Genomic DNA, 72089 nt, shown 5'->3' with positions numbered 1-72089 from the left:
GGGATTCAAGTAAGATTCCTAGATCTTGTAAATGTGGTTAAGAATCATGCACCAAGTCGAATTGGTTTAATAAAAAGAATTATATAAAAAAAAAAGAATCATGCACCAGGTATTCGTTTCTCTGTGAACCAGTTCAACAGAATAACCATGAGATATATTCAAACATCGACAATGGTCTCGTTTATAATGGGGATTATGCTTATTCTTCGATAATGAGAGTTAATTATGTGTGCTTGTAAGTGATATGATGATCAAATATTTAATGTGCATTTCGGTTTCAGCAAGATGATTTTGGTCCCCTGAAAAAAGGGCTCTTCGGCCCGGAATGCATTAGGCAGAGGCACGGAAAACATAACGTGATAACATAAAGAATGCTTTAAGAAGTGATTGCTATTGTAGAAAAGAAGAACGTTTTAAAATCACATATGAAGTTCGAATGGCAATCATTCTGATATATGATGGCTGAAAGTCACTAAGGAGCCAACAGGCAGCCAAAATGTAGAGCGAAGAGGGGGTGACCTGAAACAGTGAATTATGGGGCCGCGTCATGAATCTATAAGGGAACACTTATCAAATAAGTATTATGTGCAAAGACACAGGCCCTGCATTTGTAGGGTCAGATCAGGGGCGAAACGCAGCCCCCGTACCCCCGCAGCGAAGGGGTCTCCCCAACATTTCAGGGGCCCCCCACCACCTTAAGGGGCCCTCATTCGTCCCAGGGTCAATGAATATCTGTGAGCTACTATGGCAGATGGGGCCCATTGTCACCTTCTGCAGAAGGGGCATCATTTTGCGCTATGCCAGAGATGCATATCCGAGCCTCTCTAAAGACAAACAGAACCTGCTTCTCTCGTCCTCTTTAGAATAAGAAAGTGCCGCTGACTTAATCGTTTACATTATGGTAACGAGGACAAATATGGGAAGAACGAGATAGCATTTGCTTAATTTTCTGGCCAGGAGGCATAGCAAAGCTTCAGGTAGGCGAGGTTAAATGAGAAAAAATGGTGAGAGCCGTCTCTGCTGCGGACTCAGGTGTCACACATGTCTTGCAAATTGAAGAAAAATTCATTTGAGGTCAGTCTTCTGAGGCTCAAAAATGTAGATTGTTTCAGAAATGAGCTTCGAGCACTGTGGGCTGTTAGCATAAAATTAGGGTGAGCTGCATGGCTGACCTTGTGAGGGCCACGCAGAACATGAATGATGTATTACAAAGTGGGGGACTGCTAGAACGTTTGCCCATCTTGCCCTCCAAGAGCTGCTTGGCGAATTCCTGCTGAGCACAAAAAATCCTTTCCTTAATGACCCGTTAGAAAGAAACAGTGGTATCGAGAGATGGAAGAAAAACAAAATGGAACTGAGAATAAGGCAGGCCGAAAGATAGGGGCGGGCAGATGTATAATCAACTAGCTATAGGTAGCAAAAGAAGATGTTAGAAAGCATAACAGCACAGTGAAAAGTATGGATGTGCAAAGGGTCCTCCACCGAAATTGTAAGCATTTAATTTCGACCTTTACTCAGATAGAGTCCCGAGTATTTACAACCAGCCACGGCCCGTATAGGGCGTGCTACTGGAGAGGTGACGTAGGGGGGGGAGGGACAGGGTGGGGGGTTGTAAAATGCGGCATAAGCGGCATAAAACTAATTTTGTTGCGCGCGCTGCATCGCCAAATGCGATGCAGTGCGCACAACAACATTCGTTTTTTTCCCCGTTACTTACCTGAAATCGGCCGTATGCCGCATTTTACAACCCCCCACCCTGCCCCTCCCGCGCCCTACGTCACCGCCCCGGTAGCACGCCCTATACGGGCCGTGGCTGTTTACAACCAATAGTTCGTCAAAGAAGACAAATTTAATAATACTAAAGTTATACATCTCTGTTGGACTTGTCCCTTTTTGGCTAAAGTTCCTTAAACTTTTTGCATTTCCCCTAGACCTTTTTCTCACACGGGGTTGCCAACTTAGATGCTTTGGGCACTTTGCCACTGCTGATCAGTGTCAAAGTGCAAGTGCTCCTTGTGTAAAGTGTAATGGTAATTGGTTGTCCATGATTGGTATGTTTGCCCTACTAGTAAAGTCCCTAGTAAAGTGCACTATCTGTGCCAGGGCTGGTAATGCAAATGCTACTAGTAGGCCTTCAGCACTAATTGTGCCACCCACGCAAGTAGCCTTAAAGAGAGAACTCAGGCCTGCCATTGCAGTGTCTGCACGCAGTTTGTTAAACTGCCATGTTGTCCTGACAAGTGCACTCAATTGCCAGACCTTACCCTTCCCTTTCTATGCACATCAGACACCCCTATGGTTGGTCTAGGGTATCCCCCTGGGCAGGGTGCAGTGTATGTGAAAGGTAGGACATGTACTAAGGTGTGTACCATGTCCTAACAGTGAAATACTCTCCATTTAATTTTTACATTTGAAAGGCCACCTTGCCAGTAGGACAGAATGGGGAAGGTTGTGTAATATGTTTCCAGCCTATCTTCCCAAAGGCTTAAGATGGAGAGGTGAAGTTTAGTGTGCCTGGACTCACAATTTAATAACACATCTTTTTGTGAAGGTGGCTTTTGAATTGTTTGTTTAGAAACCACTCTTTTAGAAGTGGCTGGGTTTTTATGCCCTGACACTTCTGTGTGTCTCTGCCTGGTTGTGGATTGACTGTCTGGAACTGAAAGTGATAGAATTTGGGGAATGTCTTGACCCAGGGTAGGAGGTGAGACAGCAACAGGCTGACCTGCATCTGGAGTGTAGGGGGGAGGAGTAGCCCCTGGAGGTGAAGAGGCCTGGGCTGCCGCCATAAAACAATGGCTCCATCTCCTGCTGAGTGATTGAGGATCCAGACCCCCACTATCAAAGGAAGAGCGTGTCACTGGCAGGGAGACACCCAGAACTGGTTTAAACAGGGTCAGTGCCCCCCTGAACACAAACACTTGATTAGTTTCTTTAAGGCCTTTACCAGGTATGGAAGGAGGAAGATGGGCTGGATTTGGAAAGCGTGGCTGGGTCAGTGGATGATTTCTTGAGCAGAGGCATGAAGTGTGTTTCCAGGTGTTCTGGAAGAGTTGATGGAATCATTGAAGATATGTGTCAGTGCTTCACTGATTGGTAGGAGTCTTTCAGTTAAGGAGTGGTGGGGGAAAGGGTCAGATGAGGCCCCAGCGAGGTTGGTCTTCATAGTAGAGGCAAGTTTGATGGTGGTGACGGTGGGCCAAGATGTCAGGTTTTGTTCTTTGACCGTGATGGAAAGTTGAATTATGACAGTGACAGGGTCTGATTGAGTGTGAAAGATGCTGTCTATGAAGGTGATTGTGTTACAGAAGAATTCTGAGAACTTGTTACAAAGTTCTTATGAGGTGGGTGATGTTCAGGGAGGGAGCAGGAGGCACTGTGAATCTTTGGTGTTGGGAGATATTTTTTTGCTGCTGTTACTGCTAGCATCCATGTGATCTGCAAGAGCTGTGCGCTTGGTGTTCCTTATCTGCTGATAGTAGCGTCTCAGTCAGGGCTGATTGAATGTTTCTTCATCTGTGGTGACTTGACTTAGTCTCCATTTGCGCTCCAGTTGCTTGCAGTGGTGTTTTGTTTTATATAGCGTGAACTAGACTGGTCCGGGTATTAGAACGCAATATAAATAGCAAAAGAAGTTAATCATAGAAAAAAATAAACATAGAAAAAAAAATAGTATTAGAAAAGGCAAAAATAATAAGCCTGAAACAAAATAAATACATGAAAAAAAATACTTAGAAAGCCCAGGATACAGTAATGCATGCAGGGAGGGTAGTCCTACTTAGTGGAATCATGACTCATGGACCTAATCAGTTACTAATGCTGTAGTTATCTATTCAGCAACAGCTTCTCAAATTCTCTTTTGAGTGAGGTACTCAAAGGATTAGATCTAGTTTCAGGAGGACTTGCGTTCCATATTCTAGGGCCAAGGCCAGAAAAGGGGTTGTTATAAGATTTATTTTTGTTGAACTTCTGTGGCTTTAACAATAGAGAGTTAGAGCACCTTAGAGAGTGACTCCCTCCCAATAGTTCACATTTTTTAGCAAGGTAGACTGGAGTGTTATGATGAAGAGCATTATGGGTCATGCAGACTATCTCAAACTGAATTCTAGCTTCTACGTTTTGATAGTGTCATAGTGTTAGTAATAGGGCAGAAAGCGTTGAGGTAAGACAGGTCGACATTTGGCATTTTTGGGATGGGGTAACTTGCCCTATCTGTAGGCAATCAGAAATCATATCCTGGAAGTGAGATGCACTGACAATCTTGGACCAAATTCGGAGTATGGAGGATCTAAGCTCTTAGATAAGTTTGGCAGGTAGAATGTCATTGAAGTGGTTTGAGAGATTAATTGCTATTAGTGTTTTGAGTATCTCAGGTTCATCAGTAATTCTGCAGTCAACCCATGCAGCACTATTTTTTGTAGACATGTCGGTGAGGGAGGACCACATCTTGTGAGGCATAGAGTAAAGATTGAAGTGGTCCTGTCTTAGTGAATATTGAGAGGAAAGAAGTAGATCTGATTCAATCTTCCTCATTTTTTCACTTGGGAATGTCAAATTACCTTTAAGTTCTTGGTTAGATCTGCTGATTGATTTCTGTTTGATGATTTTGAAAAGCTTTTAGGGTCTGTTTTTGGCATTGTCCTGTTGTGTCCTAAAGTAGTTTGCTTTGAAACTGCATATGAGCTTGTTATAATAACTTCTCATTGACCTCAGGTGATGAATTTGTGTTGTGGAAGGAGAGGTTCTCCATGCTCTCTCGGTAAGCCTCAATTTCTGCCTGACCTCGTTAAGGTCGCTGCTGAACCAGGGATTTGAGTGTCTTCTGAACATTCTTTTAAGTTGCGTCAGAGCAATTGTATCAAGTATCTCTGCCATAGAATGGGTGGTAGTGATCAGTGAGGTCATTTTCATTTGTCATGTTTGGAGGTGGAGGGAGGAGATTGTTGCTCATGGCTATGTTGATTTTTCTTAAGTCTCTAGACCATTGTTTTGTTTTTCAAAGTTGGCCTTGCCTAATCAGTTCATTATCCACGATGGAGAAGGAGACTAAGTGATATGGATTTTAGTTGAATGACATTTTCCTTGATGATGATTAGATCAAGGGTCGATCCACTGTGATGGATTGTGTAATTGCAAGACTGGGTAAAGTTGAGGTCAGCAAGGAAGGACTTGAAGGTGTTGAGTAAGGGGTCATTTGGGTTGTTCCAGTAAATGTTGAAATCCCCAAGGAAGCTCTGGTTAGAGGTTTGTTCCATGTTAGAGAAGATGATCTTCATTAATTGTTCAATGAAAGGTAGGTTATTTATAGGGGGTGGTAAATTGTGTGGAGTTTGCACAACATCTTGTCAGTGTTTCAAATGCTGATGCCTAGATATTCACTGGAAGACAATGGAGCAGTTTGTGCCTGCTTTATAGTGCAATAGATGCATGCACTACCTCCACAAGCTATTTTGGATCGATCTAATCTGAAGATGTCATAGCTAGAAGGTACACCAATGTCTAGAACGGTTGAGGAGGTGTCATTGAGCCACATTTCCATTAAGATCAGGCGGTCAAGGTCTTGTACCAGCATGAGATCGGCAATGTCAGCAGAGTGTTTTATCATTCGTCTGCAGCTAAGAAGCATAGTTTTGATATGTGATTTGGTTACTACAGCCTCTTGGTGAGTTATTGGGACCTGTTGTAGATTACACGTGTTTATAGTTCTAAAGGTGAGACTGGGTTCTCATTTGGCGTTAGAGGGAGGGGAGTTGTTTGGATATTGGCCAACAAAGGTAAAGAGTCTATTTGTGTGGTGTTATATGATAACAGTTGGGAGTGAATATCAGCACCAGAAAGATGATCGGTAACCCTCTGTGGTTTGAAGTGGGACTTGGGAAGGGGTCTCAATCTCCAGTGCAAGATGGGCGGAATATTTGTGTTTGATGATTCAAGCAAGAAGTGTCTTTCAAGTGTGGGATTAGTTTGTTTAGTGCCTCAGATTCTGTAAGCATCAACAGACTTTCAAGGATTCCAAAGCTTCTCTAGCTTCAGGGTTATATGTATAAGTTTCTGTACGTCACATTTAACTAACTGAAGTGCGTGTTTGAGATCAGCGAGCTTGTCCTCAAGGGAAGGACTGACTACACAACATTTGGGAGTGTAGGATGGAATGCAGTCAAAAATTGCAGGACGAGGATTCATAGTGGGGAGTTTAGGCAGAGGGGTTGAAAGATGAATGTCATCTGTGGGTATTATACATTGTTGGTCGGTCACTGTGGGTGGGATGAGATCATGACAGCCAATGCGCTCGCATAGACCATAATTTGGACACCAGATGGTTTAGTAGTTGGAGTGAATTTTTTAGAAAGAGGGCAATTGTTAGACCTGTCATTTTTTTTGCTGCTGTTTGTAATGATTCTCAATCAATGGGCAAAATGCCCACTTCTATCTTGAACTGGGGGAGGAGGTGGGTCAGAAGAGCGGTGTTCTCTAAAGGGGCAGAAGACTTAAATTAGTAAACCAGGATGGGAGCCAGCAAAGGTGGCTCCACCTTTGGAAATAAAAATAAGAAAGTGGTATCGACTGGGCAAAGGATATGCTGTTACATTGGGACTGGTTGAAGCAGGTGTTACAATTGCTGTGTGGGAGGAGAAACTTTGATATAGAGGGGAAGTAGGGATATTGGTTGATACTGTATTTTTAATGCTCACAAAGATTTCATCGAACAGTCCAAGATTGCAATCAGATGATTGTTTGAGAACATTACCATTGTTGCACAGGGGGATGGTTACTTCAGCATTGAAAACCAGTAAGGGTATTATGGGAAACCAAATACCATGCAGATTTTTTTTAGTAGTGTTTACTCAGAGCATAGAGATTATGGTTCTCCTCCTTTGTGTTCTTCTGGAGGTGAAGAAAATGAAATCGTTAACTACAATTCCATCAGAGGCGCAAAAGTAGCTATCCGATATGAGCATTTCGGTGTTCTGTTTGAGTAGTTAATGTTTGAAATTTTCTGTTGAATTTTTAGATAGATTTGGGGGGTATTTAATCTTGAACGCATTATGGCCTGCAAGTGCATAGTCTTTCCAGATCATAGTTGTTGGGTTTTCAACTGTGATGTTGCTGATTGAGGACAATGTTGTGTCCAAAAGGTGTCTGGTGGCGTAAGAGGGTATAGTAATGCCCTGGGTGAGCCCAAAGTTTTCAAGGTTTTCGAGACAGCAGTAGAGTTTAGGTCGGTGTGGTCTTCTAGGTGAATGTTAAGGTCTCCGAGGAGGACAAAGGTATTGGCAATGATGATGAGGGATGCAACAAAGTCTGTGATGTCGGTGATGAAGTTTGAGCAGGTCAAGGTGATTTATGTACAAGGGTTATGTCAAGAGAGAAGTTGGATGTGATTTGTAGCTTAAACATGAGGTGTGGCTGGTCTCGGTGTCCATGTAGGTTGTGCAACTGATGGCATCTTTGAATATGATTGGGACTCCACCTCTGAGCTTGTGCTGATGGTCCTGCCTGGCAATCTTGTAGTCCGTGGGGATGACTTTAGCAATGACAAATGCAAAGGTTGGGTTTAATTGTGTATCTGAGTGTGGCCATGCTGTAGGTTCCATATCTCGGTGGCATGCTTGGTGAGCGAGCAGTGTTGAGGAGTATTTATGAGAGTGTGGCATGTTGTGTGGGTGGTGTTTGGTCTATGTGAGCATGTGCAGGTGACTGGTTTCTATGAGTGTGAGCGAATTGGGTGTTGTTGACTTAAGAGTGGTGATTTTGGGGTGTGGGAGAGTGCATGTGAGCTTGCAGGAGTCACATGTGAATTTTCTGCCTGTATTGTGTGGTGAGGTGTGGCAGCAGTGGGGAGAGTAGGAGCTGGGTTGATAGCATGGAGGAGTGTGGCAGTGTAGCTGTTAGTAGGGAGAGAACCAGGGATCCTGGTGCTATGTGTGGTCCAGGTGCAGACAGGTGCACACAGGCAGAAGGGTGCACATGGGCTTGCAAGAGGTGTGCATCTGAGTAACAGCTGCCACTAAGTAGGCCTTGGGAGGAAAAGGAGCACAGGAGAAACTAGTCATAGCACTGCCCCTACAGATGGATATTGGGAAATCTTGTGATGTCACTTCCTGTGAAATTGGGTGATGGAAATGAAGTCCTCTTGCTTAGCATCTTCTTTTAAAAATGATTTTGGTGGTAAAGCAATGATGTCACTTCCTATGCATATGGATGATGGAGATCTAGCAAGGTTACTTGTTGTGCTGCTGTGTGATAGGAATTGAAGTCTATTTACTTGGTTTCTTCTTTTAATTTATTTATCTGAATGGTTTTATATAGCGCTGGCTAGACCAGGGGGTATTAGAGTGCTTTACATGTGCAAAGACAGGATTACAGGAGTTGTTCAAGGCCACAGTATAACAGTGGTAAAAAACAACACTCCAATTACATGTGCAAAGACAAGAATTACAGGAATAGTTCCAGGGTACAATATAATGATATGGAAATACAAATACTCCAATTGAAGACTAATAAATAGATATACAGCTAATGCAGATACATTAATAGATATAGTGGCTGCGGTGGGAACAGGATTCTGGGCAGAGGTGTAGGTGAGGCAGGAGTTAGGGAAGGATATGCGGGGGAAACCAGGATTGGGGGAGAGGGGGGTTGGTCAGCTGTGTGGGGTGTTGAGAGGAAGGAGGAAACGGGAGGAGGGGGGAGGAAAGGGGTGGAGGGTACAAGGCGGAGAGAGAGGGGGGAGAAATGACAGGGGAGAGTGAAAGGGAGGTGGGTAGGGACAGAGAAGGTGCGTAGTCCGAATTAGGTGCCCCGGTACTTGCAGAGGAGGTACAGTTTAAGGTCTTTTTTGAAGGCAAGGTAGGAGGGGTTGCACGCAGTTCCTTTGGAGGGGAATTACAGACGATCGGTGCGTTTCCAGGGAAGGCACGAGATTGAGTGGTTTTCTTTTTGAATAAGGGGGGGACGAGGAGGAATGTGTTAGTGCTTCTCATCGTTCTGGATTCGCCTGATTTTTAAAGTTTATTTGTGAGGTACAGCGGGGCATTCTGGTGTAGGGCTTTATGTGTGATGCATACTGTCTCGTAGGAGGATCTACCTTCAACTGGAAGCCAGTTTAGAGCCTTCAGGGCTGGGGAGATGTGGTCAAAGCATTTATAGTCAGTGATGAGCCTGGCTGCAAGGTGGAGCATAGATCTGAGAGGTGCTAGGTGGACTTTGGGGGTTCTTGTGAGGATGGTGTTACCATAGTCAATTTTATAGAGTACTAGCGATTGGACGACCTCATTTAAGTCTTCGGGTTGGATGAAGGGTTTGATTTTCTTCAGGTGACGGAGAGTGAAGAGTGCTCCTTTAGCTGAGTTTCTTATGTGGTCGTTAAGGGTTAGATTTTTGTCAATGGTAATACCGAGTGATTTCGCTGAATTGGACAAAGAGAGTGAGCAGTTGAGTGCATTAAGGTCAAAGATCCAGGCTTGGGTGGGGAGTCGGATGTTTATAGGGAAGAAGAGGATGATTTCAGTTTTCTTAGGATTAAGTTTGAGATGGTTGGAGTGGAACCAGTGTTGGATTTTGTTTAAGGTATGGTTACGATGAAGCACATCAGAGTGGGACCTAATCTTATAGTAAAGTTGGGTGTCGTCAGCATAGAGGTGGTAGTTGATTCCAGCTTGTTTCAGAATGCGGGTAAGGGGTTCCATAAAGAGGTTAAAGAGAGAGGGGGAGAGAATAGAGCCTTGGGGATGCCAAGGGACACCGGAGAGGGGTCCGATAGACAGTCGTTCATTTTTATTTGTTGTGTTCTGTGACGGAGAAATGAGGAGAACCGTTTAAGGACCTGACCATTAATGCCAAATATGGATTTGACAGGAAACCAGTGATGTCACTTTCTGTGTAGATGGATGATGCGAAATCCAGTATTGTGACTCACAGGAAATAGAAGGATGATGCAAGATCCAGTAATGTCACTACCTGTTTTGATGGGTGATGAGATATTGAGCTATTTGTCATTTTAGTCAAAGACACCCAAGCAACTTTACCTTTTGTAAAGCTTTTCTTGTGTGGTTCCTATGGATATCAGAATGTAACTCCCTTTTCCAAGTGTCATGTTTTTGCAGGTGGCAACGTTGAATGAATAAAAATCTAGTATTATTAGAGGAAAAGTGCCTGATGGTATACAATTACAGATTGAATAGCACTCAGAGGACACATTACCCATCCAACTAAAAAGTGCAGCTCTTACTAGTACTTTAATACGGTTTCCTCGAAAACCTAAATATGAAGCTAATTCTACCCTGTGTACATGATCTATCATTACATAAATACATTGAAAGGCTTTCTTACCTAAAGTGTCCTTTTACAGTTTATGTTGTACACATAAAGTTTGAGGAAAAATAAGTTATTTCTATTTATGGATCAACTATGTCTCAAATACATTTGAGGGACTTCTTAGAGGCAAAGTTCAGTACCCATGCTCTGCTTCTCTTACAGTGAGGGCCACATCACATAAAGTGAGCACTGGGAGCTCTATGGGGCATATCAACAAGGGCTTTATCTCTGCTTTTTTGGCTTTAAAAGCCAAAAAAGCAGAGATAAAACTAGCGCCCTATCAACAACAGGGTGCTAACACGCAAATTTGCATGTTAGCACCCTTTTACTCTACGCTTCCCCTTGCATCTCTAATGAGATGCAAAAGGGGCGTTCCAGAGTAAAATAATAGGAGAAATGTCGCTAAGCGACATTTCTCCTATTATCAAGAATGTCGCTAACCCTGTTAGAGACAAAAAAAGAAGCGCTAACCGCGGTTAACGCTGCTTTTTTACGTCTGCTAATTTTCAGACTTAGCCATGATATCCTATGGAAGGAGGATATCATGGCTAAGTTTGCCTGTCCCTATCAACAAGGTAACGTGTGATTATCGCTGGGTTTCCAGCGATAATCTCACGTTAGCCTGTTAGCGTGTAGATTTTTATCGCTATTGAGATAAGCGTTGCTAATAGCACGCTATCTCAGCGATAAAAATTCACGCTAGCCGGCGATAATTATCCTCACGCTAAGAGCGCTGAGCGATAATTATCGCCGGTTGTTGTTGATATGCCCCCAAGTTAGGAAAATGTTGCAATCACAATTTTTGGCTGACTGGTGTATTAAGTACTTGAAGAGCTGGAGGAGTGCTAATTTACCCTCTTAGACAGTTGTAAATAGCTGCTCATGGAAGGACATTTTGGGCTACATGTACAGAGATTAGAATAGTGATATCCTAATTGTGATTTTTTGTGAATTGTAATTAGGAAATTGCTCTTCCTAATGTATGGAAGTGGCTGAGTTTCATTTAGCGATACATAATAGGTCGCAAATGTTCCCACCTCATGAATATTAATGAGGTAGGTTGAAATTTTTGACCCTCTACGATTCGCTGCCCACACAGCGATTGTGGCCTGCTGGGGTTAGCAGACCACCAAGTACCTGATTGCTTTTAAATAAAAGCAATCTTTTTTTTAATGTAACCCATTTGCCTTCAAGTAAAACAGGATGTGTTTAAAATGAAAAAAAAAAAAAATTTAAGTTGGGCACAAACATAATTGTTACACATACCACCTTCAAAATCCTGTTTTCATAACACTTAGGTAAAAACGTGTTTTGGAGAAAATAGTGCATTTACTTACTCCCATGGCCACTAATTAGCTCCATTAAAAATGTTTTGTGATCTTGCCTGTTTTTTGTTCCATTCATGATCCGTCCTCTACTTTGTCACTAGTGTGTTCAAATTGTATATCTCTCAAATTCTTTTTTCAAAAAACACATTTGTGAAAGAGTAAGACATCATGCAAATCTGTCACTTTTTACATATATTAACTGTTATTTTTTTATTAAAATATATTTGTAATATGTTTTTAATCAAAGATATTGCCATTGAATCTTATGTTTCTCATCATTTTGGCTCACATGCTCATTATTGTTTGTCAATAAGTGCATTTTATGCTATTTCACCTGTAATAGGGCTAACGTACCATCATTCACAATTGTGATGGAGCATCACACCTAACACAATTAAAAATGTTGGCCTGTTTGGTACAACTTTCTCTCTTAACATCGAACAAACTCATGTATATATTTTTTAGGCAGGCATGTGTCTGCTCAAAACAGTCCTTTGGTAATGATCAGAAATATATTAGTATAACTTTCCACAAAATAATATACAAAATACATCATCATACACCCTGTGCAAAACATAGACGTTCAAGAACTCTTCTTGGGTTTGGGACATGTGTTGACCTTTATGTTGATGCCATAATTTGTTGCTGTGACCAAAAATTGTAATTTACAATTCAAAACTCAGAAAGGAACTTACCCCCTTGATTCTGCTGACGGGCTCTCAACTACCCATCAAGCCGGGATAGGCCACTGCAAGTATGTGGACATTGAGGAGGGTCAGGGTGCGGTTCACATGCATGTTGGAAGGACTGGCTGAGCTGGACATCTGCTGTCTTCTTGGTCCAGTGTCGTTGTTCCTCCCATGAAGTACAGTGAATACTATGTAGCTTGTAGACCCCAGGGTCCACACCTTCTTGGTGATGGCCTTCCTGATGTCCTTTTTCTGATAGAAGTTGCGAAGCAGCTTACCTGGCTGAAGGACGCTCCGCTGCGCACTCTGCATCACCCGGGGGCCCGAGGACGCTGAGATCTTCATCTGGGCCGCCATTGACCGCGCTGGACGCCGCGTAGGGGACTACAGCCCCCAGAGTCCCTAGCGGCATTTCCAGCTTCCGCTTCCCTGCGCGCCCTGAGGCGCTTAAAACTGTCAGGCTCCCTCGGTGGAGCGGGGGACATTGCGAAGCAGCTGACCTGGCTGAAGGACGCTCCGCTGCGCACTCTGCATCACCCGGGGGCCCGAGGACGCTGAGATCTTCATCTGGGCCGCCATTGACCGCACTGGACGCCGCGTAGGGGACTACAGCCCCCAGAGTCCCTAGCGGCATTTCCCGCTTCCGCTCCCCTGCGCGCCCTGAGGCGCTTAAAACTGTCAGGCTCCCTCCGCGTCGCGGGACGCGCACGGGCGGCGCCGGGCTAAGCCCGGGCAAAGGGCGGGCCCTCTGTGGCCCTCAGAGGCCTGAGGAGACTGGACTGGGCCAGGGACGCTGGTTCTGTATATAGGAGTCACACGATGCAGTGGGGGTGATATTGAGTTATCTGCTAGCCGTAGCCAATGTTTTTAAATTTTTTTAAATTTATGTGAAATATTAACGGACTGAACGTTATATCAATTCAGTAAGCTTTTGACGGGGGGTGACGATTTATAATATGTCTAGATCTAAACCCTCTATGGGGCCACGTACAATGGATAATTACTTGGTCCAGAAGGTCAGTAAGATTAATTCGGAAAGACGACAGTCGCTGGGGAAAAGTAGTACTCCGCATCTAGAGAGCCCTGTAAGAGGTCTATCAACCCCTTGTACGGAGGGTGCGAACAATCACTCCGACACTAGTATCTCGGGAGTGGTAGAGTTAACAGAGAGGGGACATCTCGAGACCGCACAAACTACCCCCAATGAGTTAATAATAGATGACTGTCCTGATACGGTGGAGGAATGTTTACCTTCCCCAAAAGTACGGGCAGTTAGAACATGTAGGAAACTTCCGATTAAAAAGAGGACACTGCGTAATGGGCAGAAACCAGCTGTCTCATCAGATAAAGACACAGAAAATATTGTCCTGAGGAAAATTATTAAGGGGGGGACAGGATAGTATTGTTACTAACATTGAGGAGATTATTAGTATCAAGATTAGGGATATTATAGACCCACTGGTTTTAAAAATAGAGGAGTTAACAAAAGAAGTTGTCAGATTGGGTGGTTTGCTAAGTAAGGCCTTAGACAAACAAGGAGAGGTGTCTGTTGCTACTACTGTTACAACTGCTGTAACTGACACCACTAACAACCAAGATAAGAGCCAAGCACAGGGAGACACTGCTAAGAAAGCCACAGGGAATAAAGGGAATGATAGTGCTATCTTGGTAACACCCCAAATGAGCACGCGTTCAATTAGCAATACTCTGCCTGCTATAGATAACATAAATGGGTGGAAGGAAAATAACGTTAAGGGCGCTGTTAATCTCCCACCTGAGTGTGCTCCTTATGTGGTGGTACTTACTAATGTGCCACCGCTAGATAACAGGGGTTTTCAAGAAACCCATGATTCCCTAAAAAACAAATGCCTGTCATGGCTAAATAGACAATGTGGTTTCCCATTGAATTTTTCTGATAATATTTTGACAACCAGGAGAGCCAACTGGATTGGGAGCGATAGGAAAAGATTAAAGGGGGACTGTGTAATTATTAACTTTAAATACCCACAGCATGTTACTACAGTCCTCCTAAGAGCGGCATCCCTCCCATTCTCAGATGGCAATGTATGTGCCCGAGCACTAGGATACTTTTATAATCACCTTAATGATAATCGGAGGGACAATACTAGAAGTTCTACTTATCCGCTCACTTGCAAACCTTATATTGATATTCCTACACAGAATAGATTTCTTGCACTTAGTACTCTGGACTCTAACGATTGGCGCACAAAAGAGACGGGGATATGTACAGGAAGGAAAGAGGGTCCCAATTTGGAGGACTGTAGAGAGGATTGTATATCTGTAATATCTGTAATAACAACCTTGGTCCCTGGATTTGTGTCTAATCAGAATGAGGCTGAGATCACACAAGAGGGTAGTATGAATACAGGTGAACTGGGTCAAACTTATGAGGCTGGCACAACGGAGGGAAACGCCCGAGGTCCCACTAGTGGGATTACCACCAGAACAGGTATATGCTCCAGGTTGGTGTGCTGGAACGTAGCTGGTCTGAAATCCAAAAGCAGAGACCCGGGTTGGAATTCCTTCATTAATAGGTATGATATCCTATGTTTTCAGGAAACCTGGTGCAAAGATAACATTGATTTTGAGGGGTTTGTTTCATATAACCTACCAGCATATGGAGAGGGACCGGGAAGAGCTAAGGGGGGTTTACTCACCCTTGTATCGGTCCACCGCCAGATGATGGTGATAAAGTATGTGCCGGTAGGTGATCTAATACAGATGATTTGGATCCGAGAAGGCAAAAGCCGTAACATCCTTCTGATCAATTATTATAACAACATTTTTGATAGCACCAGGGGCAGAATCGTAACCGAATTGGCCAATGCTATTGAGAACCTAAGTTTGAATTCCAACGAAGTATTTGATATTATCTGGTGTGGGGATTTCAATGTCTCATTATGTGAATTATTATCCACAAAGGCGTGTGGGGTTACAAATAATGCTGGATGGGAGGTCCCACACTTTGGGCATGATATATGGGGAAAATCTGAATACATTAATGGGGTGCCTTGACCTGGAAATTTTGGATTGTTGCAGGGATAGTAATGGTTCACCTATCCCCACATTTAGGAATTGGCGTGCCAATTCTGTAATCGATCATGTGTTGGTATCCTCCAGTATTGCTGACTGTTTTGCCCCACTGGAAATGGAGATAATGGGCACCAGTGACCACAATTGTATTATTGTGCCCATGACTTTGTGGGAAGGGAATGATAGAGAGACAGGGACTATGGTTGAAAATATTGAAGCACACTGGGTTAATGGGGTAAGGTTGAGTGGGATAGGTGCAAAAGCATCTGAACTAACTGAATCTATTATTATGAAGAATTTAGCAGACATTGTTTTTATTTTAGAAAATAGATTAGATCATGAGCGGGTCTTATCTAGTTTTAAAGGAATCAACAATGCCATTAACGCTAGGTTTACAAGCGGTAGTAGGGGTAGTAAAAAACCTGGCTTGGTCTGGTTTGACAAAACCTGTTCCACTGCCCTGACCGATCTTAAACAGGCCCTAGCAATAAGACCTAGGGATAAAAAACTAGTAACTACTCTGAGGCTAGAATATAAAAGTGCTATTAAAGCAAGGAAGAAGGTTCTACAGCTCCAGGCATGGGACTCTCTTAACCAGGCGGCAGAACTTTCTAATTCTGTATTATTTTGGGCAACAGTCAACTCCCCATTCCTTAAGGAGACAAATATGCCTGAGTTAACATCAAATGTCTCCTGTGAAGGCTGGATTACCCACTTCTCAAGTATTTTCGACTCAGATAAAAACAGTAACGTCGGGTCAGATAGCTGGCCGATTATACCACTCGATATTACTGTGGAAGAAGTGGAAATGGGGATTAGGGCAAGCAAGGGAGGGAAGGCCCAAGGTCCAGATGGGGTCCCTAGTGATGTATATAAGGATGCCCCAGAAGTATGGGGTCCATTGTTGGCTGTTGTTTTTAACGCCGCGGTTTGTACAGACCCTCCGTTAACATGTGAGGAGTCTATAATCGTACCAATATATAAGAAAGGATCCAGGTCAGATGCAAAAAATTACAGACCAGTTTCATTATTGGATGCTTCGGTAAAAGTTATGAGTAGGATTATGCTAGTTAGACTGGAAGAATGGGTAGAACAGGACTGTATTTTGTCAGATAGCCAATATGGTTTTAGGAAAGGTAGGGGTACACTCGATCAATGCATTAATTTAGAATTATTGATCGGGAAATATAGCGAAGCCAAATCTGGCCATATTTATATGTGCTTTGCAGATTTAAGCAGCGCTTTCGACATGGTCGACCACTCTATTTTGTGGTCAACCTTGTTGGAAATAGGGGCGCCAAAGGGCATAATTTATTTTCTTGCCAGGATGTATGAGAGATTAAAAACATGTGTACGTTTTGGTAGGAAGGGCGAATGTACCCGGAACTTTAGCGTTAAACGAGGTATAAGGCAGGGTTGTGTTTTAGCACCGCTTTTATTTATTTTATTTATAAATAACATTGATGCAATTTTAAAAGAAGTACCCGCAGATGCTCCCATGATTAACGGTGTCCCAGTACCGGTGTTACTATACGCCGACGATGCTGTATTGTTATCAAGAACCCCGATAGGGTTACAACGATTAATGGATAGTTTTGCTTCTTTTATTAATGATAAAAAATTAGTTATCAACAAAAGCAAAACTTATACAATGATCTGTGGCCCAAAGAAATGTAAACATTTAGCGAAAGGGTTTTTTATTGACAAGTTAAAAGTACAGCAGGTGGACAAATTCTGTTATTTAGGTATAACTTTCTCTGAAGATAAAAAGTGGACACATGAATTTAATAATATACGCAATAAAATGGCTAGAAATGCACATGGAATTTTTAGATTTGCCCAGAAAATTGGGGATCGTAGGACCAGAGATATGACAAAAATTTATCAGGCTAGATGTGTTTCGATTGCATTATATGGGGCAGGAATTTGGGGTTACAGTGGCGTACATGAATTGCAACTGGAACAGAATTCTTTCCTTAAAAAAGTTTTGTGTTTACCCACTTCGGCCTCTAATGCATTATGTCACCAAGAATTAAATGTGAACTATCTATCCGATCTTTTGTCACTCAGACCTCTGATGGTTTGGCGGTCTATTTGGCTGAATGAAGAAAAATCCTTCACTAGGGCTATTATCCAGGATTGTATGCGACTAGATAAAGCTATAGCATTACCCTGGATTAAATACATTATTATGTGTTTTTCGGATATTTTTAACCTGAATATTGTAACTGATCCGAACGCTGTTTTATTGATCCCTAAGATCGAGTTAAAAAGGGTTTTTCTAGCCTTTGTTGAGAGGAAAAGAACAGTTATTGCTGGTACTTTGTCCAGTGTTATGTTTTATAACAGATACTTGTCCATGGATGGATTTCCTGTCTATTTAACTCTTGTCACCAGGCCGACACATAAATTTGTGCTGACCAGATTGAGATTTGGAACAGTGCATCATCTGGTGGCACAACCTGTAATGAGGAAATACCCTGTAGGTCCTTGTAGTTGTGACGGGATTTCCAAGCAGAGCACAATGCACTTTATATTATTCTGCAAGCTCTACTCTAACTTTCGTATTATCCTGCTAAAACCCATGTTTGTTAAATATGGTACACGTACGGTTGAGCAAGCTATGAAACTGATTTTTAATTTACAATCTGCTGACATTTGTTTTTATACTGCTACTTTTTTAAACAAATGCATCAATTTGAGGAAAAGCATGTGTTTTTAGATGTAGATATGTAATTTTAAAGGTGTAAATTATTGTTTTTTAACTAATAATACTGTTTAATGATGTGTGATTATGTCTGCTATAAGTTGTTCATACTTTGTATTTGTGACTGTGATTGTGTATGCTTTTATGGACATTAATTTGTACCGAATAAAGCTGAATTGAATTGAATTGAATTGACCTGTATGGATACAAAAAGTTGCAAAAACATTTATTGTGACTTTTTGTTTGTTCGTATTGATGTAACACAATATTGAGAAATCTCATTTTTATTTTAATAAAATTTGGAAAATTAGATTTTTTATTAAACTGTTGAGTAACCTTATCCCTTGTTATGACCTCTATTTTGTCAATCCAGGGCAGTGACTTCATCAAGGCTGAGTTATTAGTGGGATAATACAAATAGGAAAGATCAATTTTATATGGTTTGTAAAAATACCTAAATCTATATTTGTGGATCTATAAATATATATGCATGAATTAGTCATAATGTTAATTTTGCAGATTGAACATGAATATATCTATTTCTATATCTATATCTATATCTATATTCACTGAAAAAACCATAGGTTTCACACACGTTATAGTTAGGAATTATCATTTACAAAACCTTGCAAATTCACTTAAAAAACCATAGGTTTCACACATGTTATAGTTAGCTGTACATTTCACTCGTAAAAAACCAATGAAATTCCACGTTATAGTTAGATCAGGTAACTATAACTTGCGCGCCCACAATAAACTGCTGATGACGTCACATAGTACATCACTCATGACATGGTCAGTGACATCACTCATGACATCAATGATGACATCTGAAATTACACATTGTGGATTGCGGTCGCGCAAGTTATAGTTACCTGATCTAACTATAACGTGGAATTTCATTGGTTTTTTACGAGTGAAATGTACAGCTAACTATAACATGTGTGAAACCTATGGTTTTTTAAGTGAATTTGCAAGGTTTTGTAAATGATAATTCCTAACTATAACGTGTGTGAAACCTATGGTTTTTTCAGTGAATTTGTACGGTTTTTTAAATGCTAAATTATGTATTTATTTTTTATTTTTTTTTCTGGTTTTTCACTATGCGCACACCCTGCGCGCACGGTGCGCTTCGCGCACCGTGCGCGTGCTGTTGGCGCTCGGTGCTCTTAGCGCACCGAGCACCCACGTTGCGCAGTCCATGCCGTGCGCACCTCGCCTTTTTTTACGCAGTAACATTTGTTTTTTTCTCCCTTGTGGGTCCTTTAATTTATTTAATAAATGTGATTGTTACTTCTTTATTTATTTTTTTTAATTTTTTTTTCTGTGCGCGTACGGTAAGCTTACCGTACACGTACCCCGTGATTTTTTTTTAAAATTATTAAATTTATTTTTCGTACTTTTGTTGCCCCCGTTTCACGTTCCCCACCTTTGTTTCTCAGTGCGAGAGACAGAAAATGGCAGCCGACACTTCCTGATTTCGACCGATTCGAATGTTTACAGTCATGTAACCACCAATCAGAATTGAGCTCGCGCACGGCACCGTACGCGTACGGTAAGCTTACGGTAAGCGCACGGAGCGCGCTTACAGATATATATATTGATTTAAATGCTATTTTCTCAGGACCTGCTGAACAGATTTACACCAGACCTACAAAAGGCACATCCTTGACCTGAGGACTACCTCTCTGCCAAATTTCAAGTAATTCTGTTCAGCCGTTCGGGCTGTAGCTGTGTCTAAAGGTCCTATGGAAAAATGCATGGGGAAAACGCGTTTTGGGACCCCCCTTTTTCTCAGCCCCCGCTTGACAAATCCCCCCGAGACTTTCAGGGTAGGAGCGGAGCGTAGCGCCCCATTAGTTTTGAAAATTTCGCGAGGATTCGTCGACCGGTGCCAAAGTTATTCCAAATAGAATGTTGCGGATTTCCTATGGAAACACGGTCCTAACTATAACTATCTACTGGCGACCGCCAGTAGATAATCTATATCTATATCTATATCTATATCTATATATATATATATATATCTATACATATATATATATCTGTATATATATATATATATATATATATATATATATATATATATATATTTATTTTTTTTACTGAAAAAAACATAGGTTTCAGGGATGTTATAGTTAGTTTGACATTTCACTCTTACAAAACCAGAGAAATTCCAACATTATAGTTAGTTAGGGGAGACGCAGCGCATCCAAGTTGGGGAGAGAACAGCCTTTCCCTACTGCCTACGAGTCCCAGGAGCCTGAGGGACAGTCCCGGTCTGGAGATCCCGCCCACTGGCTGCCGGGCGTTTGATAAAAAGACTTCGCGCCTCCCGCTTCGCGGGAGACGCAGCGCATCCAAGTTGGGGAGAGAACAGCCGTTCCCTACTGCCTACAAGTCCCAGGAGCCTGAGGGACAGTCCCGGTCTGGAGATCCCGCCCACTGGCTGCCGAGGGCGTTATACTCATCTACTTGCTCCCGCCCCGCGGGACGCGTGCGGGCGGCAGCCGGGCTAAGCCCGGGCACAGGGCGGGCCGTCTACGGCCGTCCAAGGCCGGCAGAGGCTGGGCTGGGCCATGTCCCTGAGGTACACTTCCCCACGGTAAGATCTACCTGATTATAGTACTTGCGTGTGATTATGACACTCACTTCCCATAATGAGGGGAAACGCCGCCTTACACCGGCCGCTGCCGGTGGAAGACTTACTGGCACTCTTGATGATTTTTTCCTAAGAGCAGCCGACGTCGTAGGCAGGGAGATTGCTCGGACTGAAAAGCGCCTGTCAATGGAACTCTTGAACGTCAGACGCTCTTCCCTAGGAGACTTAAGCAACGCGGTGTCACCGGCCAGGGCAGACCTGAATACCCTATGCCCTCGCAGCCCTATTATCTTGTATAATCAAGACTCTCAATTTGACTATCTGCTTGGGGAGGAAGTTGTGTCCAAGATGAACAACTCTTATAGTAGTCTTGATTCATCTGAGGGCTTTTATCCGATTGAACCCAGGAAAAGTTTACAGCCAGCAGATCTTGTTGACCTTGAAGCCATTACGGTAGCGGCCCCACTTTGTACCAACACGAAAGGAAAAAGGAAGAGGGGCGGGGGCTGCCAAGCAGGCAGGAAACCAAAAGTATTAAAGCTGTCTGGTACCCAGAGTGTAACGTGCCCTAAGAAATCCATCAAAAAATCCAAGAGGAATACTCAAGCCCCGATAGATCCGGGTTCACAGTCTTCTGATTTAAATAATAGAGCCATATTTAGTGGGAAGGACGAGGATGCAGTGGTATCATTTTCAAACTTAACTCACCTATTGCGATCCTTTACCCTACCAATAATCGAGAGACTGAGAATCATCAACGGGAAGCTAGACGCCTTGGGTGAACTTGCCAATGATAACACACGTAGGCTTGATAATATAACACTTTCCAAGTTGAACACTTGCACTGAGATAACGCCTAGTAACAACATAGACCCCCAATGTGCAGCCATCCCTGTAGTTGTAACCCTTTCAGGAGGAAATAGTACCACTACTTTACCTCTGATATCCCCTCCAACTAAAACTGCTGAAACCACATCACTTACTATTACATCCTCACAAACTAGCGAGAATTGTAAGGGGGAGACAGTGTTAGTCGGACAGGTTGAGCGGGTCTCCCTACCAGTTATTAATCTTCCTCCAGCGTGTTCACCCTTAGTAGTAGTGCTTGCAAACGTCCCTGTATTGAATAAGGGTGTAAGAGAGGACTTTGGGCAGTTAAAAAACAAGGTGCTCCACTGGATTACAAAGAATACATCGGCGGGAAACAATATTTGGAAAGATTTAATAATGGTACGTAGAGTGTCCTGGATTGGCAGAACTAGGAAGACTAAAGCTGGGGATTGTATTATACTTAATTTTAATAGTCCCATTCCGGTCAGACGAATCATTGATGAGTCTATATTAAATGCTAAGCCACAATCGAAGGGTATTGAGATCCTCACACTTGATTACTTTTACAGGGAGCTGAACAGACCTAACTCTAGCAAGGTCTTTGAGCTTGGGGGCAGGAAGAGTTATCGCATCCCACTAAACCCGGGTTGGGAATACCCCAGAAAGACGTTCCCTAATCAGACGTGGAGAGGGAACGATGGGCAATATCAAAGTTTAGAAGGGGTCAATCGCTTCTCTGTTTTGAGCGGACTAGAAGGAGTTGACTGACGCCCAACTACTGAGGCTGTTGTCAATTCTGTCACATCTGATTTGAAAGAACAAACAGTGGTAGCCTGTGCAGGCGATCAACTGAAGGCAACTCATCTGTCTGAACAATCTGGGGTTGTAACAAAGAAAGGAACCAGGATTGCCTTTTGGAACGTAGCAGGTCTTCGTTCCAAGATAAATAATCCCATATGGATTGATTATATCAAGGACATAGATATACTATGTCTGCAAGAGACTTGGTCTCTTGATGCCATCCATATCACCGGGTATAGAACTTTTCAGCAACCTGCTAGTTCCCCCATTTCTGGGAGGAATAAAGGCGGCCTGACTATTTATTTATCCAACCTGCTGGAGATCTTATCATTAAGAATGGTGGGCTCATGCAACTACTATCAAATTATCCTAATTCGGGTGACCCCCAAGGTGGAGATTTTTATCGTTAACATGTATAATAGTATTGAGAAGGGTTTAGTTAACGGTATGATAAATACTCTTACCAAGGATCTAGGGGCCCTAGTAGATACATCTCCAAGGGATTCAATTATCATCTGGGGAGGTGATTTCAACCACTACCTTTGTAAACAGTATTTGAGTGGTTGTGGTGACCAGGAAAAATATAAATCGGAATATCAACCCCATTTTGCTCATAACAGCGGGGGTGACTCATTTAATGACATGATGGCCTCATTCGATCTGGGCTTTGTCAATCTGCTCTGCAGGCCCCCGGTGGAGTTCAGCTCAACGTATGTGGGGAGAGGGTTTAGCACGTTGATTGACTTTATTACCATCACCAACTCCCACTCATGCTGGTTAACCGATTTTGCTACACACACACTTGGGGTGAGTGACCATCTCCCACTAAGCTTTTGTATACAGCTCCCCTGTAAAACAGATTGTATTCCGGCTGAGAAATTGGCCTGGACAACAAATTGCACCCTAAGTAGATTGAACGGGTACGCCCTTAGATGGTCAAAGTGCAACCAAGAGGTTACGAATAGAAACATAATTAAACAAGCGTTAACTTCCATCAATGTTTGCCTTCGGGATGAAGTATCAGCAATCAAACAGTCTTTATTTCGACTTCATGTCATGAAAGACAATTTAAAAACAAAACTCATCATTATTTACAAAAGCACATTTAAAAAACATTTCATCATCAAGCGTTTCCAATTTTTGGGCTATACATATAGAATTCATGGTACTAAAGCTAGGAGCAACATGATTTGTTTTACTGCATAAGTGGTATTCCTAATCGACCAATTAAAAAAAAAAAATATCTGATTTTCATAAAAACAAGCTAAAAGAATACAAAAGATTCCACCGTTATACTGGTTTACTTTTAGGGCAGCTGAAGGGCTTTCAGTTTCCCAGCTCTAATTAACCACATCCATTTCAGAAATTTAGCTATGGCAATCACTATTATTTCAGAACTATCTGATTGAAATATTCTTAGCGCAGGAATCCCCGTCTTAATACCCTTCTGAATGCAAACTGCTCTTATCCATCTTAGGCGGGGGGCCTTATATACTGGGCAAATAAACAAAATATGTGCTATAGTTTCACGATATATTTTACAGAAAGGACACATTTGATCGTTTTTGCTGGAAGCCCAATTACAGGTAACCGTGTTCAGTGGAAGAGTACCTACCCTGAACTGGTGATATAATTTCCTATCTAGAGGCAATGTGATCAAATCCCAGTACTTCTCATACCCAATAGAATGTTTCAGCTCCAAAAAAACCTTGGTATGTGAAGGATCTGTGTGTGACTGGAACTCCACCTGGGATATATATGACCAGTAGGCCTCTTTCAACTCCTGTTTAGTGGGAATTATTGCCCCCTGTGGATTATCCCATAGATCCCCCATTCCTAAGGACTTTAGAAGAATTTTTACCTTTCTGAACCAGGGAATTTTTTCCCCAGTATCCATATTACGCGTCTCCAGAAGTGCCAACGCATAGTGGTTTAATTCGGGGGTGACCCACAGTCTTCTCCAATCGCAATTGGTCTAAATCTACAGATATTTTCTAGACTCTGACACCCCAGATCCATGCGAAGAGGTATTAATGGTGTAGATTGTGGGAGGCCTGTGATACAGCGAAGAAACCTATTATGTGCTTTTTGTAAGCCTGCTATATCAGACGACCCCCACAATTCAGCTCCATACAGCATGGAAGATCTTACTCTCGAGTCATAGATTTTTAATACTGGGGCTATGGGTTTAGTGGCTGATAGCTTAAATTCTCTTAGCAGTGCGCCAGAAAGTTGCGCATGCTTGGAGATTAAATGGGCCACATGAGGCTTCCACTGTAACCTGGAGCCCAGTGTGATGCCCAAATAATTAAAGCTGTCAGTCTGCTCTAGTAATTCCCCATTCATAAAAACTCTGCCCCTGATGTTCCGGTGCCTGTGCATTGTCATATATTTAGTTTTGGAGACATTAACAGAAAGGCCAAAATCATTACAAAACTTTTCAAAGCAGACTATTGCCTTCTGTAACCCTTCCTGTGTTTTGGATAATAGGAGGGTATCATCAGCAAACATCAGAAGGGGGACGGGGATGCCATTCTGTTTAGGTGGATCGGTTATAGAGTCTTGGTAGTATTCAATAACTCTATTTATATACAATGTAAATAATGTGGGTGCCAGCACACAACCTTGCCGGACACCCCTATCAGTTGGGAAGCTGTCAGTCACTTGGCTCTGGTTACCCCACCTGACCTGCGCATAATTATTTTCATGTAATGTAATCAAAATTGCAAGTAATTCAGGTGGGATGCCCTGATCATGGAGCACTCTCCACAGCCTATCTCTCGGTACTAAGTCAAATGCAGCCTTTAAATCAACAAAGGCTGCATACAGTGTACCTCCCCCCAGAATCACCCATTTCCAGTATATTGTGGAAAATCTAAAAACTTGGTCCACCGTGCTGGTCAGGGGTCGAAAACCAGCCTGTAAAGTGGACATAATTCCCGATTCCTCAATCCAGGTCTGGACCCTGAGAAGGACCATTCTGGCCACAACTTTTTGAATACAGGCTATTAAGCTAATTGGCCTGTAATTTCCCGGGTCAGCTCGGTCACCCTTCTTATAAATTGGTACGATTTCGGCTCCCCGCCATATATCTGGCACCATGGTGCCTTTAGCCAGGGTGTTCGCCAATAGTTCGATGTAAGGGACCCAGACTGACCTACTATGCAAGAACAGGTCTGCAGGAATTTTGTCTAGGCCCGGGGCCCTGCCTTTAGGAATTAAATTGAGGGCACATTCGACATCTTTTTTGGTGAACACTAGTGTAGTAACTGGCAGAAGGGGGCTGAGAGAAGCTTGTGCGGGTGGCGGGACATTGTTCACATTTGCAAACTGGGATTTGAAGTGCTTTACCCATTTTTCTGGTGGGACATGATTAACCGGGGCTGGTTTTTGGTTTCCCATGCCCCACCTTACAAGATGCCAGAAGTCCGTTAAATCTCTGGACTGACTGGCTGCCAATAGTTCATCCCAGTATTTTGTGTCCCAGGTTTTTTTCGCCACATTTTGTGTCTTTTTGTAGTGAATCCTCGCCGCCCTTATAACTTCCCTATCGGTGGATCGCACAGCATCAGCTAAGGATTTATAAGCGATCCTACAATTTTTATCATACCATGATGCTTGTTTTCTATTCCCCTTACCGGGGTGCTTTTTCCTGGGAATATTAAAAAAAGTACTGAGTTTAAGAAAAAGGGTTGAATGGATATGAATTACCCTACTACAGCAATCCTCAAAATCCAGCTGCCCCAGCATTTCAATTGTTGCTTCATTTACCATGTCATTTATTTTGTTAATCGATTCAGGCTTACACAGACACTCTGCCCATCTAAGCCGCCGGGTATCATTTGTCAAGATGATATCACCTATTAAATCAACATGTGATGGCCCCTGCCCTTTGTATAACTGCAGCTCGAGGCTTAAAGGATTATGGTCACTTTCGATACGTTCTATAACTATCATATCAAGTATGGTAGACCAAAATTCGAGGTTGACCAGTATATAGTCTATTCTACTGGTACACAATCCATTATTAAAAGTTGGGTTGCCCTGCTTATCACCTCGAGTCCTGCCATTCACTGCTCTCAATCCATACTCAAGACTAAAAGTCTTGAGTTGTAGGGCAGCCTGGGTCCACCGTTTGATAGGGGCAAGGCTAAGGCTGGGAATTTGCCAGCAGATGTCCTCTGCCTCCGTAAGCTCCAAGTCTGTTTGATCCAGGGGCTCGTAGGAGCAGTTGAAATCGCCACAAATTAGCAAATTAGCCCGTCCCTTCCAAATATTAGCATAGTGTCCCAGTATCGTTACAACTTCTGAAGGTTTCCCTCCTGGCTTTCCTCTGGCATATACATTAAAAATAATGAGCTCACCAAACGATGGAGATTTTAGCTTAACCGCCAGGATATCCCTTGAATTAACTTCAAGTTGTGAGATAGTGAAACCATCGTCCTGCTTTACCCAGGTAGTCAATCCCCCCTTGGGTCTCCCTCTATTTGTTTTCGTTGCAGGTATTGCAAAGTGGAGATACCCAGTTCTATGTTGGGGCTCTAAAGCCCATGTTTCTTGCATGTTTACTATCATAAAATTGTCAATGAAAGTAGCCCAGTCACTGGAAATCAACTTGTTTTTTAAACCAGCCACATTCCATGAGACTAGAAACTGGCTCTCCGCATTACAAGTTGTATCATTTGGGACAGTTGCAGAAACTCCTGTACCATTAATATTCAACTTTTCGCAAGACTCATTTCCGCTACCTTCTCTCGAGCGATCAATATAACTTGATTTCTCTGGGAGGTTGCTTGGCATGGAAGAGCCTATAGCCCCAGCATAAATCTCATGATTATTTAGACCATAGTTAAGTATATCATTTGTACGGTCTCCTTGAGTAGTTAGTTTTATGCTGCGAGCAAAATTAATTGGGACATTGATAGTAACACCAGCCAGAATGAAACCTCTGTCGGGTATATTTAAATCAATGGGAGAAATCCTATCCAAGGTCTCAGCCGTACCCACTGGCTCCTCCCCGGGTGGCTGTAAGCTTCAATCACAAGTATCCAAACCACTAAAGATGTCGAACCGGTTAGAAACTTCCAGTGGGGTGAAAGGTGCCGGGTGATCCCAGCTCCTATGTACAGGGAAACCCGGCCTAGTAGGTACCGTATTCCACCCAAAGTCTTCTGACGTTTTGGCTGGGTTCCTGAGATTCGACGTGTCGGGAAGTTTAATACTAGATATTGTGTAACCCCTAGTCTGGTGGGAAAATACTACAGATCGTGGGTAGAAATAGGTCAGAGGACGTGGAATAATGCAACTACCTGAATTGACCCCTGGCCAGTTCAAGATATGGCGTACTGCATTTTGATCTCTAAAGTTTATCACAACCACATCCCCCCTAGTATCTTTGGGTCTACCCCCCAACCACTGAAGCCGGCGTACATGGATTATTTCGCCATCAATATTACTGGCGATCGGCCTATGTAGTGCCAGCCAATGTGTTATTTTATTCTTTAGTTGGGAGAAACCTTCTCTCTTATTCACTGAGAGCTCAGGAACCCCCGTTAGAATCACGACATAGGGGACAGTCTCAGGTGGAAGATCCGGTAAGGGTCCCCTAGACTGATTCCCTCGGGTCTGCCTCAAGCCTCCCTCCTCATGTCTCTGTGGCTCATCCGAGCAATTACCCATATCATTAGTAATATTGTTTACAGGGATTATAGGATGGGAGATAATATTAACTGGCGCATTGCACACAGGAGCATTTGACTGGTTGGTGGTACAATTACTCGCAGTAAAATTAGAGACCGAGACTGGCCCTCTTATTAAGTTACTACCAGGGGACAGGTCACCTAATGATAGATTGGTGGGAGCTGTATTTACGGCTAACCCATTATCAATCAATAGTGGTCGGGTTTTAACAACAGGATTTCCCCCAGATGAGTGGGCTTGGGCCTGATCGGGTTCCGATTGAGCTTTTAATTGTGTAGAACAAGACTTCCTATCGAGGTCTGCTTCGATTTTCCCTAGTCGATTCTCAATTTTTTCCAATCTTTCTACAATTGCAAGAGTATAAGAACGCAATATCAGTTCAAAAGTGTCCACAAGATTACTAGTAATTTTAATGTTAGACCCATTATCTTTGGGACAATGTTCAGTGCTGTGTTCCACCTCTATATGTGCAGAGGTCGGCGCTGGTATAGGAACAATGTCTGATCCGGTCACGTCCTTAGTAATTACAGTGGATATAACTTTAGAACTGGAGGGGGTCGCCTTCTTCCCAAAAACGGTATGGCTCATCCTTTGTTTTGTAAGTTCCATCCCTTTACGTCTCCTCTTAGCAGGTGGTGGAACTTGCCTTGCTGGTTGTACAGCTTTCTTAGGTTTTTTAGACTTGTGGGGGGTAGGTGACACTATTTTCGAAATTCCTGGAGAACTGGGTAGATCAAGTGACGAATTAATAATAACTATTCCAGTGGAAGGAGTACAGGGTGCTACACATTCTCTCAACAGGAAGGGTACACCTTCTGTACTTAGAGTATCGTCGACATGAGCTGGTACAGGAATACAATCATTTACAGGGGTAGCTGTGGAATTAAGCTCAAGCAATGCCCTGGTTTTGATGATTTCAATAGAGCGTCTACGCTCAAGTCTTCGCTCTGCTAAGGAAGACTCGGTTGTTCCTGCAAATGGAGTCTTGATAAGATAGTTATCCAAAGTACCATTCATTACAGATCCCAGTCTGTCAGCCATTGTAGAAAATGGACTCGGCACACTTGTAGTCATGGTAATAGCTGTATCAAGTACTCAAATAGCCACAAAGAATAGTAAATGCAACTTACGATGAGATGTATTCCTAGGTCTATGCGTCTAAGCAGGGTGCTGTGCCGGGGCCGGTCTCGTCGGTCCACGGAGGGCCACAGAGGGCCCGCCCTTTGCCCGGGCTTAGCCCGGCGCCGTCCCGCGCGCGTCCCGCGAAGCGGGTCTCTCTGCGATTTATGGCGCCTCCTGGCGCTTACACCGCGTCAGCTGGTCGCGCCGCCGCTGAGGCTGCCGGGAGTTGCAGTCCCGGGGCGGCGACGCGGAAGATGGAGCTTGCTGTGGTGCCCTCTAGACTCGTGGCGGTGGCGGCGATAGTGCCTCGGCAATGGCGTAACTCACAGGTGAGTAATAGATCTGGCAGCGTCCCCCCCGCTCCGCCGGTCTCTCTGCGGTTTATGGCGCCTCCTGGCGCTTACACCGCGTCAGCTGGTCGCGCCGCCGCTGAGGCTGCCGGGAGTTGCAGTCCCGGGGCGGCGACGCGGAAGATGGAGCTTGCTGTGGTGCCCTCTAGACTCGTGGCGGTGGCGGCGATAGTGCCTCGGCAATGGCGTAACTCACAGGTGAGTAATAGATCTGGCAGTATCACAAACAGACGTCCTGGACTCTTTTGCAAAAATTACAAAGATTATTAAAGAGGACTTACAACGTCCAATTAAAGAGGGGAAAGTAGGCAGAAAAGGGTGGTTCGACTCAGCTTGTACTAAGGCCCACACTGTCTTAAAGAATGCTCTAAGGAAAAATCCGAGGAACCAAATTGAAATTAGACATCTTAGACATGTGTACAATCAGGCTAGAATGTCACGTAAACGCGAAATTAAGAACGATGCATGGGTATGTTTATATAATGCGTCTTTGGAAAAGGATTGCTCTGCCTTTTGGTTAGCTGTCAAGGCTCCTTTCTTTACTTCAGGGGAAATTGCTAGAATGGAAGTGGCTATCACAGAAGATTCTTGGATAGATTTCTTCGCCGAGGTTTATAACCCAGGAGGGAAAGATAAATTGGTAGATATGAAGACTGTTACCCAGGGACAAAAGGTGGGCGATTTTGCTCCGATCAAACTAGATGTTACCGTAAACGAAATCTCAGACGCAATCACTCAGAGCAAAGGTAACAAAGCGCCAGGCGCAGATGGCGTCCCTATAGATCTATTCAAATATCAGCCTGAGCTCTGGTCGCCCCTACTCACGCGTGTATTGGAGGCTAGTTGCGTGCGGGGCTTTATTGACACCTGGGCAGACTCTATAATTATTCCAATATTTAAAAAAGGGGACCGGGATAAACCCTCTTGTTATCGTCCTATATCCCTTCTGGATTCTTTTATGAAAGTCACCGGGCGAGTTATTTTGAACCGCCTACAACAATGGGCCGCAGAGGCTAACATCTTATCCCCGGTACAATATGGCTTTCGCAAGGGCTGTGGTACCTTGGAACAGGTCCTTAATTTTACATTACTTTCAGGTAAATACACCCAGGCCAAAGAAGGTAAACTCTTTGTAGTGTTTGTAGACCTAAGCGCTGCTTTCAATTGCATCATTCACAATCGACTGTGGCAGATCCTGAGTGACATGAAGGTGGACGAAGTACTTATCTCCTTCTTAAGACAGTTGTACGCCGGTGCCAGAGCGAAAGTCAGGTACGGCATCAATGGTGAATGCACCAAGCCTTTTTTTTGTAAAGCGGGGAGTGAGACAAGGGTGCGTACTCGCCCCATTTTTGTTCAACCTGTATATTAATGACCTAGAAAAAGTTTTAGTTGCTGTAGCACGCGATTCCCCTCAGGTCAATCAGCATCAAATTGCGTCCCTTTTATACACTGACGACGCAGTGATCATGTCCCGGACTCAAAGAGGTCTCCAAACTGCTCTGGATACTTACTTAAATTTTATGGACAACAGGGGGTTAAAACTCAATGTATCCAAATCATTTGTAATGTCCTGTGGCACTTGTAAGAAAAAAGTGTGTCGCTTGTTTGCTGGGAAGGAGAAACTTGCTTCAACTAAAATTTTCTCATATCTGGGTATAGTGCTTGAGGAAACAGGGTCCTGGGGGCCAGCCATCAGAAACAGGACATTGTCATTCAAGAAAGCCACTGCTGCACTTATGTCTTTTTCGAAAAAGCTGGGGAAGAGACCACCTGCGATTCTGTTAAAAATTTATCAAGCGAAGTGTATCAGTACAGCCACATACGGGGCAGGTATCTGGGGGATTCACAACTCTTCCTCAATACAAAAGGTAGAGAATGCATTTCTGAGATTTATCCTGGCAACCCCTGTTAGCTCCCCTGTTTTTAATTGTCATGCCGAGTTGGGAGTGCGTTATGTGAGTGACCTGATTAGCATACAACCAGTTTTGCTCTGGTATAGAGTATGGACTTCGCCGGACCTAACGCTAAATAGAAATATCATCAAGGACTGCATGGGCTTGGATAGGGCCCTCAGGATACCCTGGTTGAAGTATATTTGTAATTTTACTAGGGATCTTGGAAGACCCGAGTTTTACCATCAACCTGAGTCATTGTGCAGGATAACTAGAAAGGACCTGAAGGAGCTATGTTGGTCTCACGTTGAATCACTTAGACTAGGCATTGAATTAAATAAGAATCTTGTTCTGCAACACCAACGTATACTGGTCTCCTATACTATCCAGCCTTATTTAATCTGGTGTCAGGTGGGTTTTGACCGTTTTTTACTAACTAGGCTTAGGTTCGACGTCTTTTTTCGTTTAGTCTCTTTTCCCGCAGTTAATGATTGGGCTAGAAATCTTTGTAACTGCCCGTGTGATAATCTGTCTACCCAATCAACTCTGCATGTAATTTGTTTTTGTAAATTTTATTCGTTGGAAAGATCAAGATGGATCAAGCCACTTTTAAAAAAACATGGTTCATGGAGACATTGTCGCCCTGCTTTATTGTTTTTAGTCTCTCTAAATGACGAATATTGTGTGTCAATAATGCTGGGCTTTTTAAAAAGTATTTTAAGGAAAAGGAAAAGTTTAATCAATTTTTAGGAAATCTTTGTATGTCTTATTTAACAATTTTTACTGTGGTTTACTTATGTCTTTGTAATGAACTTGTTGCTTTTATGACTTCATGAATTTTGAATTCGAATAAAGTATAACTAAAGGATAGTTCAGCTAATGCAATGCTCATGACGTCACATATTTCATCATTCATGACATGGTCAGTGACATCACTGATGCCATCTCAAATGACATCACTGATGACATCATCCAGTGACTGTGTGTTTCTGTAAAGTTTAAATAGGTTTTATATATATTCCAAGATGTATTGAAGAATGAGTTGGTGTATAAGTGTCTGGATGGAGGATTTAGTAGGTGCGTGAGTGACTGTATAAGTGAGTGATTAAATGTATCTTACTGAATGCATGGGTTAGTGACTAAACTGTGTGAATGTCTGTCTCCGTCTGTCTGTTGTTGTGCAAGCTGCTGCATGGGTTGGTCAGTAGCTACATGAGTGTCTATATAGGTTATTGATTGGTTGTCTGAGTATTTGTACGGGTGCCTGAGTGTGTGTGTGGGTGGGTGGGAGGTGTGTGACTCTGTGCATAGATGTGTGAGTGGTTGATTCACTGGGTGTATGGGTTCAAGAATGCATGTGGAAACAGCTGTATGGGTGTGTGAGTGTGTGTATGGGTGTGTTGGTGATTGAATGGATGTCTCAGTGGTACATGTCCAAGTAACTACATATTTAAAAGGCAGTGTATGTGAGAGTTGAAGTATATAAATGACTCTACATGATAGTCAGTGATTGTGAGACTGGCTGTATGGATGAGTATGTACTTGTATCACTGATTATATAAGAGAGTAACAATGCATCAGAATCTGCATGAATAAGTGTGGTGGTGTGTGTATAGTTGTATAGGTGAGTAAAAGGGAGTGTGATTGATTCTTTGCATGACTGACTAGGTGTGTGAGTAGCTGCATGGATGAGTGGTGGTGTGTGACTGTCTGTATAGGTGTATGAGTGCATATAATAGTGTTGTATTGAGTGACTGCATGTATGAGTGATTGTGTGTGTAAACCTAGGAATCAGTGAATGCGTATGTATTAACTGGTATTGGTGTGTCAATGACTTAGAAAATGGTAGTCTGTATTTTACAGTAAGTGTATCAAAGGTTATATTAGAGTATGAAAAGGTGCATCAGATTTTCACGTGGATGATGTCATCAGCAATGTCATTTGAGATGTCATCAGTGATGTCATCAGTGATGTCACTGACCATGTCATGAACGATGTAATATGTGACGTCATGAGCAGTGCATTGCGGGTGCGCGAGTTATAGTTAGCTGAACTAACTATAACGGCCGAATTTCTATGGTTTTGTAAGAGTGAAATGTCAAGTGGGTACTAATGGATTAGAAAAATGTGAAGAACAAATCTTTATTCAAATGTATGCAAATAATAGTTTTTAATTTGTGTTTTTTGTCCTTTTTTCTAAATTAATAAAACTAGTCAAATACTTTACCTACATGAAATGCATTTATGAATAAACAATATATCGGGCCCCATATTAAGAGAATTTAACAGCACCTAAGTTAAGCTGGTAGCACATACGTTCATACTTTCCAGACAGCTATTACACAAGAAGGGTTGGCTGTGACAGGGTTATATCTGCATTCTTTTGCATACTGATGGTCTTCATGAGCTGGGAGAGAGAGAGGCGTTCACACTTTACATTTGTATAGGCTGCATCCTGCCCTCACACAAAGGGTTGATTTACCCCCTACTGATGTCTGACATTGAAAGGGAGTGCTGTGCACTTCTAAGGTTTCCTTTAAATTACCCCCTTAAACAAAAACATTATGAACCTATGTTTTCAGAAGACTTCTGGACTGAGAACATTCTGTCAGGAAGAAAAGCTGCTGTGCTGCAAGGAGGGCTGCCAGCTGCTGTGCTGCAAGGAGGGCTGCCACTTTTCAGCTTGCTTTGCTGTGTTGACCTGTTGCCTGCTGCTTCTTGCCTGATAATGAGAGGACTGGGCTTTATTCTTTATATCCTGCATGTAAAGTTCTCTAAGGGCTTGTTTGGGCTTGCCTCCTGTTGCTGAAGTCTCAGGGACAACAAAGACTTCACCTGCCTCTTGCTACCAGCAGCTGGGAATGTTGCTCTGCCAAGTGGTGCCAATTCCAGTTCTGGGCTCTCGGAGGTGATTATTGGCACGGAAATCAATTAACCTAATACTTCAACTCCAAAGCGTAAGTTCTGAACTGGCGCATCCCTGCGAAAGCAACGCATTGCCACTGCCTACACCGAAGCCATGGTCCCTGCTTGCTGAGTGCACAACGCATTGACCTTGACTTACAATGCAAACTTAACCTTGTTGGCCCATCACCACTATCTGCACCGATGCCGTGGTCCCCGCTCGCTGAGTGCCTGATGCAATAATCTCGACTTCAGCGCAGTCTCAACTTTGCTGTAGGGGCTCCGAAGAACCACCGCTGCGTGAGTCTTGGACATTGCATCACTGATGTTTGTGGTGCACTGTCCCGAATCCAACACAGTCCCAGCCTTGCGTGGCTTCCAACCAATGCAACACCTTCATCCCAGTGGTTCGCCATCGACGCCATGGAACTGATACATCGCGCTCTTGAAATTGAAACAACATCAATGCTGCATTGCTTTTAGGAAACCAGGCCTCGCACCAGCAACCGACGCATCACCTCCTTTGACCATCGCATTGTCCCCGAGTGTTGAAGCTTCAAAGACCTTGAACTGCCTCTAGGAACTGATGCATCACCCGCATCCACGACACCTCACCTCCTCTGCGCACTGCACCATCCTCGATTTATGATGCATCCAATGTGGGTGTGTGTGACTCCTTTATCCGACCTACGCTCCATCACGGTCGGACTGAATATTTGGATTTGTCCCAGTCAAGCGCGACCACATATACCAAGTTGGAGCTATTGATTTCTAAGCACTGCATTTTGATTTAATCTTGAACAATTAATTTTTGTCGTTTTGGTCTTGTTTTGCTCAGATAAATTTTGGCTATTTTTCTAAACTGTTGTGTAGTACTTCTGTGGTCTTTTCATTGTGTTACTGTGTGTGTATCTGCACAGATACTTTACACATTGCCTCTTTATTTTAGCCTGCCTGCTCTGTGCCAAGCTACCAGAGGGTGAGCACAGGTTAGATTTTTAATGTGTACTACACTTACCCTGACTAGGATTGTGGTTCCTGCTTGGACAAGTTTCTGTTTTTCAAGGTAAGGACATTTTGAGGCCAGATCTGTCCTTCCTTTGGCAGTCCTTGACACAGGGCCGGCTTTAGGGCGGTGCGACCGGTGCCACTACACCGGGTGCTGATTCTTTGAGGGGACACCTTGTTTGGAAGTATTTTATGGTTTAAAAAACACCTGCTGTGGCATTGCTGGCCTCGGCAATTTTCACACAATAATAAAAATGTCAAGATAACTTCCGTGATTAATGTTCTTCCTGGAGAGAGAAGGAGTTTTGTCTAGTGGAAGTTTTATCTCATTTTATGGTAGGACAGTGGGCTAATATGCATGCTGCAAAGAATGTGTACCATGCAGATCACAAAGTACATATAGTTTAAATAGGTCAGTGCTTTTGTCAGAGAGATCCTTTTGTTACTAGCAGTGTAGATGGTAAAATCCTAACATGGAACAGTGAGCTATTAAATGTCATTGAAGAGCTGCATGCAAACTGCAAGGTATATATTAGAGCATTATGATTTTTTCCTTTGTCTTTTCTTATTCTAATGTTTCAAAAAGGGTTTATTTCGGTAAAAAAAAAATATTTATTATTAAATGTAACCCCCAATCTTGGGGTTATGTTTCAAATCCTGAGTTTGTGCTTCTTCATACCAAGCACTCTTAAACTATACTATCTACCAGGATGGATCTCATGTGACTCGCCTTGTAGTCTTCTGGCTTATGTAACATTTCCTATACACTGATTTACACACATATGGTTGATTGTCTCTGTGTAATGTGTGATTGATGAAAAGTGCTCTGACACCCTACACTGTTATAGGTGGCGCTATATAACTAATTAAATACATCTCAGAGAGAGTGATTATGGAGACTTGAGGGAGCACTGTTAAAGGGTGGTAGTGAGGGAACCCGTGGGGGGCACCAACAAACATTGTCGCACAGGGCGCCACCAGTGCTAAAGCCGGCCCTGCCTTGACAGCTGCTTTAAAAGAACTCACACTTCATTGTGCCCATGTTGTGGATGCTCCAGCTCGGAATGTTCCCCATTGCTTCCTGCTGGTAGAAAAATTACTTAACACAAAGTCTGTGTCTCCGGGTCAGCCAGAGAGAAGATAGTTGAAGAAAAACCACCCCACCCCAATGTGCATGTTACAAAATAAAAAATCAACATAATTGCGCAGAAAAGTGACAGTATTAATTATCTTCAGAAAAAATACATCTAGAAAAACACATATTACAATGTGTCTCTGTAGTGGACTTTATGTAGGCTCACGTATGAAGACTACATAGTTGGTCAGTCCCACGAGTGATACCATTGTTAGGTGTTGATGTTCAACTTAAGTTCCATTCTCGCTCACTGGAATGGTATCGGCGAGGCTCATGGCAATGTTAATCAGTTGCAGATGAGACTTTCAGCTGTCAGACGCTCCTGGTCGAGGGTGTGTCAGTTGGAAATAAAAGCACACTTGAAACCACCTTTCAAGACCCCACTTCTGTTTACTACATATTTGTGAGGAGTGAATCGTATGACACATCCCCCGACATTCGACGTGAGCCAGTCCGCTGATAAACTGGCAGTGAGATCTGTGGCGCATTGCTGTCCGGCTGCTTATTTCCACAGCATATTGAGCTTCAGTACGTTGTGCTCTCAGGGGGCCTGAGCCCGCGGTGAACCACAAGTACTTTATTACCCACAGCGTTTTTTAGGTCTCGCCTGAGACAGCGCTTTAGCGCTGTTCTGGCGAGACTTATAGTAAGCACTTTTGGAAGTGCAAACGAGTGCTTTCAGGCCGCCAACTACTGTGCATGTGTGCCGGGCGCGCGCACCATTTGGCAGCCTGAAAGCACTCGTCTTTCACTTTCGCCTGTCACACAGCCCGCTGTTGTTTCCAACCTCCCCTTGAACAGCGTGAGCAGAAAGGCCACAACAGTCCCGAGTCAGCCTCCCCCTCCCAGATGGCATCGGCTGAGAGGACTCTGTAGCTCAGCCTTCTGCTTCCCCCTGCCCCCCTCCCATGCTGCCTTCGGACAGTATCAGCAGAGAGGCCACGCAGCACAGCCCTCTTCTGCCCCCTCAACCACCACCTTCGGACAGCATCAGCAGAGAGGCCTCGCAGCCCAGCTGTGTTCTGCCCCCCACCCCGCCTTTAGACAGCATCAGCAGAGAGGCCGCAACAGCCAAGTCTTCAAGTGCATGTTGAACACGCTTCTTTCCCCTCCAAAAACAAATGTCACCAATGTTATTCAGTTTCAAAACAGCAAACATGCACAGAAACGATTCAAAATGCAATTTTTACTTACGAAAAATCTACCCCAGAAAGCAAAACAAAAAAAACACATGGGTTTTGCTAACCACGAAGAGCACAAACCGAAGAGTCGGAACACAAGCAAAATGGAGAGCTTGTCAACATCATAAGATCTTCACCTTCAGCAGTGGATGGCATCGTTTTAGCACACACACACACACACAGGTAAACATTACAAAATATGAAGGCACCTGCGTCAACAACTATTCCCTCCTTCCGCTTTTAACCTATGGGGAAAATGTTGAGTCATTTACTACAGCAATGCAGAGCAAGCATTTGCAATGCAATAGGTCTCGCAGTTACACGAGTTAAAGCTATTGGCATTGTAAATGACAATGCCAATAGGCATAGTTATTTGCAATGTCAATAGCTCAAACTCGCGTAAATGCGAGACCTAATGCATTGCAAATGCTTGTTTTGCTTGCACCCTTGCACTCCCTGCGTGCCTTCCTCCTCTGCGCATGCGCACCTGAGCATGCACGTCATGCCTTCAGTCACTGTCAAGCATCACCGTTTCCACTGCAATGCAGTGCGCTAGGATGTCCATTTTACAATATGACATAACGCATCTCAGGATTATGCTGCATGCATGTTTTGGGTAATATATTTATTTGATTAAGTGCAAGGTGGCTGAGTTTTGTGTCATTTTTCAGTGTTTGAGTGTCATCAAAGTGGAATACACTTTCACTTGCGTTTTGGAAGTGGATCCACCGGACATTGCTGGGGGTCTGTCCTTATTGCTCACTCTGTGGTGCAGGTAACGTCTGTGTGCCTCATTTCATGTAAGTCTTCATTGGATTCCTTTCTGCCTTGAGCACTTACTTACGCCTTCTTTGTGTTTACCTATTTATTTATTTTTTGCCACGAATTGTCTTCCTCACAACAATTTACACAATCTCCCACCTTTTTACAATCTCCAGGCAAGCCTTTAATAAAGTAGCAGCAATGGTTAAGGATCTTTGAGAATTGCCTTGTTGCAGTTGACACAGTGAAGTTTGCACCAGCACGCAAAGCAGCAATTTTCTACAGTTGTATTGGGATAGCAACACACTAGGTATTTGATACTTTACCAGAGTTTGTGCCACAAGGGGGGGAAGGGGGGGTAAGGAGATGATTGGAATCAGTACAAGGAAGCTTTCCCCTGTATGGGCAAGCAATATGCAGAAGAGCCAAGTATGATGCTTGAGGGGCATATTTATTTCAAAAGGAAGCTGTTATGATCTTCCTGTCAAGGTTGCGCGACTCTGTAGAATGTCCATAGTGCCAACGTTCTAATGAGTTGGCTGTGCGCTTGCGTCCTGTCAATTGAGCGGCTGCTGGCTGAAGAATGAGGCGCGCTGATGCTATGTGCTATGAGAAATAAACCTGTGGAATAAACTCTCTGTTTCCGTGTCATGTTGTGATTACAACAGAAGCAAAGTGCTGATGAAAGCGTTGAGGGGTATATTGCAGGAATGAGGACTTTAGTGGCAACTTGCGATTTCTAGGCAACCACTGATATATGCATTCGTGGCCAATTCGTTTTTTCTTGCTTTTCTAAGAAGATTCAGGAAAGACTGCTCAGCTGCAGAAATCCTACTTTACTAGAAACTTTTGATATGGAGAAAAGGATTGAATTTTCCATGATTTCCACTAGAGCCATTCATGAAGGTCAATCTGTTAACATGATGGGCACAATGGAAGATTATACTGTTTGTGCTGTAAACCCAGACAACATGTCATGGAAATAACCTACTAAATGGTCTCTAGTGTGCTTCAGATCTGGGTTGAGAAATCACATAAGTAATTATCCCAATTGTCCTACTGTTAGTAAAAGATGCATGTCCTGCAAGAAGATAGGCCATTTTCAAACAGTCTGCAAGGGTGGCAAGACATTCACTAAAGTCAACAGAATTGAAGTGACTGAGGACTTGACAGCTGTACAGAGAAACTCAGTAATGTCTTGTTGCCTATTGAATGCAATTCTGTGGATGTGTGTAAAGTAAAAAGGTCCATAGTGCGACATCGTTATTGGTGATGGTTATTTTAATTTCAGAATAGAGTGCTTAGGAAGACACACATTCAACAGGATATATGTAGCTCTTAGAAGCCTGAATATCATTGGTTGGCAGGATCTGGCCAAAATGAGTTTGTATTTGAAGCCCGTGTCGAGGAACCCGTGGTGGTTGGTGCACTTCCTGCCAACTATTTGGAAGATGAGGAATACATTGTAAATGCTGTTAACAATCCTTCTTTTTCAGAGACTCATTCTGGCAGAAGTTTAGGTCAATTTCACTCTGTTGAGTAACAAGGTAGCCAAGGGCCCAACCTGTGATGCATAAAGTGTGCCCTTTACCCATGAGTGCCAGAAATTAATTGAAGCTGGGTCTAAAATCTTTGTGCTCTGAAGGGATTATTGTACCTTGTGTTTCTCCTGAAAGGGTTTCTCTCAGTGTTCTAACCAGGAAGAGGTCATGAGGGGTCAGTCTATACGCTGACTAGCGCTCACTTAATCGTAACATACTTGTGGATTGCCATCTCCTTCCCAAGATACATGACCTCCTTGCCCATCTGTGTATCACCAGATCCCTCTCACCTTAGAGTCACAAGAGCTCACTTTTGTAAAGACGAGTCTCTCAGAGAAAATTTTTCCAAACGAAAATGTAAGGTCCTTACTGGGTAGTTGATCCCATCCTCGTCGCCAGTTTTGTAAAGACGAGTCTCTCAGAATCTTTACGAAGAGAAGTTTTATTGAAGTACAATGGCCCTTGATGGTCTGCTCTCTGCTACCGGTGTTACCGCTCTGCATACATTTCAGAACCACCTCACAATCAAGAGACAGTTGCCTCGGAGTGAGGAGCATTCCACCAGAATTGTATATACATAAGAATACATAAGAAATATCAAGGATATAACACTCACCACTTTTGTGACTTCATTTTTGTGCCTACAAGTACCTTAGATTACCCTTTGGATTTGCATCTGCTGCTAGTGTATTCCAGAAGCTTATGGACACCCTGTTTGAGGATGATACTGGAGTTCAAGCTTACCAGGGTGATGATGTTCTGGTGTTCGCTAGGAAATGGAAGGATTATGATGACATTCTGGCCAAAGTTCTTGCCATACTATCCAGTGCTGGAATGACTGTCAGACCGAGAAAATGCAAGTTTCGGATCCAGGAACTTGATTACTTGGGCTCGAGGGCAGGGATGGCATCTGCCAGGCTCATGGCAACTTTAATCAGTTGCCGAGAAGACTCGCAGCTGTCCGACGCTCCTGGTTGTGGGTGTGGGTGTGGCGGCTGGAAATAAAAGCACCCCTGAAACCACCCTTCAAAACACTGCTTCTGTTTACTGCTGTCTCCGGGAAACTCCGGGAAGAAAAAGGGATAAGATCTTTATGCAATCAGGACGCAGTTTAAAAATAATAGTCAAGACTTAGAAGAAAGCAAGTGGCCAGCTTGTCCATTCTGGACCAGTTAATCTTTCCTGCCATCTGCAAATCCTTGGCACATCAAGGCAAGATATATTCTGATCGATTTAGTTGTACCAAGGCGAGGGAATGTGTGTCTTGTTTGTGACGGAGAATCCGTCCCCAAACTTTAAAGCATGCGTTAATAGTAACACTGCTCCAATATATGTTTGTGTATACATTTCACGTTATTTAAATGGAAAAAGGGCCTAGTGGATCATCCCGTACTGTCATTGAGACTTAAATGTAAAACCTCTAAGACTGTAACAATAAGATGCTGTCTTTAGCATGTACTGCAAATAGGGACATTTTATGTACATCCAGAAAACGTTTCCCAGAACAAATCAGGCAAGACAACTTTTTGATAAACATTCTATATATCTGACACAATCAGTAAAAGGAGGGACGCTTCATTTGGATGATACTTACGCTTGGCTCCCCTTTTTAAAGAATATCGTTACACTAACTTAATCACTGCGGGCAGATTTCTCCAGAGGTCCAAACTGAAAACTGAAAGGAGATGAAATGTGCATGCCTCTATTACAGCTTGTCTTTTTATTTTTAACAAAGCAGCAGGCCTTGTCACTGACACGGGGTTCCAGGTGCAGAGAACTGCAGAGTTTGGGCAGCCAAACTAATTGGACAGATCGATATTGGAGGAGCGTGGCTTAGTTGGTGAGCTAGGCAGGCTGGCATGACCCCTAGACCATCTGACAATAGACTTTCTACTCCAGGGTGACAGTCTGTATCCAACCCGGCTCATCGCTGATTGAAAATCAATATAGTCTGGTAGATGTTTTTTTACCTCTGAAATGAGTATGTGAATCACTTCAAGGCCCCAGCTGGTGGTGATCATGGCACAAATACAAACTCACAACTGACAAAAATCTGGATTATTGTCTTTGCAGAAAAGCCCAGGTGTGGAGGTTGGTGTACAAAGGAGGCCTTCGAAGAGCTGAAATGAGGCCTAAATGGCAAGTCTGGAAGAGCAAAATAATGTTCCATCTCTAAAGCTCCACCTGTTCTCTTGGAAAAATTGAGGGGCAGATTTACAAGCCCCCTGCGCCACCAGTGCGTCACTATTTGTGACGTACTGGTGGCGTATTTCTCTGCTCCATATTTACTAGGACAGGAAAAGCCACCCTGCGTGGCTTTTCCTGTCCTTGTAAATACGGCCCCTTTACACGCAGCACTTTGCGTGAAAGTGGTGTTCCATGGGTGTTGCTGAGGTGTTCCCATGCATCACCCTTGGAACAAGAAACATTTCCAGATTTACGAGGAATCTTTATTCTGGAAATGAGTGTGAATGCTACGCCTCCGCGTAACGAGGTGAAATGTTTTCATTTCTCCTCGTTTTTTCCTCTTTCACTGCGTGCTGCATTCTACAGCACGCATTGAAAGAGGAAAATGCCTGCATTGATTGTTTTTGTGCAGGAAGGTGCCCCTTCCTGCACAAAAACAAACTCCCCATGAAGCAGGCATCCTTGAACCTTGATGCAAGGGTGCCTGCACCGGCGCAAGGCAGCTGTTTGTGCGCCAGCGCAGGGGAGAGGACAGGAATGCAACATATTAATGTAAATATGTCGCATTCCTGTGCTTTGAAAGTGACGCGGCGTGGCGCAGCCAAAGAACTTGCAGTGCCACGCTTCGGCACTTCCTCGTAAATCTGTCCCTGAGTGTTTCAATAATCCAGGAACTTCATGAGTGTTACATTTATTTTTGGGTATTCGCTTTAAGCATGGCTCCACCAACTCCTGCGCTCAATTCAAAGGAGAGCAGCGCATATTAAAGTAGCATTAAAAAGCTAAACAAAATGTGAACTCATATAAGGGAACGCTAGAAGGAAGAAATGACTTACATTGGCTTTTAGGGTTATCCAAAACTCATGAAATTTTCTTTTGAGTAATTATGCTTCATTTCGTGCAAATTACGTGAAATTACACGTAGTTTTGCAAAATGGAAATCCATCGTTTGGTGCTATATTTTAGCATGAACTGCATGAAGCCTGGCTGAAGATGGCTGAAATGCCAGAAACCGGTCCTAGGAAGCTTGTTTCCGGTCCAGGGAAGACATGGCTTGGCAGTTCGGGCTGGACTGTTCCCATGAGGCACAGGGTCAGACTGATTTGCATATGGCCATGTCTGAACTGGGGTGGCAGAGTGGGCTAAAGAACGGTGATGGATTAAACCCAGATCAGTTGACTGGGGGTGAGTGCTTGCAATGTTCAACACTCCGTCCATCATTTCCTTTGGTTTCTGCTTTGTTCGCCATAAGTTGGCGGGGTATGCTCAGACGTGAGTCCCTTGCTCACTTTGCCACTGGATTCAAGCAAGCCTGGCTGAAGACGGCTGAAATGCCAGAAACCGGTCCTAGGAAGCTTGTTTCCGGTCCAGGGAAGACATGGCTTGGCAGTTCGGGCTGGACTGTTCCCATGAGGCACAGGGTCAGACTGATTTGCATATGGCCATGTCTGAACTGGGGTGGCAGAGTGGGCTAAAGAACGGTGATGGATTAAACCCAGATCAGTTGACTGGGGGTGAGTGCTTGCAATGTTCAACACTCCGTCCATCATTTCCTTTGGTTTCTGCTTTGTTCGCCATAAGTTGGCAGGGTATGCTCAGACGTGAGTCCCTTGCTCACTTTGCCACTGGATTCAAGCAAGCCTGGCTGAAGTCGGCTGAAATGCCAGAAACCGGTCCTAGGAAGCTTGTTTCCGGTCCAGGGAAGACATGGCTTGGCAGTTCGGGCTGGACTGTTCCCATGAGGCACAGGGTCAGACTGATTTGCATATGGCCATGTCTGAACTGGGGTGGCAGAGTGGGCTAAAGAACGGTGATGGATTAAACCCAGATCAGTTGACTGGGGGTGAGTGCTTGCAATGTTCAACACTCCGTCCATCATTTCCTTTGGTTTCTGCTTTGTTCGCCATAAGTTGGCAGGGTATGCTCAGACGTGAGTCCCTTGCTCACTTTGCCACTGGATTCAAGCAAGCCTGGCTGAAGTCGGCTGAAATGCCAGAAACCGGTCCTAGGAAGCTTGTTTCCGGTCCAGGGAAGACATGGCTTGGCAGCTCAGGCTGGACTGTTCCCATGAGGCACAGGGTCAGACTGATTTGCATATGGCCATGTCTGAACTGGGGTGGCAGAGTGGGCTAAAGAACGGTGATGGATTAAACCCAGATCAGTTGACTGGGGGTGAGTGCTTGCAATGTTCAACACTCCGTCCATCATTTCCTTTGGATTCTGCTTTGTTCGCCATAAGTTGGCAGGGTATGCTCAGACGTGAGTCCCTTGCTCACTTTGCCACTGGATTCAAGCAAGCCTGGCTGAAGACGGCTGAAATGCCAGAAACCGGTCCTAGGAAGCTTGTTTCCGGTCCAGGGAAGACATGGCTTGGCAGTTCGGGCTGGACTGTTCCCATGAGGCACAGGGTCAGACTGATTTGCATATGGCCATGTCTGAACTGGGGTGGCAGAGTGGGCTAAAGAACGGTGATGGATTAAACCCAGATCAGTTGACTGGGGGTGAGTGCTTGCAATGTTCAACACTCCGTCCATCATTTCCTTTGGTTTCTGCTTTGTTCGCCATAAGTTGGCAGGGTATGCTCAGACGTGAGTCCCTTGCTCACTTTGCCACTGGATTCAAGCAAGCCTGGCTGAAGACGGCTGAAATGCCAGAAACCGGTCCTAGGAAGCTTGTTTCCGGTCCAGGGAAGACATGGCTTGGCAGTTCGGGCTGGACTGTTCCCATGAGGCACAGGGTCAGACTTATTTGCATATGGCCATGTCTGAACTGGGGTGGCAGAGTGGGCTAAAGAACGGTGATGGATTAAACCCAGATCAGTTGACTGGGGGTGAGTGCTTGCAATGTTCAACACTCCGTCCATCATTTCCTTTGGTTTCTGCTTTGTTCGCCATAAGTTGGCAGGGTATGCTCAGACGTGAGTCCCTTGCTCACTTTGCCACTGGATTCAAGCAAGCCTGGCTGAAGACGGCTTAAATGCCAGAAACCGATCCTAGGAAGCTTGTTTCCGGTCCAGGGAAGACATGGCTTGGCAGTTCGGGCTGGACTGTTCCCATGAGGCACAGGGTCAGACTGATTTGCATATGGCCATGTCTGAACTGGGGTGGCAGAGTGGGCTAAAGAACGGTGATGGATTAAACCCAGATCAGTTGACTGGGGTGAGTGCTTGCAATGTTCAACACTCCGTCCATCATTTCCTTTGGTTTCTGCATCATTTAAATGTCATCAGTGCTTACGTACAACACAACACTAAACTGGTAATTCACAGGGGAGGAGGAGAGACACTGTTAGACATACAAGAAGTTGCAGTTGAAAAGGACCACCCTTTTCAGCAGGTTGTATGACCATTGGGCAGACTAAGCATACAGACCCTGCGGGTCTTCTGTAAATTAACCAGATTTAAAAAAGCTGAGGTGTAAAGCACCCCGGACCTTAAGGGTCTGTTGGACTTGACCCTTCTGGCAAGTTCACCCCCAGAACTTTTTGCATTATCCTAGCCTTTTTCCTGTGTTGTACTAGTGGTTTTAGGCCTCTAGGCGCTTTAACACTGTGTCCCAGTGTAAAGTGCGTGCGCTCTGTGTATGATTTAGTGAGACTGACATGCCCTCCCATAGGAATGCATGGGGGATCTGAGTGACCATGTTAGTTCCTGATGCGTGGGGAGTACAGGGCCGAGTTTGGTATGTGCGGACTCGTGTGATGAAATGCTGCGCGATGATGTGTGCAGCGTCAATGTACCTAGTGTGGAAGTGCCACTTCTAGAAGTCGGCATTTCTGTGTGCAGTGTGAAATGAGTGCCATGTCTGGCGATTGGCTGCCTGAGGTCATGTGACGGGCTAGGGAATCCCCAAAGTCAGGAGGAGTCACCCAGTGGTGAATGGGGAGATCAGCAGCTAGATGGGTGGGAGGAGTACACCTAGGACCTGAATAGGGCTGGGCTTTCCCCACACAATGCTGGCTCCGCCCCCTGTGGTGCGACTGATGACCCTGGCCTATTCTGTGAATAGGGAGAGGGGCTGAGCAAAACAAAGTGCTCAGGAACCAGTTGTATCTGGTTCGCCCCTTCCTTGCACCTTTGAGAACAAAGGATTATGTGTATAAAAAGGGGCTGTGTCCCCTTACAAAATGTTCTGCTTTGGATCCTGACAGAGGGGGGCTTGCTGCTGGTGGGGCCCAGGAGGGACCGCCATGGGGGCTACCTCCCTGCTGGAGGGCCCTGTGTGCTTGCCCCTGGGCCCTACCTTGCCCCCTGGATGCCTTCAGGACCTTTTGGACCCTTGTGATTTTCCTTTTACCCTGCCAAGGCTTGATGCTGGCCTAGCGCCCTGGGAGCGCTTTATTTTCCTTTCAGCAAGGTGCTTTTCTGGTCCTAAGGGAGAGCGCTTTATTTATTCCAGGAGCGTGGGCTGCACAGCGCTGTGCCGCTGCCCCTTGTCCGAGGGAATCCCAGCGCGACGGATTCCCCCAGTGATGCTGCTGGAGCAGGTGCCCACCCCGCGTTCTTGTTAATGTGGCCACGTTATGGCCGCTCGCTGTAATTAATGGAAAGCGGGTGCCCACCCCGCTGTATGTGCCGCTTATTTGATTGTTGTGGTGCGCGGGTGCCCACTCCGCTTTACCCTTTTAAAACCGAGGGAGCCTACCCCTCATATGGTCGACATCGAGAAATCACCGCCGCGACCCGAAAGTCAGGCACATCTGCCTGAGACATGGGCGGGGCCGCAGGACACGAGTTGAGGAAGTCCCGCGGCGGCCGCCGCAGCCGCATGAGAAGTCCCGGTCCCAGGAGAGGGACCGGGTGAAGGAGCGGCGGTGGAGAATCCAGGTGGGGCTCCTGTGCGGAAGGCGGAGCCCCGCGTGTTGCTGCCCTGCCACGACCAGGAGAATGGAGGCCGGTCCTGCAGCAGAGCAGAGCCATCCCCGTGAGAGGCGCCTCCGAGAGAGAGCCGGTAAGTGAGGGCTCTAAGGGGGTCCGGGCCGCCTCCCGCTCCCGCTCTAAGAGGGAGCATATCTTGCGAAGGTGCCAATAAAGGCACCGTGTTGTGGTTTCCTGGGCGGCCCCGTCTGGCAGCGGGCCCCCCCAACGATGGGGCAAGTCAGTTCCCCGTCCTCAAAGGGCACCGAGGCGCCCGGCCCATATTCCTTGTTTCCAGAGCCAGGAAAGGCTCCAACGAAGGGGGCATATATGTTTGTTCTGAGCGGCCCCGTCCTGCAGCGGGCCGCTCCAACGTGAGCCAGTGTGCTCCGACGTGGGTGCCAGTTCCCTTTTGTTGGACATGAGTTGTTTTAGGAGCCAGACTGCTCCACCGTGGCCATAATTGTTTCGAAGGGCCAGAGGGGCCCGTGTTTCCTCCGCCACGAACACCGAGGTTCACAGCGCCAGTGCGCTCCACAGTATTGGGGGGACATGTCGTTTCTGAGCCCAGGTGGCTCCAACGTCTGTGACATCATTTCAAGGGCCATTGAGAGCCCATGCCTTATTTGCCTTCCCAGCTGCGCAGCACTTAGTGCCAGCTGCAGCGTTTAGGCCCTGCCTTGTCCCCAGCAGCCCAGCAAGTAGTGGGCAGCTGCTACGTTTAGGCTCTGGCGCAACCTGGACTCTAATGTGATTTTGGTGCTAGGAAATGTACGGTGCAGTATGTTTTGCGCACCCTGTGTTCATGCTTATGGTGTTAGGAAATGTACTGTGTATAGTATGTTTTGCGCACCCTGTGGTTTATGCCTCTAGATAAGATTTCTGCCTAGGAGGTTGTTTTACCTGTTTAGGTTGGTGTTAGGGAGATGGTACTTCCCTGTGCGATATACGCCCCTAGTATAGTTATACTTAGGTGGGTAGGTATAATGCGTTAGACCAATGAGAAACTGCATAATGTGTTTATGCCCCTGTGATGGATGCAGGATAGGTTATACCTGTTGCTAGTGTGATGACGCTGAGGTCATTATTGTGCCAGTAGTTACTGGTTGTGCTCTACCGTGCTAATTTGTGTTTCCATGGGTATATGTTCTACATTTACTATTGGTGATTTGTGCTAATTCTGACAGGGGCCCTTGTGGCCCTGTCCCGTGTAAATAGTCCCTTGTAACATTCTGCCCAGTGCCATTTGGCACAGTGTAAATTGTGTGATTATCATCTAATGTGTTTATTATAATACAAAGGTTATTATACCTTGTGTGGAGTTTCTTTTGTGGTTGGCCTTGGGTGTTGTTGCTGGGTGCGCTCGCAAACGCTTTACACATTGCCTCCGGGATAAGCCTGACTGCTCGTGCCAAGCTACCAAGGGGGTGAGCAGGGGTTATCTTTGGCGTGTAACAACCCAGCCCTGACTAGAGTGGTGGTTTCTGCCTGGCTTTGGCGCAAGCCCTAGCCAACCAGAAATCCCATTTCTAACAGGGTCATATTAAAAAAATGTTGAAAAAGAGTGTGAATATGCTTCAGTATATTTTATAAATGTGATTTAAGAAACGGAAGGAATAGTTTTTGCACAAAGGAAAATATAGTATGTACAGATTTAGCTATGTTTTATAATAATAAAAAGTGAAAATGGCAGGAGTTTGGTTCACAAATTTGATTTAATATGTGTAGAGATCTTTACCTCCACCTCAACTTAAATATATTTTTTCTGACTTTTTTCAACTGACAATCATTTCCAGGAGTATGTGTGAAAAGCAGTGTTGTCAGTAAACTGTTCACACCTCATTTAATAGATTATAACTTGTCTTTCTTTGAAAGCCATTCCCTGCAACCTAGCAATACGTAATTTCCTCTATGTCATCTACTAATCCCACCAATCGATCTGCATGACTTAACACACCCCTCAATTAATGATTACACCTACCTCCTGCTAATTTAGTCCAAAACAGATACTGGAATAAATGCATGGAACAATATCTTTGAGAACACAAGACTCTTCCCAATAACCAACAATAACAACTGGATTAATCCACTAATCTAGGATTCTGTAGCAGTGTACTGCTTGGTGTAAAATGATTAAACACGTTGCCAGGGGTGTTAAGTAATATATAACTTCAATTATAATACCATTAGAGTATAACACATTTTTAATTTCATAGGAAAGGATATATGTCACGTTTATGTCAGAGTACCCTTCAACCAAACTCTAAATCAGGGCCTTAGTATCTCAATATGAGTGAGATGTGCCTCTGCCCATGTTCTTCTTTGGTGATTTGAAAGATCTCTGCTCCTCCACCCTTGCAATCACATCTGAGTGATCTGTGCCCTTGTGCTTTTTGTAACTGTGCATCGATCTTCACTATGAGAGTTTTGGAAGTCCTATTCAAAATTATTAGCATTAAATTCCCTTGGTACTGAAGCTGCTTTAGACCATCTCTTGTGGGGTACTTACCTCTTGAAGTCATTTGTAGTGGTCCCCTCCTCCGCCTCATGACATGATGGCATCCATCCCTTGTGTATTGGCAGCACTGGCATAACAGCATTACTTCTAGGTTTAAGATGGACAATTCTGGCATGCAATATTATGCATGAGCATGCAAGGATGTGTGACAGTAGTACACCCCACATTATTACCATTTTCACTCATACTAACTGCCTCAGTAATGTTATCCCACTCCCAACATAAACACAATTACTTCCCTAACCCCATTATCCCTTGCTCACTCATTATTAAGCAAACTGATTCCATCAAAAACCAATCTGCCACTGAGTCAATATCTTGTAGCTTTTTGAAATCCAATTCCATAGGCAACAAAACAGTTAGGTGGTCTCCTTAACCTGCATGGACAGGTAGTGAGGCAATATTAGCTTTATTAGAGGATACCCATATTTTTGAAAGGAAAGGAAGCATCTCGGTGGGAAAAGTATAAAATTACGTTTTGGCAAATTTCTGCTGTATTTTTGCCTTTATGAATATAGGTTTACTGACATACTTTGACTCTTTAAGGCTGTGATTTCCTCATGGAGCATTTTCTCTGACTTCTGACCTTTAGTCATTGGAAACTGGTTAGGTGGCTGAGTACACTAATGCAACCACACAAGGAATGTGTGTTTTCATTTCATAATCATGTGTTCAAATTCAGTGGTTTCTTTTTTTTTTTTTTTTTTGTCCTCATATGCCACCAAGGTTATAGATGCGCAATCAATCGGATTACAAGCAATATGCTGACACAGTTCGAACCAACTGGGAGGGATAGTCATGGAGCCGGGACCTCATCCCACAGCAGAAAAGCTTGACATACCAGGGACCGCCGTACCATAACCTCAGAAGTTCAGCTGGGGTGCCACCCAAGTGCTGAAAGAAGGGAATCAAAGTACCGCTTATGCCAAGCAGTTGTAAATATGGCTTAATCATTGGACCTGGGGAAAAAAAAAAAAAAAAAAAAAAGAAAAAAAAAAAAAACCCCAGAGTCTCACTGATCCCATTTAAGAAGATGCCAAAATGATCTTTTGGCTGGATTCCCAGCTCTAGCCAAATCCAACTTAGAAACCTGCAGGGTAGAGGCGTACCAATCGTTGATAGAGGGAGGTAAAGGATCCTTCCACTTTCTGCATATCTCCCTTCTAGCCAGTAGTATAGTGTAAAATACTAGCTTCTTTGCTGAGCTGGAGACCCCCTCTAAGACTCCGAAGATCACCAACTGAGGATGTACAGTTATTCTGGAGTCTATTGAGGACGACAGGATCTTACAAATGGCTTCCCAAAACTGAGACAGAAGGGGGCAATCATAAAACATGTGGATGTCAGAGGCTGCTAGGAGACCACATCTAGCGCACCCCACCATATTCCCCTGAGTGAATTTAGAAAGTCGAAGGGGGGAATAATATGCTCTGTGGATAGTGAAGATGTGGTTCCTACGCAACCACGCCGGTTTCACCACATCCCACAGCAGTCTACAAGATGTTCTCCAGACCTCATGCAATTCCGTATTACTTAATATGTCAGCCCCCCAGAGTTCCTGTGGAAGATTAAATAGTCCGTCCATCTCATCCAAAATCAGATTGTACCAGGACGAGATCTCCTTCTTAGCAGGGGGTCTATCAATTAGCAGAGTAATAAGAGTACTATAACCCCCCACTGGGAATTTATTTTTACGAGAGGGCTGTACAGAATAGGAACGAAACCAGCTAGCCATCTGCAGATATTTTAGCTTAGCAAGGCCAGGGCCAATCTTTCTACTCAAACACTCCCAGGAGAGCAATTCCCCTTCAACAAATAGATCACCCCAGACCTCCACACCTGCCTCTCTAATGGGTGTTGCAAGTGAGTCTCCCAACCAAGATGGATTATCAGGGAGATCCCATAGGGGAGTTCTACTGCTATAGTACCCTATTTTGATAGATTTGGAAACCTGGGCCCAAGTCTTTGCCATACCCAATAGAATTTTCAATTTAATTTTTTAAAAAAACTTGGGATCACCGAATTTCAATAGGAACCCAGACTGACTGACCCCCTCTCCCCTAAGCAGAGTAGTGTATAGGGATCCCACCCCACATTCCAATGGTTTTTTTAGCAGCACCCTAGCATGAGACAACTGGAACGCCCAGGCATAGACCTGGATATCGGGTGCGGCCAGCCCCCCCTTTTCCCTGCGCCTCCTTAACTTTTTCCACGCAATTCTTGGAAGATGTTTATTCCAGATAAAGGCATTAATCTCGGCCTGAAATGTTTTAATGTGGTTTGGATCGAAGTAAAGGGGGATAGTATTGAAAAGAAAGGAAATCTTTGGCAAAATAGCCATCTTAACCAAATTAGCCCTTCCTAATAAAGACAGAGGAAGATGGAACCAGGACTGAAGCAACTTACGGCAGTCCTTAGCTACTTTGGAAAAATTGATATCTGCAATTCGATCTATATTTTCCACAATGTCGAGGCCCAGGTATCTCAATTTATTCCCCGGCTGAATACCCGAGATACAGAAGTTCTTGTCCATACCCCATGTCATCATCTCGGTTTTAGAGGCGTTGATCTCATACCCGGACACGACACCAAATTCGGAGGCTAGCTTAAGTATTTTCGGGAGAGCCGTACGGGCATCAGAGGTGAAAATAAGGATATCATCGGCATACAGGGCCACTTTCCTTTCCCAACCCCTGTACGTGAACGCCTTGATGTCAACATTGTTTCTTAAATTTTGAGCAAATGGTTCCACGTAAAGATCGAAAAGAAGTGGGGAAAGTGGGCAGCCCTGTCGCGTACCCCTCGAGATGTTAAAGGGGTCAGACAAGATGCCATTAATCAGTACACAGGCACTTGGATTCTGATACAATAAACTAATAGCCCGGCGAAACCCGGCTCCCACATTGAACTTTGCCAGGGCCTCCGACAGATACGACCAGTTAACTCTCTCGAAGGCCTTGGTGGCATCCAAGGTAAGAACCGCCAGGGGGAGGGACTCCAAAACTGCCAAGTCGATAGCGCCTATTAAATCAAAAGTTAGTTCATATAGCTGTCTCCCCCTAACAAACCCTTTCTGATCCGGGTGTAAGATATTGGGAGCAACCGAGGCTAGTCTATTGGCCAGAATTGAGGCAAAAATTTTATAATCAACATTCAGTATGGAGATTGGCCTATACGAACCACATGCAGTAGGTGATTTCCCTGGTTTTAAGATTACAGTGATCGACGCACTGTCCCAAGATGTCGGGGGCCGACCCCCATCCAGTAGAATATCATTAAACAGTAGTACCAAGAAGGAGACAAGTTCCTGCTCCAGGGCTTTATAGATTTCAGCCGGTAGACCGTCAGTACCTGACGCCTTCCCTTTTTTGGCATTATGTATGGCCTTGATGACTTCCTCCTCCGAGATTACACTATCTAACCTCTCACTTTGCTCCTCAGAGAGCACTGGAAGTGTGATCTTACTAAGCCAGTCTTTAATTCTGACCGAGCTGATGTTCTTATCCTCACAGTAGATATTTTGAAAAAAATCCCTGAAGGCGGATCTAATATCTTCATCCCGGGAGAGAGGGAAGCCATTGACATTAATCACCTCGATGTTGTTACGAACTTGGTCTGTTTTGGATTTCCATGCCAATAGCTTCCCTGCTCCCTCTCCATACTGAAAATGAGCAAGCTTACTGGCCTCCCATCTCTCTTGTATTCGCTGATTTAAGACGGAAGCGAGGTGGCCTTTTAAAGAAATTAACCTTCCAGACAAAAGAGAGCGATCTTCTACTGTAGTGGAATCAGCGTCTAGTTCTAACTGAGTCTTAGCTATGTCTGCTTCCACCGATGTCACTGCTTCTTTGTATTGCCTCCTCCTATATACCATTTTGTTTGTGATAAGACCTCTAACAAAAGCTTTAAGAGAATCCCACACCACTCCGATGCTTGTCGATCCTACATTTGTTGTTAAAAAGTGACTCACCTCAGACTTTAAAAAAAGAACATCATCCGGGTGAGAAAGTAAGGAGCGATCAAAAGACCAACTTCTAGCTGGCAAATTTTGCATCGAAATAAGCTCCATAGTTACTGCCGAGTGGTCTGATAAATGTGACGGGAGGTATTTAACATCTTTAACAGAATCTACTAAGGTATGGCTCACTAATACAAAGTCTATTCTGGATTGGTGGCGGTATTTTTGGTTTCTAAAAGAGAAACCCAGCTGTTCACCTGCCCTCAACCTCCAAATATCCACATAACCGTACTGCTTCATTTCACTAAGCAAAAAGGATCTGGATTTTGATGGGACTCGAGATCGACTATTACGTGATTTATCAAGCGTGGGGTCTAAGACGATATTAAAATCGCCTGCAAAAATTACAGGCTCTGGGAGGGACATAAGGTGAGAAAAAATTGCCTCCAAAGATGACGGATCGTCCTGGTTAGGACCATAATACAGTAACAACAAGAAAACGTGGGAGAAGGTCCAAGGGAGAGATTTTAAAGACCAGCAGGTTGTAAATCCCCTTAACCGAATTACTGTAACACTGGACAACCTGGGTCTGGTGCTGGGTCAACAAAGATAAACAAAAGGCATAACCACTCATTCTGACATCTCCAGTTAGAGAAGAACCCTTTAGGGAACAGAACCCATCAATCACCGAGGAATCAGTGTGTTGTCATCATCTGGGTCTGTCTCTCTTGACACACCACGCCAGATCTAGATAGAACGGCCTGGTCGTGGGTCAAGGGAGGTGGCATACAAGGGTTGTGATCAGATCTCCACCAGATATGACGAAAAAGTAAGTTCTCCTTCGCGTGAGAGGGGTTCAAGAAAGTGCAGCACTAAATCAAAAAAATGTGAATAAAAATGGCTAGAGAAACTCAAAAGTGCTTTAATCGGTAGAGTACCTCTGCCAAAATTAAAAAGCAAAATGGCAATTTAGCATAAATACATCGTCATTATGCTCATTGTCCATAGTATTTTGGTCGACATGTTTCTGCCCACTGGGATCTAAATAGTATCAAGGGCATTCATCAGGACCTGACATGTTTCTGCCCACTGGGATCTAAATAGTATCAAGGGCATTCATCAGGACCTCAATATTGCTGCTACTATGAATAAGTGAAAGTGTAAAAGTATATTATATTACAGACATTCCTACCACCGGTTGAGCTCCATGGATGTCAAAACCGGATACCTAGGAAAGTGAAAGAACATAAATAAGGAAATGCGGAGAGCTATCCATGTTAACATGACCAGCAAACAACAGTATAAATATACCGCCATACAAAACACAAATTTGTGTTGGTTACATCTAAAAGTGTATTAGATTGCACTTACCCTACAATTATGGGTGATACCCTCACCTCAACCTGGTTCTACTCAGGGAAGGGGGCCCCGCTCTGATAAAGGGGAGAAGAAAAAGAAACAGGGCTGTTGTAAAACATGCCTAAATCTTTATGCTCCCCATCCCAAATGACTAAGAAGTATAAAGTTTATCCATGTCTCTAAAAATAGGTGGAGGCACAAAGTATGGCAATGATGTCTTAGTAAGGGTAAATTACCCCTAATCAGAAAGAAGGAAAAAGCCCTTGAAAAGACCCAGAGGGCTCTCATAAAAAACGCTAGTGTTAAGGACTCTTATGTTGTCCTAGAAAGTTTATAAGGCAATCCCAGAGTAAGAGCCAAGCTTACCTCTCCGTCGGTACCCCAGGGCGGTCTATGAGTAAAGACCGGAGGTACCGACGCGAGCAGAGAGGGAGTGTTTTATAGTGTACTGAATTGTAAACAGGTGAGTCTGTTACAGCGGGGTGGCTTTAGTGAAGCCTGTTATGTTTGCAAAAGCGTGAGGACCCCAAAGCCAATAATAGGTACAGCGCATGCGTTAAAAACGCGATGAAAATTGTAAACAGAAGGATCTGTTACAGCCAATCGGCCTCGGTAAAGCGCGATGACAATTGTAATTGGATTGATCAGTTACACCAGGGTGGCTTTAATAAAGCCTGTAATGTTTACACCGGCGTAAGGACCCAAATGGCAATGATGAGTACTACGCATGCGTTGTGATCGCAATGAAGTGCGTGTGTATTGTATTGGAGACACTGGTCTACTATACCTCCGATATCGAGTACTGCGCATATATTGAAAGCGCGATCGAATGCGCATGTGTTATATTGGAGACGCTGTAGTGGTACATCTCCAATATAGTGAAGCGCCTGTACTGGATTCCCACATTAAGTGAATGTAAAGGAATTGTGGCAGGTTCTAGTACCTAAAGCGGCTAATGTATATGACCGCTATAGTCACTATATAAATTATATTCACAAAGGAAGTTTCTAAAACATAACGTAAAATCTTATAAGAGGACATCATCTCAATCAAACAACCTCTGTAAGCATGTGACCTAAGTCTCTCATTTAAGCGTGTTTGAATCGATGGGCATGCGCTCATATCTATTTCGACAAGGAGAGAGGTGTGTGGGGCTTTGTCAGACCCACGGACACAGAAAAGGGGAAACTATTATGACTGAGTTTGGCGAGATAACCTTATGGTTGGTTCAGTATGTAAGTACAACAAGTTCAATAAGGAATTCATAGACATAGTGTATTGTACAAATGTTAAAGACCCTCCAGTTGAACGTATCACAAACTATGTACACCATTTTCACAGATAAGGCAAATCAAAAATGGCCAAGTCTGACTGAACAGATTAGAAGGTGTTTATCAAGGTGAACTAAGTGAGAGACGTACTCATTGATATCCACATAGCTTAAAGCAAAAGCCAGGGAATATCGTCGTTGAGTCCTGTGGTGTCTGAGTGTAGACGATAAACCCATCTCTGTTCTCTACAGAGGAGAAAACGTTGGATGTCCATTATATGTTGGGGAATATAGGGTTGCTCAAGTATTACCCAACGAAGATCTGTTTCTCTATGGCCTGCCGAGATGAAGTGATTAGTAAGTTTAGTGGCACTCTTTTTGCACCGAATGGTGCTCTTATGTTCTGCTATTCTGAGTTTAATTTTTCGAGATGTCATCCCCACATAGTTCATTTCGCAGGGACACTTGATGAGGTAAATGACCCTCTCGCTGTTGCAATTAGTATGTTTATCAAGCCGCCAGGGTCTACTTGTCCCAATGTCCACCTCAGTGGTATGTGATGTCTGGGGACACACCGAACAGTTCCCACATGGAAAGTGACCTTTGACTGGGGGTAGGCCCCACAGGGACACCTCCGCAGATCTCTGGGATGCTCGAGGGCGTGTATGTATCAACCGATCTTTAATATTCTGGCTCCTTTTGTAGGCAAATAAAGGAGGAGGTAAGATCTTTCCTTCAATTTTGACCACTCTCCAGTTCTTGAGAATACTCTTCTTAAGTGCGTTAGAATGGCTGGAGAAAGTGTTGACACATGTTATCCGGTTCTCCTCCGTGCTTGGATCGCGAATTCGTTTTTCCAGGAGAGCCTCCCTGTGATTGTTAAGAGCTCTCTTCATCGATGTCTTCACTGTTCTCTTTGGATATTGCCTATCCAGTAATTGAGCAGAAAGTTGATTGGCATGTTCGCAATATTTGGAAGTTGTTGAACAATTGCGTCGAATGCGGAGAAATTGCCCGAAGGGCAAATTTTCTCGCAGAGCTCGTGGATGGAAACTCTGGAAATGTAACAAAGAGTTCCGAGCCATCGGTTTCTTATATAGTTCAGTCGTGAGTATGCCATCCTGAGAGCTGATCATAAGATCCAGGAATGGTAGGTTCTTTTTTGAAGTCACGCAGGTAAACTTCAGAAAATCATTTTGAAGGTTTAGCCATAAGTGGAAATTCTCGATTGTGTCAATAGGGCCTCTCCAAATGACCAGGATGTCGTCTATGTACCGTTTCCAGGACAGAATGTGGCCTAGAAACGGATTGTTGATAGACAAGACCTCAGCCTGCTCTTGTGAGTTTCGATGTGGAGTCATTGTACACCTGCATTCCACAGGATGAGACTCTTTCTGTCATCAAAACACTCCTTGAAACACAAGATCTGCAGAGCACAACACCAGTTGAGTTCATCATGTTCTGCGCGACTCTGGCTATGAAAGAAAACTTCTTTCAATTTGAGGACCAGCTGTTCCTTCAGATCTCCGGAACATCGATGGGGAGCATTTTTGCCCCTTCCTTGGCCAACCTCTATGTTCACCACTTTGAGCAGGCTGAGGTCTTGTCTATCAACAATCCGTTTCTAGGCCACATTCTGTCCTGGAAACGGTACATAGACGACATCCTGGTCATTTGGAGAGGCCCTATTGACACAATCGAGAATTTCCACTTATGGCTAAACCTTCAAAATGATTTTCTGAAGTTTACCTGCGTGACTTCAAAAAAGAACCTACCATTCCTGGATCTTATGATCAGTTCTCAGGATGGCATACTCACGACTGAACTATATAAGAAACCGATGGCTCGGAACTCTTTGTTACATTTCCAGAGTTTCCATCCACGAGCTCTGCGAGAAAATTTGCCCTTCGGGCAATTTCTCCGCATTCGACGCAATTGTTCAACAACTTCCAAATATTGCGAACATGCCAATCAACTTTCTGCTCAATTACTGGATAGGCAATATCCAAAGAGAACAGTGAAGACATCGATGAAGAGAGCTCTTAACAATCACAGGGAGGCTCTCCTGGAAAAACGAATTCGCGATCCAAGCACGGAGGAGAACCGGATAACATGTGTCAACACTTTCTCCAGCCATTCTAACGCACTTAAGAAGAGTATTCTCAAGAACTGGAGAGTGGTCAAAATTGAAGGAAAGATCTTACCTCCTCCTTTATTTGCCTACAAAAGGAGCCAGAATATTAAAGATCGGTTGATACATACACGCCCTCGAGCATCCCAGAGATCTGCGGAGGTGTCCCTGTGGGGCCTACCCCCAGTCAAAGGTCACTTTCCATGTGGGAACTGTTCGGTGTGTCCCCAGACATCACATACCACTGAGGTGGACATTGGGACAAGTAGACCCTGGCGGCTTGATAAACATACTAATTGCAACAGCGAGAGGGTCATTTACCTCATCAAGTGTCCCTGCGAAATGAACTATGTGGGGATGACATCTCGAAAAATTAAACTCAGAATAGCAGAACATAAGAGCACCATTCGGTGCAAAAAGAGTGCCACTAAACTTACTAATCACTTCATCTCGGCAGGCCATAGAGAAACAGATCTTCGTTGGGTAATACTTGAGCAACCCTATATTCCCCAACATATAATGGACATCCAACGTTTTCTCCTCTGTAGAGAACAGAGATGGGTTTATCGTCGACACTCAGACACCACAGGACTCAACGACGATATTCCCTGGCTTTTGCTTTAAGCTATGTGGATATCAATGAGTACGTCTCTCACTTAGTTCACCTTGATAAACACCTTCTAATCTGTTCAGTCAGACTTGGCCATTTTTGATTTGCCTTATCTGTGAAAATGGTGTACATAGTTTGTGATACGTTCAACTGGAGGGTCTTTAACATTTGTACAATACACTATGTCTATGAATTCCTTATTGAACTTGTTGTACTTACATACTGAACCAACCATAAGGTTATCTCGCCAAACTCAGTCATAATAGTTTCCCCTTTTCTGTGTCCGTGGGTCTGACAAAGCCCCACACACCTCTCTCCTTGTCGAAATAGATATGAGCGCATGCCCATCGATTCAAACACGCTTAAATGAGAGACTTAGGTCACATGCTTACAGAGGTTGTTTGATTGAGATGATGTCCTCTTATAAGATTTTACGTTATGTTTTAGAAACTTCCTTTGTGAATATAATTTATATAGTGACTATAGCGGTCATATACATTAGCCGCTTTAGGTACTAGAACCTGCCACAATTCCTTTACATTCACTTAATGTGGGAATCCAGTACAGGCGCTTCACTATATTGGAGATGTACCACTACAGCGTCTCCAATATAACACATGCGCATTCGATCGCGCTTTCAATATATGCGCAGTACTCGATATCGGAGGTATAGTAGACCAGTGTCTCCAATACAATACACACGCACTTCATTGCGATCACAACGCATGCGTAGTACTCATCATTGCCATTTGGGTCCTTACGCCGGTGTAAACATTACAGGCTTTATTAAAGCCACCCTGGTGTAACTGATCAATCCAATTACAATTGTCATCGCGCTTTACCGAGGCCGATTGGCTGTAACAGATCCTTCTGTTTACAATTTTCATCGCGTTTTTAACGCATGCGCTGTACCTATTATTGGCTTTGGGGTCCTCACGCTTTTGCAAACATAACAGGCTTCACTAAAGCCACCCCGCTGTAACAGACTCACCTGTTTACAATTCAGTACACTATAAAACACTCCCTCTCTGCTCGCGTCGGTACCTCCGGTCTTTACTCATAGACCGCCCTGGGGTACCGACGGAGAGGTAAGCTTGGCTCTTACTCTGGGATTGCCTTATAATCTTTCTAGGACAACATAAGAGTCCTTAACACTAGCGTTTTTTATGAGAGCCCTCTGGGTCTTTTCAAGGGCTTTTTCCTTCTTTCTGATTAGGGGTAATTTACCCTTACTAGGACATCATTGCCATACTTTGTGCCTCCACCTATTTTTAGAGACATGGATAAACTTTATACTTCTTAGTCATTTGGGATGGGGAGCATAAAGATTTAGGCATGTTTTACAACAGCCCTGTTTCTTTTTCTTCTCCCCTTTATCAGAGCGGGGCCCCCTTCCCTGAGTAGAACCAGGTTGAGGTGAGGGTATCACCCATAATTGTAGGGTAAGTGCAATCTAATACACTTTTAGATGTAACCAACACAAATTTGTGTTTTGTATGGCGGTATATTTATACTGTTGTTTGCTGGTCATGTTAACATGGATAGCTCTCCGCATTTCCTTATTTATGTTCTTTCACTTTCCTAGGTATCCGGTTTTGACATCCATGGAGCTCAACCGGTGGTAGGAATGTCTGTAATATAATATACTTTTACACTTTCACTTATTCATAGTAGCAGCAATATTGAGGTCCTGATGAATGCCCTTGATACTATTTAGATCCCAGTGGGCAGAAACATGTCAGGTCCTGATGAATGCCCTTGATACTATTTAGATCCCAGTGGGCAGAAACATGTCGACCAAAATACTATGGACAATGAGCATAATGACGATGTATTTATGCTAAATTGCCATTTTGCTTTTTAATTTTGGCAGAGGTACTCTACCGATTAAAGCACTTTTGAGTTTCTCTAGCCATTTTTATTCACATTTTTTTGATTTAGTGCTGCACTTTCTTGAACCCCTCTCACGCGAAGGAGAACTTACTTTTTCGTCATATCTGGTGGAGATCTGATCACAACCCTTGTATGCCACCTCCCTTGACCCACGACCAGGCCGTTCTATCTAGATCTGGCGTGGTGTGTCAAGAGAGACAGACCCAGATGATGACAACACACTGATTCCTCGGTGATTGATGGGTTCTGTTCCCTAAAGGGTTCTTCTCTAACTAGAGATGTCAGAATGAGTGGTTATGCCTTTTGTTTATCTTTGTTGACCCAGCACCAGACCCAGGTAGGACCATAATACCCCACAATAGTAAACTGATTACCCAAAATAGCCATGTAGGCAATCACCCATCTACCCGCTGGGTCAACCTTAAAATCTAACACTTTAGCCCTGAGTTGTTTTTTGAAGATAATTGATACTCCTCTACAAGTCAAGGACTGAGAAGTAGAAATTGAAAAGTCGATCCACTTATTCTCCTTAACTAACGCATCCATTTCGTCTTGGACCAGATGCGTCTCTTGCAGGATGATCAGCTGTGCCTCAGAATCCCGAAGATATTGAAGTATCTTCCTTGCCCTAGATTTAGTACGGAGGCCATTTACGTTCCAGGATATTATTTTTAAATTAGCCATTTGTCTTCAATGCCTCTCAACTCCCCCCAGAGACTTGGGACATCACCTGTATGACCTAAGCTACTGTCTAATAGATGCATATCTGAAATTATCCTACACCCAGTGGAATACAAAGATGCACAAGGTTGGCACATGAGGAATTTTATAAGACTTTTTACCCCGTGACCCCTATACCCCCCCACCCCCCCCTCCCACCCATGGAGAACCCTTGGTGTATCCAACCGGAACAAATCCAGTAGATAGCACCCCCATCTCAGGCTCCCGTGACCCACCCTTGACGCTAAAAACCAATCCCCCTTCAAAAAGTGATCTAATTACTCACGTGTTCTAACAAAATGTGTGAAATGTGTGAATGCGGTATATGTACCTGGGAGTTTGTAAATACAGCAAGGATAGAACAAGAAGAGGAGAAAGGAGAGGAGAAGAAGAGAAAACCGAATAAAATTTCCTGTCCTACACCAAAGATATATATAAAAAAAATATATATTTTTTTTCCCTTTTCCTTCCACCAATCCTCTTTTTTTTTTTTTTTTTTTTCCTTTTCCATTCCCAGTCTCCCCCATTCCCCCTCTCTCTCCCCCGTGGTAGCTGTGTTGTAGCATGTACTACCTCAACAAATAAGAAAAAATGTGAGAAGAAAAAAAAACTAAATTCAATATCTACAAACTACTAATATGTTTTAACACTCAGGGGGCCATTTACTATTTAATTTGTATTTTTACACAAGGTACATATCAACCAGCTGCTTTATTGCCCAACTCTAAAAGGAGCTCAAAAGTGTCCACAGCCGCTACAGCAGCCACAGCAGCAGTCGTCTAAAGGCAGAGGCTCACGTAGAAGAGGTAAGCCCGTAAAGGTACAGTGGAAGAAGCCTGCTCCTACCTCACAGGTAAATCTGTCTGATTTGGTACACGGCGGACCCTCATCCTCTGAAGGTAAGAAAGCCTCATCTTATTTGTCTGTGGAAGTGAAATCGAAGGGTACAAGATTAAGCGGGGTTAGAGGCAAAGCTAAACATCAAAGGGATTCAAGTGTGCCACCTGATTTGAACTCGAGGATAACCCCGTCTTTGCGCTCATATTTTAAAGTCGTACCACAGGTGCTTCGTTTGACGGATGCTCAGGGCATGTCTTCCTTCTCGACGGCAATGGATACTGGTGCTAAAGGTATGCCCGCCCCGAGTACCCTAGGTGTTATGGGAGCTCCAGCTATCAGCTGTCTTTCTGTCTCTGGTGCCCCTTCTGGTGGAGACTCTGGCCCTAAGCTTACTTCTGAATGTGTTTTGTCTGAGGCGGACTTGATTCAGCCAGATTTAGAGACCAGTGACTCAGTTGAGACTCTCAAAACTCAGTTTCCGGAGGGGGGATGCCATGGTAACGCAAGTGAAGTAGGGGGGGCAGGAGATTCCGCTAGTCCCGACCCGATACCCCCAGTGGATTCAGATACAGGGGGCGTAATCTCTGCGGCTTCTATTTTGGCAATGTTCTCAACCCTGTCCCGCGATATTAAGAAGGGGTTTGAAGAGTCTTCTGCTAATCAGGCGGACATTCGGAGCTACTGTGAGTCCTTAGACAAAAAGATCGATGGGTTAACATCTAGGACAGGGGAGCTAGAAGATAAGGTTGCTGCAATGTCTATCTATTTGGACAAAGCTAAGGAAGACATCGTCAATCTGCGAAAAGAGGATCAGGCTCTACTTGATAGGATGGAATTATTGGAAAACAATTCCAGGAGAGCCAATATACGCATACTTAATGTGCCTGAAGGCTCCGAGGGTTCCGATGTTAAAAACTTTGTGGTGCAACTTTTAAAGGAGTCATTATGTCTCGATAATTCTCTAGAGGAACTGACCTATCGACATTCAAAGGGTCCATAGAGATCCGTTCAGGAGAAACCCACAAAGATCTAAACCTCGTAAAATCTTGGTTAATTTCCATACCTATGCACTCAAAGAACAGATCCTCAACTTAGCCCTAAAACAAAAATCCCTCCTTGGAAAAGGATTTACTTTTCTTATTAGATCTGACCTTTCTAGGGTCACGTTAGAGAAGCAGTGGGAGTTTGGAAGGCGGCTTGAGGCTTTTCGAAAATTGGGGGCAACGGCTCAGCTAGTGTTCCCTGCAGCCCTGAAGGTGATGTTCAACAATAAGATGTTTAACAAATTCAGTGGTTTCACTCAGTCTTTCATTCTTCCAAGACTAATAAGATAACTCACATTGTGTTGGATAATAATGATAAATTGGTTTTCTGCACTAAAAGAACTCTGGGGGGAAGGTACACTCTACAAATTCTCAAGTTTGTTGTGGATGTTATGTCTTGTTAAACAATTAGAATACATGACGTGTAGATAAGACCTCAGTAAAATGATGCATAAACATAAGATGTGGGTGTTTGACCACCCACATGAACATAACACCAAGGCTTCCACTACAGACCTGGCAGACTGCAGACCAATCTGAAGAAAACCTTCTACGAATGTAGCTAAGGCGCCTATACATAGCCCCATAAGGCCCACAAGGCCTAGGTGAATAAGTACACATTGAAGTTAGGCAACCATGCAAGAGGCTTTGGAGGATTCAAAAGTATTATTTAATTACTGCATCAACTAGAACAGACTGCTCTATTTTTATTCATAGTCTGGTTTAAGAATAAAACTAAAATTCCCATGACATTTAACTTGGGTTTGTCAATAACGTGAAAGTCCATCTTGACTCTATTTTGTGATTTGTTTGTGAACTTAGATTTTTAAATCACACATTCTTAAGATTTTTGTAAATACAGTTCATATTTTGCATGTCTAGCCGGCCCAGAAACAGGTTCTGCTAGGCTCACACTGTTAGACCGAACATCATTGGAGTGGTATTCCTCCAAACAGTTTGCCTTTTCCTCCTTGATTACTACACTAAACAGCTCATAGGGAAAGGAGTGTGCTATTTGAAAGAATAGTCGTGTATTTTAAGTTTTTCATTCCCTGGTATTGAAAAACTCTCAAATTAGTTTTTCACTATTGCAAGGCCTACCCCTCATATATTAATATTGGGTGACATTATTACATTTAATAATAGTCCTATTTTACACCATGATTCTGAAAATGCCACTTTTAGAAGGTTGGCATTTCCTCTCCTAACCATTTAATGCCAGCAGCCTTTTTTCTGAGTCACATAATTAGCTGTAGTTGGCAGCGGTTCTTTGTGTATTCCTCCCAGCTAGCATTACAATAGAGGGTCTATGTGGTAGCAGGATGGGCCAACCTAGCTTATTTGAGTGCTCAGCCATTGCCTAATACACTTGCACTTCAAAGGCACGGTGAGCAGTGAAAATATTGAATTTATTATATCGACCTACAATAATATCGAATTTCTAATATCATAGGGACAGAATATCGATGTCAAGAATATCGTTCACCAGAATATCGACCTTAAGGTAAGTAATATTGTTTTTTTTCTATCGAAGTTAGTAATAACGAAGTAAGTAATATCATTAGCAAAACTTTTGTTGTTAATAATATCGATATTGATATTAGTGTCATGTGTTTTAGTATGCATTTTATGTGTATGTTTAACATTCTTTGCAATGTATTTTTATTATTTTTAAATATATGTATTAAATGGTTAGAATTTAGTAATTTTTTTAAGTAAATTTTGTGTTTTTTTGTATTAGGGCGGGTTGTGGGTTTATAGGGGAATAGGGTGGGAATTAATTTAATTCTTAGTTAGTTAGTTTTTCATATGTTATTTATTTTACAAAAAGCATTTAATAAATAAGTATGTTAATTTTGCCCCTACACTATCCAACACTTTCCCTACTGTTGCACTCTCTGGAGTGGGAATAGTAATTTTAACCCCTACTCTATCCCAACACTTTCCCTACTGTTGCACTCACTGGTGTGGGACTAGTAATTTTTACCCCTGCGCTATCCAACACTTTCCCTACTGTTGCACTCACTGGAGTGGGAAGAGTAATTTTTACCCCTACGCTATCCAACACTTTCCCTAATGTTGCACTCACTGGGGTGGGAATAGTAATTTTTACCTCTACGCTATCCAACACTTTCCATACTGTTGCACTCACTGGAGTGGGAATAGTAATTTGTACCGCTACACTATCCAACACTATCCCTAATGTTGCACTCACTGGGGTGGGAATAGTAATCTTGACCACTACGCTATCCAAAATTTTCCCTACTGTTGCACTGTTTTGAGTCGGAATAGTAATTTTATTAACTCTGATATCTAATATTTTTTTTATATTTTTTTAGTTAATGTAGTATATAATTATTATTAGAAAGATTATTTTTTAAAATTTTCAAAAAATGTGTTATATATATTTATTTTATTTTTAATTATATTATTGTTTAATGTGTTTAGATGTATTTATAATATATATGATATTTTTAAAACAATTATAAGTTAAAAATTATTATTAGTAGGTATACATGTTATATATTATATGTAAATGTTTAATTTATTTTTTCATTATATATATATATATATATATATATATATATATATATTATAATTTTTGAACATTGTAATTTTATTTTAGCTATATTTATTTTAAATATATGTATTATTTACTTTATTTTACTTTTTTTTTAACTTAAATAAACCATATTTTTAACAACGATATTTATGACATCGATTTTTTTTTCCTGATATTTTTATACTTACCATAATGTAGATAGGATGTCGATATTCTGGATCTCGATATTTCGCCTCGGATATTTTTGACATTAATATTCTTGTAGTCAATATTCTGTCAGTTATTCCAAAGCCACAGGACCAGCTCACACACAAAGGACTTCACAATAGCCTTTTGGGTCCCCTAGACAGACTTAGCAAGGATGCAGGAAATTCCAGGCACCTCTGTAGATGAAAACTCCAGCAGCTTCTCTTGTTTCAAAGGGGGCATCAAGTCGCCTGTTAGTGCAGTTTTGAACTGCCATTTTGACATGGCGGAATGCATCTTTTGCCAGTCACCCCTAAGATGGGCCCGTGGTGTAAATCATATTTACACCATGGGCCCATGAGTGGTGCATGGGCAAAGGGCATGGTGCAGCATATTTAAGTTGGACTTGTGTACATAAGTTGTACATGTACTGACAGTGACAAAAACTCCTAAAATTGTTTTTCACTTTTGTAAGGCCTTGCTCTACCACTGACTAACACTGGAGTACTTTACTACATTTAATATGCTCTAACATCAGGTGGGGGGAGATAGATATATGCTCTTTACACTCAAATGAATTGTATCCTCTTTAATGGTGAAGTCAGATTTTAAGTTACAATTCTGATTCTGAAGATGCCACTTTTAGAACATTGGCATTTTCTTGTCCTTGCCAACTGTGCCTTTCTGCTTGTCTCCTGGGTCACATAACTGTGAATGTCTCTGCTGTTGGGGTTTGTGTATTGCTTCCAGACAGTGAGCAAAGGGGGCTTAGGTGTGTACGGGTTGGGCCATTCTGACAGGATGGCTGGGGCGGAACTGTACCCAACTTCACTTACACTTCAGAGGTCTTTGCTTAATATACAGACAAAGGAAACTGATACCTGGCCAGTCCTACCATTTGTCATCCTTGACAGTTCGGATCCTTGACCAGGAGAAGGGGAAGAACAGGCCAGAACCAGTTTTGGGAGTAGGTCAGGGGATTCATCCTCGCATAGTCTGGCACCAGGTATAAGAAGAGGAACTTCAGAAACACTCAATAGAACACTCCTGGACCTGTGAAAGATTCAAAAGAAGGATTGACCTGCTGCCAGAGGAACTGGTCTGTTGCTTGAAGAACTGCCTGGTTGTCTGAAGAAGGAAGATTGAACCTACTTTCCTTGATCTCAGGCTTCGTAGAGCACTACAAGAGATGGTTATCTAAACTATTTTGTCAGCTATAGGTACACAACAAGATTCCAGAGCTGCAACTACCACACTGATCAGTTTCAACGGAACCTACCTGGACCTGCCTGGACCTGGAGGAGCCCTTCTGCTGAACTCAGCTGGAGTCCTGAACACCAAGAGGTGCCCTCTGGTTTCTGGACCCTTGGATGACATCAGTGAGAACTCCTACTGAAAACAAAGGAAAAAATACTGGAGTATGGACTCCTCACAACCACAAATGGGCTTGTTTGTGCTGAAACTCTACCGTCCACGATGACTGCCAACACAAAGCTCCAGTGAGACCTGCTCTTTGAAGCAGCAGTGACGGTCCGTAATGACCGATAAGGTGAGACCTGTACATCGCACCACAATTAGACCTGGGTAGAGTTTGTGGAGTTTCACTCTGTGGAATTCCATGGAGTTTCACGAGCAGGTGGAGTATTGCTTGGCCACCCATAGAAACAGCACAGCCTCCCAGAGGCATTATCGTTCTAAGACTCATAGCGCCTCACCGTACACACTACAGACAGTGCACCCTTGTGAAGGTCAGAACCATAAGTGTGCTGCTCCCTCGACTAACCGTACAGTGGGACCGTCACCTCCCCGGACTGTGCAGCATGAGCCTGACTGTGGAAGCAAGGGGCAAGATGGCTCGATTCGCACAGAGGAATACATCAAAACATATCTGCACTTTTATAAAATATATTTTACAAAAATGACCCTGGCTAAGCCTCACTTGGTGCGCAAATTCAGTCCTTGGGGATCTCTGCATGGTTTAAAAACTTGAGGAGATTTATGGTGCGCTCAGATACAGATGCTACTGAAAATATAGTGTGTGGACGGCACTGACATTTTGCTGCTTGCATCACAGGCACGGAGCAGCACACACTGTGAGACAGTGAGATAAAACCACAGCTGGCTGTGATGTATTCAGTGACTGCTGTTGTAGATGTTGGCAGTCCTGCAGTGTGCCCTCCAGAGTCTCTACTCCCTGCCCATGTTTTGATCTCTGGCACCGACTCCGTGCATCCTACTGCAACACTGCAGGCAGACAATGAGTCTGGTGCTACCACTGTGACGAGCTGCTGTCTGGCTAAACCGTCAGTCTGCTGTCACTTCCAGCAAACGCAGGAGGATCATGTTCCTGTTTGGAAGGTCGGCTGACAGCTTGCTGCCCGCAGACAGACCCAAGCTCTGACCAGAGCTTTCTGTGCCTTGATTAATGAGGAGCTGCTGCCTTTATATGTCCTCTGAGAGCAGCAGCTTTCAACAGAGTCCCTTGTTTACATTTGTTTTTTTTGGAGTCAATAAAGGGGCCAGACTGAGTTTTATAATTGGCTCTTGTCTTTCCTTTCTTTGGCTATGACTTCTCTGCTGCTCAGCTAGTATGAGTCTTAGAATGTCTGATGACCTCATGGAATGTTTGAGTGCCTGGCTTGTGTGCGGAGTGTCAGTTGATGGCAGGCAGGCTGAGCGGCAGGGAGGCTGCTCCTGGTGGGGTTATATTTCCATCTACCTATCTTCTCCTAATGAATTTACCTTGTAACTAAGCTTCAATAAATCTATCCTATTTATATATACCTGGTTCCATGGACTTTCAATTTATCACACTGAGGTTCATTAGGTGGCTGCTGCACAAACAGTTGATTAGAGGTCATGCACTCAAGTTCGTAGTTTATGTAAACTCAAATTAGAAAGGTGACATTGTCTTCAAAGTGAGTGGGGGAATTTTTTGCCACAGATAGCTTCACAAAATGAACACATTGTATTGTTGTTACCGGCTTTCAGAATACAAAATACATTTAGAGGCATTTACTGATGAATTATTGAGGCATGTTTAGTTTTAAGTGTGAGTCTGATATGCACACTTTGAAGTCATACACCTCATTTGCATCCACGACCTACAGAAAAACACATATTTAAGTTCTGTGAAAGTCAGCTCTTTTATATCATCAAATCCTCAATGTCTAAAATTAGGAAGCGCGTAGCTCTGGTGCCAGCAGAACATCTAGGAAATATGCGGCTGTGGTACCAGGTCAAGAAACTGGGAAATGTGTGGCTGTAGCGCCCAAAGGAATAGCTATAAGGTACATGGCTTAGAGATGATACAGAACGAAAGACCCTGGCCTACCTTATGCTGCACTGCCAACCTGGACCATCCTTAATCTCCGTTGCCCCACCAGCAGTGCATCTAGCCATGTGTGCGCTCAGCACCAGAGTGCAGGCTGTATACAGCATCCTGTATTGCCTGTCCATCGCCCTCCAGGAAAAGGAGGATCTCTTCTTCTGTTCCCACCTCTTCCTCCCTGAGAGCTCAGCGTGCTTATCATGTAGTTCCTGAGCTCAAAAGTACTGGACTACTCAGGAACAAATATTAAAAGAATGGATACCAAGGAAGTTTCTAAACTTGCAAAACAGTTGTTCTGATTTTGGATGGTAAACTCTGCTCCACCAGTGGTTGGCGGAGTTTTTGTTACCAACTCGGAGCTCCAAGCGGACTGCGGTGTGGACAAACTCTGCAAATTCAGCCAGTGGAGTGGAGATTGCCGAACATCCCTGGCTATAATGATGAACATCCTCAACAATCAGTAACCTGAGACCTGCACTTTGCGCTACAGCAACAACAGTCTTCGACAATCACCGGCATGAAGCTCCAGCAATGACTGGATCTTTTGAGGTACATCTACGACTATCCACGACACTTGACTTGCTGTTCGTGGCGAAGGCATCTTCCTCATGGCCTTCTCCAACACCAAAAGAACACTTCGTGCCAGGACTTGAGATGATATTTTTTTTAGCAGGATTAACCTGGTCCTTGCATACGGCCCTCACTCCATCACAGTCAGCCTGTACTTGTGGCTTTACCCTGTCCTCGCGGGTCGGAGATAACCGCGAGTGGCTCCTTCTGCTTTTTGGTGCTTTTTTCACAAAAGACATTCAAATACAATATATATAATTTTCTACCAAATTGATTTTTTGTCATTCTAGTATCTTTTATTTATTAAAATGTACTCTATTTTTCTAAATTAGTCTGTATTTTTACTTGTTTTTATTTTTATACTTTATTACTGTGTAGTGACGAAGGTCCACTCAGTATTTCAAGACGTTTTATTCAAGTGATTAACAGGTAGTAAAGTCCATAACATCAAGTAGGTATGTTGTAGATCAGAGCCCCACCAGGAGCTGCCTGTCAGCTGCTCAGCCCATGACCAACTGTCACTCCACCTCTCTCAGTCCCAAAATTCTGAGGCATCATCAGACTCCAACATTCTAATGCGTCAGAACACAGGCACTGGCAGAGCAGGGCTGGTAAAACACCTTACAATATAACATGCAGGATACTACATACTGTTTATGTGCTGCATAAATACTTTACACATTGCCTCTACATTAAGCCTGACTGCTTTTGTGGCAAGCTACCACAAGGTTAAGCACAGGTTAATTTTGTGACCTATGTAGTTCACCCTGATAATGATTGTGGTTTTTCCCTGAGTGGGAATTCCACCCCCTTCACTAATAACCCAATTTCTTACATACACCTTCTCCATTGACTATAATTACATTATATCTCATTGCTGTGAAAATGTGTGAACAGCTCTCACTCTGGAATGAACAGTAGGGGGGAACAGTTGGCCTAATAATATATCTCTGAAAAGAAGTTAAGGGAGAATAATTACCTGGCACCAAGCAATTACCAGGCACAAGGCATGAGGGCTTGTGGTGTGAAATCAGGCATCAAGGACGCATTGCACTGTCTGGGAGTTGCAGGTCCAGTCCTTCTCACCCAGGCAAGAGAGCAGAAAAGCAGCAAAGCAGAACAGCAGTCTTCAGAGCACCCGTCCTGCAGAGTGGCAGTCCTTTCAGCAGCACAGCAGTCCTTTGTCCTTTAAGAGTATCCACAGGTCCAGAAGTGTACCAAAGAGTTAGTGTCAGAGGTCCAATATTTTTTACCTGCTGCCTCCTTTGGAGTGGGAGAAGCATATAGAGGTGCTCCTTGGAAGTGCACCGATTCCTGCCTTCCCTGACTCCAGACTAAATTCAGAGGGTATGCAGCCCTTTGAGTGGAGGCAGGACACAGCCTACTCAAGTGTAAGTAGGGCTTGGCCTAGCTCTTGCCAGTTATAACCCTTTCAGGCACACCTAAGCTCTCTAATGTCTGTGGCTATCTAGAAGAAATACACAAAGCCCAGCTGTCAGCTGCACCCAGTCATGTGACCCAGAGACAGTCCTAAATGGCTGAGGCAGGTTATAGCCAAGTTTCTAAGAGTGACATTTTCAAAATTGCAACTTGAAATCCAATTTCACCATAAGTTAGGATTTTTCATTACAATTCCAAAGTCACCAAAACACCAACTGGGTACCTACTCCCATTTGGAAATTACAGCTTACTTAATGTAATAAGCTAACTCTAATCTTATCCAAGAGAGAGGTAGCCCTTGCAGTACTGAAAAACAAATTCAAGAGTTTTTTTACTACCAGGATATGCAAAACCTAAAAGAACATTTCCAACATGATACATACACAGCACTCTGTACCTCTGGGAGGTCCAGGGTCTACCCTATGGATAACATATATATTAAAAAGGAAGGTTTAGCCCTGGCAAAAGGTTTATTTCCAACATAAGATGTGACTACATTGTCTACCTTACTCTGCATTGATCAAGTTGTCTCGCTGCTTACTAAATTTTCTCTGCGGGTCTCGACATGCATCCCACTGTTTTCTTCTACTTGTATCTGTGGTTTTAACTATATTCCATTGGACATTTTAAAATGTACAGTCTGTGAGTATGACAGGTCTATCATGATCTTCTCTTTGCATGTTGGTTC

Source organism: Triturus cristatus, chromosome 11 (genome assembly GCF_964204655.1).
Source record: "Triturus cristatus chromosome 11, aTriCri1.1, whole genome shotgun sequence".
Taxonomy (NCBI): Eukaryota; Metazoa; Chordata; class Amphibia; order Caudata; family Salamandridae; genus Triturus; species Triturus cristatus.
This window is presented reverse-complemented; position numbering follows the sequence as displayed.